General features: G+C 44.3%; 1 long non-coding RNA gene across 1 annotated transcript; it reads right to left on the bottom strand.

Moving 5' to 3' along the window:
• Nucleotides 1–13,880: 13,880 nt before the first annotated feature.
• Nucleotides 13,881–64,194, bottom strand: LOC140454343 (uncharacterized). Its single transcript, XR_011952681.1, has 3 exons — nucleotides 64,110–64,194; nucleotides 16,190–16,326; nucleotides 13,881–13,921 (listed from the first exon to the last, which is right to left on the bottom strand). It is a non-coding gene; the product is annotated as an uncharacterized lncRNA (long non-coding RNA).
• Nucleotides 64,195–72,089: the final 7,895 nt, after the last annotated feature.

Raw genomic sequence — 72,089 nt, 5'->3', positions numbered from 1 at the left:
AATAAAGTTAGGTGGATAGGCAGGTAGTACTGAGGAAGTGGGGAGGCTGCAGAAGGATCTAGACAGTTTGGGAGAGTGGTCCAGGAAATGGCTGATGGAATTCCATGTGAGTAAATGTGAGGTCTTGCACTTTGGAAAAAAGAACACAGCATCAACTACTTTATAAACGGTGAGAAAATTCGTAAAGCCAAAGTACAAAGGGATCTGGGAGTGCAAGTCGAGGATTCTCTAAAGGTAAACATGCAGGTTGAGTCCACGATTAAGAAAGCGAATGCAATGTTGTCTCTTATCTCAAGAGGGTTGGAATATAAAAGCAGCGATGCGCTACTGAGACTTTATAAAGCTCTGGTTAGGCCCCATTTGGAGTACTGTGTCCAGCTTTGGTCCCCACACCTCAGGAAGGACATACTGGCACTGGAACGTGTCCAGCGGAGATTCACACGGATGATCCCTGGAATGGTAGGTCTAACATACGAGGAACGGCTGAGGATCCTGGGATTGTATTCATTGGAGTTTAGAAGATTAAGGGGAGATCTAATAGAAAATTAAAATATAATACATGGCTTGGAGAGGGTGGACGCTAGGAAATTGTTTTCGTTAGGTGAGGAGACTAGGACCCGTGGACACAGCCTAAGAATTAGAGGGGGTAAATTCAGAACAGAAATGCAGAGACATTTCTTCAGCCAGAGAGTGGTGGGCCTGTGGAATTCATTGCCACAGAGTGCAATGGAGGATGGGACGCTAAATGTCTTCAAGGCAGAGATTGATAAATTCTTGATGTCACAAGGAATTAAGGGCTACGGGGAGAATGCGGGTAAGTGGAGTTGAAATACCTATCAGCCATGATTGAATGGCGGAGTGGACTCGATGGGCCGAATGGCCTTACTTCCACTCCTGTGTCTTATGGTCTTATGTATGGGGCAGGAGACAGTGGGGACAAATTTGTCTGTGAATGAATTTGATCTCAAATCTAGAACCTTCAGTGACTGGTTTGTACCAGCAAAGAACAAAGAGCAATCCAGCACAGGAGCAGGCCATTCAGTCCTCAATGCCTGTGCTGATACATTTTACCCTTCTGTCCTAAAACTATCTTCACTTACAGGATCAAATATCCCTCTATTCTCTTCCTATTCGTGTGTTGATACAGGTGCTTCTAAAATGCTGCTATTGTGTCTGCTTCCACTACCACCTCTGGCAGCGTGTTCCTGTCACTCACTACACTTCACGTGAAAAACGTGCCTCACACATCTCTTTTAAACACACCCCCACTGACACCTGGAACCTGTCTCTCTGAATAATTGGCACCTCCACCCTGGAAAAAAGGCTCATACTTTCCATTCTACCCATGCCATTCACAATCTTATAAACTTCTATAAGGTCACTTCTTGCATTCCACTGAAAACAAACTCAGTCTATCTAACCTTTCTTCATCACTAAAATCCCCCAGGCCAGCCAACATTCAGGTAAATCTTTTCTGTACCCTCTCTAAAGCATCCACATCCTTCTGGTTTTGTGGTGACTGAACTGTACACAACAACAGCAATGGAGAAATCTTTAGACCAAAAATCTGTGAGATCAACATTGTACAACCTGGATAGAATAGAAAGAAATATGAATAGAATCAAAGTCAACCCCCAATGTTTACTTTCACTGATAATAGTAATAATGTGCAGTGTTTATGATTAATACAGATACTGATATTGTAAAGTGTCTACTAATAACAATTCTTGATTGCAATAATCAGATACAGTACAGCTATCGACTGATAAAACACAATCTCACAGATTTTTGTCCTTAGATCAAATTTTGTGTTTTACAATGCAAATTCAACAAAGCGTCTGACAGTAGTTTCACTCCTAAATATTTCAGCATAAAATTGAAAAGCATATTTGTAAGGAGATTACAGTTATCTGTAACAATAATGGGGTGGGAAGAGTAGAGGATTTTAACTTTCAAAAGTAGACCACGACTGTCATAGACAATAGGTGCAGAAGTAGACCATTCTGCCCTTCAAGCCAGCACCACCATTCACTATAATCGTGGCTGATTATCCTCAATCAGTATCCTGTTCCTGCCTTATCCCCATAACCCTTGATTCCACTATCCTTAAGAGCTCTATCCAACTCTTTCTTGAAAGTATCCAGAGACTTGGCCTCCACAGCCTTCTGGGGCAGAGCGTTCCACACACCCACCACTCTCTGGGTGAAGTAGTTTCTCCTTAACTCTGTTCTAAATGGCCTACCCCTTATTTTTAAACTGTGTCCTCTGGTTCGGGACTCACCCATCAGCAGAAACATGCTTTCTGCCTCCAGAGTGTCCAATTCTTTAATAATCTTATACTTCTCAATCAGATCCCCTCTCAGCCTTCTAAACTCAAGCGCATACAAGCCCAGTCGCTCCAATCTTTCAGCATAAGATAGTCCCACCATTCCGGGAATTGACCTCATGAACCTATGCTGCACTCCCTCAATAGCCAGAACGTCTTTCCTCAAATTTGGAGAACAAAACTGCGCACAATATTCCAGGTGCGGTCTCACCAGGGCCCTGTACAGCTGCAGAAGGATCTCTTTGCTTCTATACTCAATTCCTCTTGTTTTGAAGGCCAGCATGCTATTAGCCTTCTTCACTACCTGCTGTACCTGCATGCTTGCCTTCATTCACTGGTGTACAAGAACACCCAGATCTCTCTGTACTGCCCCTTTACCTAACTTGACTCCATTTAGGTAGTAATCTGCCTTCTTGTTCTTGCCACCAAAGTGGATAACCACACATTTGTCCACATTAAACTGCATTTGCCATGCATCCATCCACTCACCAACCTGTCCAGGTCACCCTGTATTCTCCTAACATTTCACCCTGCCACCCAGAAAATTTGCTAATATTACTTTTAATAGTATCAAGGGCTTGGGTGAAGATTCTGTGCAAGAGAATTCTCATAATCAGTCTGTGGAAGTAGCAACTAGAGAAGGAGCAAAACTTGGTCTACTCTTGGGAAATAATGATATGGAGGTGCCAGTGTTGGACTGGAGTGGACAAAGTTAAAAGTCCAGATTATAGTCCAACAGGTATTTGGAAGTACGTGTTATCGGAGCACTGCTCCTTCACCAGGTAGCATTTTTGACCTTGGGAACTAAAGCAGGGCGAGTGACTGAGGAGTCAATGGGACAGCACTTTGAGGCCAGTGATTATAATTCTCTTTGCTATGTGGGAGGCTTTTAAAGAGAGGTTGATTAGACAGCCGGACAGATATGTCTATGTGAAAATGAAGGATAGAAATGGCAAGATGAGGCAATCATGGATGACAGGTGAAATTGTGGGACTAGCAAAGAGGAAAAAGGAAGCATACATAAGATCGACATAAGCGTACATAAGGAAGGTACATAAGCTTTGGAAGAATATCTGGAGGGTAGGACCAATCTGAAATGAGGAATTAAGAGGGCTAAACGGGCTCATGAAATATCGTTAGCAAACAAGTTTAAGGAAAATCCTGAAGGCTTTTATTCATATATAAGGAGCAAGAGGGTAACGAGAGAAAGGGTTGGCCCACTCAAGGACAAAGGAGGGAAGTAATACATGGTGTCAGTGAAAATGGGTGAGATTCTTAATGAGTACTTTGCACCAATATTCACCGATTAGAGGGACATGACAGATGTTGAGGTTAGGAATAGATGCTTGATTACTCTAGGTCAAGTTGGCAAAAGGAGGGAGCACGTGTTGGGTATTCTAAAAGGAGTTAAGGTGGACAAGTCCCCAGGTCTGGATGGGATCTAACCCAGGTTACTGAGGGACGTGAGAGAGGAAATAACTGGGGCCTTAACAAATATCTTTGCAGCATCATTGAACATTGGTGAGGTCCCAGAGAACTGGAGAATTGCAAATACCATCCCATTGTTTAAGAAAGGTAGCAGGGATTACCCACGCAATTATAGACCAAAGAGCCTGCCATACTGAGGGAAAAGATATAAACCTATTGGAAGAAAATGGGCTTATGAGTGATAGGCAACATGTCTTTTTGCAGGGGACGTCATGCCTTACCAACTTAATAGCATTCCTTGAGGAAGTCACAAAGTTGATTGATGAGGAAAGGGCTGTAGATGTCATATACATGGACTTCAGTCAGACATTTGGTAAAGTTCCCAATGGTACGTCGCATGTGGTCCAGGGTGTAGAAGCTAGATGGATAGAGAATTGGCTGGGCAGCAGGAGATAGAGTATTAGTGGAAGGAAGTTTCTCAAAATGGAGAACCATGGTCAGTGTGTTCCACATAAATGATCTGGAGAAAGGTACAGATTGTCTGATTAGCAAGTTTGCAGATGACACTAAGATTGATGGAGTAGCAGGTAGTGAAGGGGACTGTCAGAGAATGCAGCAGAATATGGATAGATTGGAGAGTTGGACAGAGAAATGGCAGATGGAGTTCATTCCGGGAAAATGCGAGGTGATGCATTTTAGAAAATCCAATTCCAGAGCGAGCTATACAGTGAATGGAAAAGCCCTGGGGAAAATTGGTGTGCAGAGAGATCAGGGTATTAATTAGATTACTTATTGTGTGGTAACAGGCCCTTTGGCCCAATAAGTCCACACCGACCCTCCGAAGAGCAACCCACCCAGACCCATTCCCCTGCATTTACTCCTTCACCTAACACTACCGGCAATTTAGCATGGCCAATTCACCTAACCTTCACATTTTTGGATTGTGGAAGGAAACCAGAACACCCAGAGGAAGCCCACGCAGACACAGGGAGAATGTGCAAACTCCACACAGACAGTTGCCTGAGGCGGGAATTGAAAAGCATGTGGATGGTTTGGAGAGTGTGCAAAGGAAGTTCACCAGGATGCTGCCTGGTATGGAGGGTACTTGTGATGAAGGAAGGTTGAGTGGATTAGGATTATTTTCATTAGAAAGATGCAGGTTGAAGGGGGGGATCAGATTGAGGTCTACAAAATCATGAGAGATATAGATAGGGTGGATAGCAAGAAGCTTTTGCCCAGAAGCTTTTTCTCAATTACTAGGGATAACGAGTTAAAGTTGAGAGGGGAAATGTTTAAGGGAGATATGCGTGGAAAGTTATTTATGCAGAGGGTGATTGATGTCTGGAAAGAGTTGCCAGCGAAGGTGTAGAGGTGGGCACAGTAGCATCATTTAAGAGTATCTAGACAGATACATGAATGGGCGGGGAGCAGAGGGATACAGATCCTTAGAAAATAGGCGACAGGTTTAGACAGAGGATATGGATCGGCGCAGGCTTGGAGGGCCGAAGGGCCTGTTCCTGTGCTGTAATTTTCTTTGTTCTTTGTTCTTTGTAGTTTTAAAGTAGTGGTGGAAAAGGATCAACCTGATCTCAAAGTTAAGGAAGGCAAATTTTGACAGTATTAGGCAAGATAGAATTTCCCAAATGAGTTTGAATGAACAAGGAAAGCTGAGGGATAACAGCATGCAGTAGAACAGCTCTCAAGGAGCTCTCCAACATGAGGTATTGAATGTCCGAATAGCCTCAGCAGAATGAAGGTCATCACTGAAAAGGATATCAAAAGGTATTGAGATATTGATGTGGCTAATAGTGCTTGAAATAATTTAAGCATTGTTTGAAGACAAGTTGGAATTAACGGTTGAGACCAGGATCAGATTAATGCAGTATTTGGGGTATTCAATTACCGATTAAATCTCAATGACATCACATCATTAAAGTAAAGCTATTGTTCAAAATTATAAAAAATCCTGAAGGTGCAATCACAGTTTCCCAGTGGAGATGCAACACAATATAAAATAAAGTCTCTGGAACTGTCTCATCTCCAATTCTGAGATGATTCTCCAATTTGGACAGATTGCCAGCAGCAGGAAGGGGGAGGTTGTTTCACAAAGAACAAAATGTATTTTCTAAGGCTAAGAGTCACTACAGTACGCTACACCACCCTTGCTGTCGTTGGTGTTCCTGGGAGGTTTTGTTATAACTTAAATTGCATAAATCACTGCATTGAAACATAGTTATTTCCATTTACAATTGATAATTGTTATATTTCCATTTAGCATGGGAAATTCTGATGTCAGACAATAGTGTCCTCACTGACTGAGATAAAGTGAATAGATTGTCAGTTTGGAGGCTCCTCAGTAATGTGCAGCATTGTGTGTTTCCCTATACTGTGCAGAATGGGTTTACACTGAGGCCACATTGATGGAGTTTGGCTAAGCACCGGCCCTGGCTGGTCGAGAAAGGGTTTCGGAAGACCACCCTCTCTCTGTGGTAGTTCACAGCCTGCTATCGGTCAGATGGGTTTTGTAACAACCCACCTCGCAGTGACACCTGGTGTTTCCCATTCCTTGATGGAAAGGGATTGTGTTGGTGGATCTTGTTCAGGCAGCTCGCTCCAAATGGGAGCCCAGATAAAACAGGGTATTCAGTGGATACAGCAGGTTATTATGGAGTAAAAGGGGAGGGTCAGCAGAGATGGCTTTGACCATCTTGTGGGTTTTTATCAGTCAGTGGATGTGTGGGGTCATGACATTGGTGAGGACAGATCACTGGGTTAATGCGAGTTTCCACTGTATGAGATCAATGTCTGCAGTTAACATTTCCAAACTTACTCTGTGGTGTAACTCCTCAGCTGAGGAAAGAAACTCTGTCTGTAGCTCACAGACACTTTGCATTATCCAGAGATTGATTGGAATGTTGTGTACTGTTAATCCAGATCTCCAGGAATCACTCTGAGTGAAGGTATTCCTGATCATGCAATTGTACTGAATGGGGATCACAAACCTCAGGCTGGACCCTCATGTTGCTGGGAGGATGTGTCATTGTAGAATTGTACAGAGCGTGGGTAACTGCTCAGATATGAACTTCTGAGCCAGTATTCTTGCTTTTCTGTGGGTATCTGTAAATACAGTATTGGAGTAAATGTGGAGCCCTAACAGCAGAATACCCGTGACCTCAGGAGGAATAAGTCAGACTATAAACTTTAATTGGTTGTGGGGAACTGAATGCAATGGAATATCTGACTGCGGTGGGAAATAGAATGATAGCTTATTTGAAACCATGTGATGCTTTATTTGTATTATATTTCTCATTTCTGATCTGTTCACAAATGGAGCTATGAATGTAGCTTGGAAATGTGATGGATTGTATGTGGGAAAATCTTCTCAGTTGGGTGGATATGTTTGGTCCAAGGTTTCCAAAGTTAAATGATCCGTTGGAGTTAAACAAATATAAGTCATCAATGTGGAGCTGGAGACGCACAGCAGGTCAGTCTGCATTGGAGGAGCAGGGAAGTCGATGATGTTTTGGGCTGGGATCCTTCATCAGGACTGGGAAGGGAAGGGGAGGGGAGCTTAGAAATAAATGGGGGGTAGGGCTGGGGGAAGGGCAGGTGAAATGGTGATAGGTGGATGTAGGTGGGGGTAATTGTGATTGGTTCATGGAAGGAGGTGGAGTGGACAGGTGATTAGGAAGATGGACATACAGGAATAAAAAAAATTAATAGGAATAAAAATACCTGTTTCAACAAATAACTGACTTTAGGATCTGGAATATTGTGACTCTGATTAATAATTGAGTTTGAGACCATTTCAGAGAATTAACAGTACAAAATGCAGAATGTGGGCCATTAAATAGAGAAAATCTTGAAAGGGACATTTGACTTAAGACATTACGACTCGATTTTGCCCAGCTCACAAATCCAATTTCTCCGAGTTACGGACATTTCTCTTCTTTTCGTCTGATAATGACAAATATTCTGACTTTGTCGGTTGTCCAGACTCTGTCACACATTGCCCATTTTTTATTCCCAGCCGCTTCCAAAGAAGCAAGTGTTAACTCTAAAGTGTGACAAACTCAGGACTATTTGAATTGCATTTACAGAATATCTGTTCCTTAATCAGATCTTAATCAGATCATACGACAGCAAGTTATAGTTCAACAGCCAAAGAGAAAATGCTGGAAAATCTCAGCAGGTCTGGCAGCATCTGTAAGGAGAGAAAAGAGCTGATGTTTCGAGTCTAACTGACCCTTTGTCAAAGCTTTGATGCTGCCAGACCTGCTGAGATTTTCCAGCATTTTCTCTTTTGCTTTCAGATTCCAGCATCCACAGTAATTTGCTTTTATACTTCAACAGGTTTATTTTGAAGTACAGGTAGTCAATCCTTTATTCAAAATCCTGAAATCCGAAAAGCTCCCAAATCCAAAATTCCTTTTGTGAAGATTTTTCTCATTCACAAAGTTGTTTGGCGTGCAAACAGTTAACCCAACTCCACACTCACTCAACCCACATCGCTCAGATGTGACATGGCGGCATGACCCAGCACTGGCAGGCGTCAATTCTGTCTCAGGGCCTGTAATACCCACCAATGAGACTGCTGTTCAGTACAATTTTTAAAAAATTCACGATTAAACAGTCACTTATTTTGAAATGCAAAAACTTCCGATTCCAAAAACCAACTGGTCCTGAGGGTTCAGATAAAGGATTGTGTATCTGTAGTAGCTTTCGGAACACCTCTCCTTCGTTAGGTAGCTCATGGGGCAGGTTCATAAGACACAGAATTTAGAGCACAAGATCGTAGTGTCATGCAACTGATACAATACATTGAAGAAATCTAGATTGCTGTTAAGTCTTTCTTTTAGAAAGGGTTGCTTTCTTTTAGAATATGTAAATCCCAGAATTTCTTTCAAGTCATATTCCCGAGATAACTTAATGTTTTACAAAAAAAATTCACATCCCTGCTCAGACAATGCATTAAATGTGTGAGGTTAGAGACTGTATCTATTCCATCCTTGAGTCAGACTGGTTCTAGTTCCAACGTAGGTACTTATAAAATGTTACATGGATTAACTGCCTGCATTCACTGCCTGCAGGTTGTGTGCTTTTTGAGCAACATAGATTGTATCTACAAATACAATTCTGCAAATGCAAATTCAGCCCATTGACTTAAATGTTTGTGTGTGTGCATGTGAGAGAGAGAGGAGCGTGTGTGTATGTGCATGCATGTGTATGCATGTGTGTGTGTAAGGGAGAGAGTGTGTGTGTGTGTGCGCGAGCGTGTGTGCATACTTGATAGACTGTGAGTGTGACGGAGTGTGAGAGGGAGTGCAAGTGGGGATTGTATGTGTGTGTGGCTGAGAGAGAGAATATGTATATGAGAGAGTCAATGTGAGTGTATGTGCATATAAGAATGTGTGTGTATGTGAGAGTATATGTGTGCATATAGTGTAGTGGAGTCAACTGTAGTGTAACATGAACCCCAGATCCCGTTGAGGCCAACCTCATGGGTATCAAATATGGATATCGACCACTCCATCTCTACACACTCCATTCAGCATGCACACACTCACACTGTCCCTCTCCCCCAACCCCCAACACACACACACTCTCTCTCACACACGCGCACATGCACACACACGCATAAGTCAATGAGGTGAATTTGCATTTGCAGAATTGTATTTGCAGATGCATTTGATTTTATATTATTGACCAGAGACAAAGTAATTTGTATTTTAACTCATCCATAAACACACCCTTGGCGAAAGCAAATTCAGCAAAACATTGTGATTCTCATTGCGGTTTTCTCATTCTAACGTGGCAGAATGAAATACTGAAAGAACCCTTTCAACAACTGAGAGAGCCGTCAAGATTTTTTGTAGCAGCAGAGAGAGAGCTGTATTGACCAGTTTCAACTCCAAAACACGAAGTTCAACAACAGATAGCAGAAACTAAAACCCGAAGTTTGTGAACTATGGTTTATGAATTCCATCACAAACACGAAGTTTGTGAGCCTAACTCCATCCACTCAGGATGTTGTTGTGTAAATTTAAAAAATATCAAAGCTATTTACTCTGCTTTCCACGGAGCAGACACCTCACCATTAGTTGACAATAGCTCTCTTCAAGAGAAACAGGACAAAATAAATCGCACTTAACGGCATATTTCCCACACACTGTAGTCCCATGTAGCCCGGTCCATGTTAGAATGAAAGCTTTCCATCTCTGAAAGATATTTGTGAAGGAGATGGGATTCTTTTTTTCCTGACAACTGATAACAGTTTAGTGGTCACCATTAGACTGTTAAGTCTAGATTTGTATTGAATTCACCGTCTGCCGTTGTGGATATCGAACCCAGCTCCCCTTGATCTCTGACATCATTGTCTCACAAGACCAAAACGCCATCATCTCCCCTAATCTTTGAGATTGGACTGGATCCACAGCAGCAGTCCCTGATACCAAGCTCCAAGAAGGCAGCGGTGTCGGATGTTCCAGCCAGAACTCATCCACTCCACGTGTTCTTCTTTCTCTTTTCCTGCTCCTTTCCTTCCTGGCCGCTGGTGAGCAATGATTCCTTGCCTGCAGAGACGATTCCCAGCCTCTGGCAACTACTCCCGTCCTCTAGGGAGCACGATTCCTTGCCTGCAGAGATGATTTGTGCTCTTTGGTGACAACTCCTGGACTGGCACAGCAGCCTCCTCTCACGGTCTCCTGGCCTGGCACAACAGCTTCCTGGCATGTTGTGGGCAGCCTTAATGTTCCCATAGCAGCATTCCGGTGAGGCGTGGCATCCTCCTGGCCTGTTGCAAGGGCATCCCAGCCTAGCACAGCAGCCTTCCAGCGTGGCGTGCCATCCTCCCATCCTGGCGCAGTGGCCTCTCAGTGTGGCATCCTCCTGACCTGGTACAGTGGCCTTACAGCACAGTGACCTCGCCGCCTGGTGCAGCAGCCTCCCGGGGTGACATGGCAACGTCCTAGTCTGGCGTAGCAGCCTCCTTGCATATTGGCTTCTTGGCATGGTGTGTCATTGGTGCAGACTGAAAACTAGCTGCCAGCGTGGTCAGCTGTCCTGAACTTTTACTTTTGTATCTCAGTCGGTACTGTAATTGGTGAGGTATAATCTCTTCACTGTACTCATTGAGAATATGTGACAATAAAGGCTATTCGATGTTTGCTCCCCTAGAACAAAATTGTGGTGCAATTCTGGTGATCTCCACAGAGAGTGCTGGTTAAACCGTGAGGACTCCTAGCCCTCGTGTATGCTCCAAATCTGGGAGGGGGGTTTCCATTCATAGGGAGAGGGACTCGGAGAGGAGTTTGGGTGCATGAACCTGGACATCAGGCAAGAGGCTTTGCTTAATCCCAGATAAAGTGTCTGATTTCTAAACTGGAAAGATGCAATGAACTATGTTGCATGGAGTCAGATTTTATTTGTGTGAAGACTATGGTTTACAGACTTGAACATGTGGCGGAATTCCATCACAAATATTGGAGGTTGGGCGGCATGGTGGCTCAGTGGTTAGCACTGCTGTCTTGCAGCACCAGGAAGACAGGTTCAATCCCAGTTTCTGGTGACTGTGTGTTGATTACACATTCTCCCTGGGTCTGTATCAGTTTCATTTGGGTGCTCTGGTCTCCTTACACAGTCCAAAAATGTGCAGGGTCGGTGGATTGGCCACAGGAAACGCAGCGTTACTGGGATTGGGAGGCAGGTGTTTTGAGTGGGACTCTTTTCAGAGAGTTGGTGTGGACTTGTTGGGCTGAAGGACTTGTTTCCACACTGTACAGATTTTTTAAAAAAACATTTCTTTTAATTTTGGTGCAATCTAACCTGGGACATGGTGGTTGAATTCACTGCTGAATACCTTCAACGTTCTGATTGTCAGTATGTTCAGTCCTGTGCATGAGGGAGTGACTCAATGTCCAATCATTCACCTGTCCATTATGTGGAGGGCATCCATTTCTGGTTACTGTGCCGTGATTCCATATCTTGTCCTGTCCTTCATAAAGTGTGGATATAAAATTCTGGAGGCAATCTGAGCTGTGGAGACTCCAAAACTGAATGCAAACATTTTGCAGTTAATGTCCATGTCAGGTGTCTCCCATTCTCTACTTTATTGATCCCAGATGTCTTCTTGTGGATATTGTGGTCTTATGGGAAACTCCTGCCAGTCAGAGTAACCTATGAAAGAGAAGAAACAACTTCTGCTTTCCCCCCAAAATATTGAGTATATTAAAGTGTTTCTGGGGGTGATTTGCTGCTGATGCATTTCCCTATGTGTCTCTAGAAGGGCAATTGTTTGATGTGAGAGGTGTTACTATAATTGTTCAGATGATAAGACACAGAGAAACAATTATCTTTGTGCTAAAATCCATCATGCATAGAGAATATTTGATCAGTAACTTTGTCTCTTTTTTTCCTTTCTCTCTCTTACAGTTAGTCCAGCAGCAATTCTAATCTTGTCTGAGGGCAAGTGTGGTCTTTCGACATGCACCGCTTGCTATTTGGTAACCATGGCAGATCTACTGTCTGATCTACTGTACGTTACTTTTGATATCATGCTTTTTAAGTTTACTCACTATTATTATCCATGGTGCCTTCTGGACATCACTCCTGTTTGTAGAGCCATCTATGCCCTGAGCCGCTTGACCGTTGATTGTTCTGTCTGGTTCACTGTTGCTTTTTCTTTTGATTGATTTGTTGCCATTTATATTCATCAGATGAAATCTCAGTATTGCACAGAGAAAACTGCAATGAGGGTTCTAGCAATAATCTGAATTTTCCTTTCTTGAAAGAATATTACCAACTATTTTCGATTTGAAGCCGAAATGATCATTAACAATGTTCCATGGTACTGTTACACCACCTACAGATATTATAATGATGCTCATTGGCTGAGTTATCGATATATTGAAACATTTTTAACACCACTTCTCCCATTCACTTTTATTCTCTTTCTGAACAACCTGAATACATGAGTGAGAATTTAAAATTGAGAATTTGGAGGATAGTGCGTCTGTGTTGGTTCTTGCAATCACAGGATGATCAGGGAATATTGGGATTTGCTGGAAAAGCAGGAGGGAGGAAGACATAGGGACAAAGTAAAGGTATGGAGTTTATAATCTCGTCTCCAGCCGATATGGTGCTTGTTACAAAGGTCTAGATATAACTACCGAAAAAATGACTGTTTCACCAAATATGAACTGTGGCAGGGGTTTAGGAGCTGTTTTGCAGATGGAAACAATTCTTCATGATGATGTAAATATCATTTTGAATTTATTACACCCTTCAATATGAAGCCACAAGCAAACAGGGTTCACCCAGAGTCAGTTCACAGTGAGCTCCATGGAGACAGTGAGAGCCACAAAACATTTTCATGGAAGTACGAGACACATTTTTCAGGCAGTTAAGACACGTAAGGGACTGAGGAGTCAAAGAAAAATAGAGAATGACCCCGAGATAGAGAGCAGAAAGAAATCTGTGACTTTACTCTTTGCTGTATCTGTCAGCTTCATATTTCTCTGGTTGGTGTATATTTTATATTTCTTCAATGTTGATTATTATTTGAATGATTTTTATCTCTTTGAACTAATCACATATATGCTGCGAGACTTAAGTTGCTGCATAAATGCATTTATTTATGTGGTGATGCAGAATAGTTTCAGAGACCAGTTAAAGTATGCAGTGAAATATCCACTTATAAAAATAATTCAATTGAAGAATAAATGCATGTAGCTGAGAGTCAACATGAGGTGCAGCAGATAGTGGAACGAGGAGTCCACGTGAGGAATGGACCGAAAGGAGAAGGAGGAGCAGCAACATGATAACACTCCTTTCCTCATGGGCAAGGACTGACTCCATCTGAGGGGCAAAATGACAGAGACTGGAGGGGTAAAGCCAGTGGAAAGTGCTGTTAGTAATCAGCAACAATTAGTAGAAAGTGGGACAACAAAAGCAAAACCGAAAAAGGAATTAAATATGCACAAAAGAAAATTCATCCGAAGCAACCAAAAGAGGGCAGTCATCTGAAGCAATCCATTCTCAGTGAGTGAACCAGACACAGATAAAAAACATGTCCTGAGGGAATTATCACTGTTCACTGGGGGCCAGAGTGGAAAAACCAATGACTGGCTCCTGCCCATTCTTCCGCACTGAAGTCTCTGATATATACATCTGGAAAAAGTGGAAAACAAAAGTTCCTGTTATAAAGACTAAATAATGTGATGTGTAAACAGCAAAAAAAACCTGCCTTTTCATTACAAACATATTTTCATCGATAATTTACTTTGCCCATTCACACTGTCTGCCCTGCCCTGAGACTGATATCACTCCACTTCATTATTCATTTCTTTACACAATCTTTGGGAAAGTCGTTGGGAAACTCTAAGGCCCAATTAGAGGGCTTGGTGGCAGATATGATCCGAAGCTTGGGAATGGGGTCGGATATGGTAAATGAGGCGACGTCTTGTACTTCCATGAAAATGTTTTGTGGCTCTCACTGTCTCCATGGAGCTCACTGTGAACTGACTCTGGATGAACCCTGTTTGCTTGTGGCTTCATATTGAAGGGTGTGATAAATTCAAAATGATATTTACATCATCATGAAGAATTGTTTCCATCTGCAAAACAGCTCCTATATCCCTACCTCAGTTCATATTTGGTGAAACAGTCACTTATTTGGTTGTTATATCTGGATCTTTGTAACAAGCACCATAACACCAGATTATAAACTCCATATCTTTATTTTGTCCAAATGTCTTCCTCCCTCCTGCTTTGCATATCCCAGCAAATCCCAATATTCCCTGATCATCCTGTGATTGCAAGAACAAACACAGGCATATTGTCCTCCAAATTCTCGATTTTAAATTCTCACTCGTGTATCCAAAATGTTCCATGTTCTTCCACTGATTTCTTTTTTTTTCGGATTGTGTGAGTCTTGTTGCATAAACTCAATGTGAAAGTGTTCGATGTTCTGCTATGCTGTAAATGTTACCAGATGGTGTGATGGTTTGAAAAAAAATTACAGGCTTTGTTGCAGAAAGTCAAATGAAATGGCGGATAACAATTCCAAAAACAATAGTAAGTCTGATGATTGGGAGCAATTTAGGATCCCGCAGCACATGACCAAGAAACTGATCGGGGAGGGAGAGAATATGAATGCAGCCTTCCCTTGAAGCCAAGATGCCACTTACATTCCCAAGCCATTTCTCATCTCGATTATCACCTCCCCAACAGCACTCACAAATTTATTTGGAGGAATTGTATGGATGTTCATTCCAGTCCTACCAAGATGTAAACTGTCCATCTTGTTGAGTTCGAGCCTGCTCCAGAGCTGGTCCTAATGCCTTGAAACATGCTGCCTGACCTTCTGAACCCATTTTCCAGTCACATGTAAAACCATCCAATTATCCTGCTCGGATTCTGATCAACACGTGGGACTGGCAGTAATTCTGAGAATACTGTTTCCACATCATGCTTTTCAATCTCATTCCTTGCTGCCTCAAATCTGTTTCATGGACCACATCCCCGCATTCCCACCGAGGTCTTTGTCACCAACATGGAGCAATACCTCTGTTGTTTGATCCTCCTGCAGCAGACTTTCCTGCAGCTCTTCTGTGATTTCCTTGACCCTGGTAGCAAGGAGGTTATCATCGCATGCTGAAGGTATGTTTATAACTGTAGAAACTCCACTCTGTTCCCCTAACTAACGAACCCATTATCAGTACTATGTACCGACTCTTCCTACCACCCTGTCCAGCTGACGTGACTCTGTCTGTGTTCCTCTGATGAATTCTTTCCATCACAAGCTTCCAAAGCAGGAAACTGATGTCTGATCTTGACCATCTCAGGGGACTCCTGAGATACCTGGCTGTCATGTTTTTTCCTTATTTACCCATACACACTAACTGTGATGTAGGCACCTCGGTAAATGTGTTATTCCCCTCATCCTCAGCCCCGTGGATGTCCTACAGTTACTCCCATTCTCGAAAAAAGAACTCTATGCACACTGTCACATTTCCAAGAGATATGTTTATATCTGACACTTCGAACCTCCCAGAAACCCACATTCCGCAGGCTGACCATTTCCTTGCTCAGAGACAAAAAAAACTGCAGATGTTGAATTCCAAGGGAGACAAGCAGGAGGCTGGAAGAACACAGCAAGCCAGGCAGTATCAGGAGGTGGAGAAGGCAATATTTTGGGGGTAACTCTTCTTCAGGACTGGGGGTGGGTTTGTGGGGAGCTGCAGATAAAGGGGTTGGCAGGGGCAAGGTGGTGGGGATCGGTGAAGACAGGTCGAGGGTACGACCTGATTGGTCAATGGGAGGAGTGAATCTGGTTGGTGGCTGGGAGGAAGGGTCGATGAGAGGAATGGAAGGGAGGGGGAGGGGCTAGGAAGGGAATCAGGGGATGGGAAAGGGGGTTATTTGAAATTGTCTCACCTGTAAGGACTCTTTGGGGCACTGGAAGGGGGTGGTGTGCTGGTAGGTTTTGCATCATTGGTGAGACAGAGGTTCACCTGCCTCTCCTCCAACCTAGTTTACTGTATCCGGTGCTCCCGGTGTGGTCTTCTCTACATCTGGGAGACCAAACATAAACTTAGTGAACGGTTTGCCAAGCTTCTCGGCCAGGCCCACAGATGCTGACCGGACCTCCCAGTCATAGCCCATTTTAATTCTCTTCCCACTTCCTTTCTGACATGACCATCCTTGGCTTCCTCTACTGCCACAACAAATTAAACTACAAATTAGAGGAACAACACCTCATCTTCCTTCTGGGCAGCCTGCAACATGGAGTACTCAACATTGAGTTCTCCAATTTCAGGTAACCCCCTTTCCTATCCCCGACTCCCTTCCCATCCCCTCACCTCTCCCCTCTAGCCACCAACTGGATTCATTCCTCCCATCGACCAAACAGCTTGTCCTGTCTTCCCCTATCTCCACCAAAACCTCAAGAGAAAGATTTTTTTCAGGGACCTTTCAAACCTCACCACCTTCTGTCTAATCACTTCGCTAATGGGATTTACACAATATAATGTGGTCTCTGTGAAGTGAAGCTGTTTTGATCTTCTTGCTGATCACATTCACTCTCAGAGAGATCAGCCAGAGACACGGTCAGTGCAGTGACCTAGCCTTCCCTGTGTTTCCTGCAGCAGCCTCGTGTCTCTGATGAAGCCAGTTTATAAACCAATCGTGATGTCTGAGCTCTGTCTGTGATATACACGGTGAGGTCACACTTTGACCTGAACAGTTCAAGGGGCCTCACTGTGATCAAACAGGGAGTTACTGAAACCCTCACTATAACGTCCCTCAGCCCCAACACCCCTCCCTATCTCTGTAACCTCCTATAGCACCTAGAATCCTTCCATCTCTGTCACTTCCATTAATCTCTATAAACCTCCCTATCTCTGTAAATTCTGCCAGCCCCTAAACTCTTCCCTACCTTTGTAACATGCTCCAGCCCCTGCACACCTCCCCAGTTCTGCCACCTCCCAGAGCACCTACAACCCTCCAATCTCTGTTCCCTCCTTTAGCCACAACAAGCCTCCCTGTAAACCTGTATATCTGTAAACCTGCTCTATCTGTACACCCCTCATCTCTCTAATGTCCTTGAGAAACTACAAACCTCCCTATCTCTTTCAATTCGACCATCCAACAAAACACATCTTTGTAACATTCTCCAGACACTGCATCTGTCCCTATCCCAGTAATCTGTTCCAGCCCCGACATCCCTTCCTCTTTCTGTGTCACCATCCAGCAGTTACATCCCTCCCTGTATGAGATGCCATCTTGACTATCAACATTATTCCATATCTCTCCAACAGCCTCCAACCCCTATACCACTCCCTACCTCTGTAAACTCCTCCAGCTCCAACACCCCTCGTTATCTCTGCAATTTCCTTCCAGCACCTACACCCTCCTTATCTCCTTATCCCCCTCCAGCCCCTTCACTATCTCTCCAGGATATAGACACTTCAGACAGGACAGGGAGGGAAGTAAAAGGGGGAGAGGAGTTGCATTGCTGTTCAGGGATGATAGAATGGCTGTGCGAAAGGACACTATGGAGGGCTTGAGTAGCGAGGCATTATGGGTGGAGCTGACAAATAAGGGTGCAGTTACATTGTTGGGGCTGTATTACAGGCCTCCCAACAGTGAGCGTGAGGGAGAAGAATGAATAGGTAAACAGATTTTGGAATGATGTAGAGGCAACAGGGTAGTGGTTACGGGAGATTATAATTTTCCCAACATTGACTGGGATACACGTAGTGTCAGAGGTCTGGATGGGGCATAACTTGTAAGAAGCGTCCAGGAGAATTTTTTAGAGCAGTATGTCAATAGTCCGATGAGGAAAGGGGCCATATTGCACTTGGTGTTGGAGAATGAGCCAGGACAGGTGGTAGAAGTTACGGTGGGGGATTTCTTTAGGAACAGTGACCACAATTCTGTAAGTTTTAGAATACTTGTAGACAAAGATGAGAGTGGTCCTAAAGGAAGAGTATTAAACTGGGTCAAGGCCAGTTATATCAAAATTAGGCAGGAGCTGGGAAATGTGGATTTGACACAGCTGTTCGAAAGGAAGTCCACATTTGATATGTGGGAGACTTTCAAAGATAGCTTAAAGTTACTGCAGGGTAGGCATGTCCCATTGAAAGCAAAGGATAGGAAAGGCAAAATTCGTGAACTGTGGATGACAGGAGAAATTATACGACTAACCAAGAGGAAAAGAGAAGCGTACATAAGGTCAAGGAAGCTAAGAAGAGAACAGGCCCTGGAGGAATATTGGAAGAGGAGAACCTGTCTTAAATGATGAATCAAGCGGGCTAAAAGGAGTCATGAAATAGCTTTAGCAAGCAAATTTAAGGACAATCCCAAAGCCTTTTATTCTTATATAAGAAGCAAGCGGGTAACTAAAGGATAATGAAGGAAGGCTGTGTGTCGAACCGAAGAGAATGGGTTAGATTCTGAATGATTACTTTGCATCAGTATTCACTGAGGAGAGGGACATGATGAATGTTGAGATTAGAGATAGATATTTGATTAGTCTGGATTGTGGGAGGAAACCAGAGCAAACCCACGCAGACATGGGGAGAATGTGCAAACTCCACACAGTTCGTCGCCTGAGGCGGGAATTGAACCCGGGTCTCTGGCACTGTGAGGCAGCAGTGCTAACCACCGTGCCGCCCACCGGGCCATGCTAAATTGCCCATAATGATCGGTGCATTAGTCAGAGGGAAATGGGTCTGGGTGGATTACTCTTTGGAGGGTCGGCATGGACTTGTTGGGCTGAAGGGCCTGTTTCCACTCTGGAGGGAATCTAATCTAATCAGTGAGTATAACTGGTTAGGTAGAAGGTTAAAAAAATACTTTAAAAAGTACTCTCTGGTTTACTTCTGGTGCCAAGTTCTAAAGAGGGAAGGAATAAAAGGACAGGGCAGATAAATCAATGGTTGACGAGGTGCTGCAGTGTGCAGGGAGTCACTTTCTTGGAACATTGGGATCTCTTCTGGGACAGAAAAGACTTGTTTAAAAGGATGGGTTTCACCTGAACTAGACCAATATCCTGGTGGGAGATTTGCTCGTTCTATTTCAGGAGATTGTAAGATTCGAGAGAGGTGGGGTGTGGGCTTTCTGAACAACAGTGAAAATAGAAAGAAAGATGACAATGATTCTGAATCAGAAAACAGAACGTTCTTTAGAAAAGACAGTCAAGAACAAGTCAGAGAACAAAGGAACACTGAACAATTAAATTGCATTTATTTCAATGCAAGAGGTCTCATGGATAAGGCTGATGACCACAGGGCATCTAAGAGAACATGGGCCTGGGATGTCATTGCTATCACAGAAACATGGCTGAGGAATGGAAACGTCTGGCAGCTCAGTGTTCTGGGTTTTAGATGGTACAGGAAGGATAGAAAGAGGCAAGGTGGGAGAAGGACTGGCATTTTTGATTAAGGAAAATATTACTCCTGTAATTAGAGAAGGTGTTTCTGAGGGATCATTTAGTGAAAATATATGGGTTCAAATTAGAAATAAGAAAGGGATGATCACCTTGATGGGATTTTACTATCAACGCCCCAATAGTCAGAGGGCAATTGAGAAGCAAATATTTCAAGAGACTTCAAATATAGCTAAGATAATAAGGTTGTAATAGAAGGGGATTTTAATTTTCCAAACATTGTCTCAGACTGCCACGGTATTAAAGGATTTGATGGCGAAGAATTTGTTCAGTTGCAAGAAAATAAATATGTCCCTCTGAGACAGGCAAGAAGTGGTAAGATAAAGGAACCTTGGATGATGAGAGCGCTGGAGCTTCTCGTCAAAAGGAGAAAGGTCGCTTACATAAGGTGGAGGAAGCTCGGGTCAAGCTCAGCTCTACAGGATTACAGGCAGGCCCTCACTTAAAAAGGAGCTTAAAAATGGTCTGAGGAGAGCCAGGAGGGGGCACGAGAAAGGCTTGGCAGAACGGATTAGGGAGAACACAAGTGCATTTTACACTTATGTGAGGAATAAGAGAATGGTCAAAGAAAGAGTAGGGCCGATCAAAGATAGCATAGGGAATTTGTGTGTGGAGTCTGAGGAGGTAGGGCAAGCCCTAAATGAGTTTTTTGCTTCTGTCTTTATGAAAGAAACAAACTTTGTAGTGAATGAAACCTTTGAAGAGCAGTTGTGCATGCTGAAATGGATAGAGATAGAGGAAACTGATGTGCTGAAAATTTTGTCAAACATTAAGATTGACAAGTCGCCAGACCTGGACCAGATTTGTCCTTGGCTGCTTTGGGAAATGAGAAATGCAATTGCTTCGCCACTTACAAAGATCTTTTCATCCTCGCTCTCCACTGGAGTCATACCTGAGGACTGGAGAGAGGCAAATGTAATTCCTCTCTTCAAGAAAGGAAATAGAGAAATCCCAGGCAATTACAGACCAGTAAGTCTCACGTCTGTCGTCTGCAAGGTGTTAGAGGGATAGGATTTATGTCCATCTGGAAGAGCATGGCTTGATTAAATGCAGTTTTCTTTGAGGATGTGACTAGAAAAGTTGATGAGGGTCGAGTTGTGGATGTGGTGTATATGGACTTCAGCAAGGCATTTGATAAGGTTCCCCATGGTAGGCTCATTCAGAAGGTCAGGAGGAATGGGATTCAGGGGAACATAGCTGTCTGGATACAGAATTGACTGGCCAACAGAAGACAGCGAGTGGCAGTAGAAGGAAAATATTCTGCCTGGAAGTCTGGCGTGAATGGTGTTCCACAGGGCTCTGTCCTTGGACCTCTATTGTTTATAATTTTTATTAATGACTTGGATGAGGGGATTGAAGGATGGGTCAGCAAGTTTTCAGATGACACAAAGGTTGGAGGTGTCGTTGATTGTGTAGAGGGCTGTTGTAGGCTGCAGCGGGACATTGACAGGATGCAGAGATGGGCTGAGAGGTGGCAGATGGAGTTCAACCTGGATAAATGTGAGGTTATGCATCTTGGAAGGTCGAATTTGAAAGCTGAGTACAGGATTAAGGATAGGATTCTTGGCAGTGTGGAGGAACAGAGGGATCTTGGGGTGCAGGTACATAGATCCCCTAAAATGGCCACCCAAGTGGACAGGGTTGTTAAGAAAGCATATGGTGTCTTGGCTTTCATTAACGGGGGGATTGAGTTTAAGAGTCATGAGATCTTGTTGCACCTCTATAAAACTTTGGTTAGACTGCACTTGGAATACTTGTTTTGGTCGCCCTATTATAAGAAAGATGTGGATGCTTTGGAGCGGGTTCAGAGGAGGTTTACCATAATTCTGTCTGGACTGGAGGGCTTATCTTATGAAGAGAGGTTGACTGAGCTCGGACTTTTTTCATTGGAGAAAAGGAGGAGGAGAGGGGACCTAATTGAGGTACACAAGATAATGATAGGCATAGATAGAGTCGATAGCCAGAGACTAATTCCCAGGGCAGAAATGTATAACATGAGGGGTCATAGTTTTAAGCTGGTTGGAGGAAAGTATAGAGAGGATGTCAGAGGCGGGTTCTTTACACAGAGAGTTGTGAAAGCATGGAATGCGTTGCCAGCAGCAGTTGTGGAAGCAAGGTCATTGGGGATATTTAAGAGACTCCTGGACATGCATATGGTCACAGAAATTTGAGGGTGCATACATGAGGATCAGTGCTCGGCACAACATCGTGGGCTGAAGGGCCTGTTCTGTGCTGAACTGTTCTATGTTTTGATTAGATTAGATTACTTACAGTGTGGAAACAGGCCCTTCGGCCCAACAAGTCCACACCGCCCCGCCGAAGCATAACCCACCCATACCCCTACATCTACATTTACCCCTTACCTAACACTATGGGCAATTTAGCATGGCCAATTCACCTGGCCTGCACATCTTTGGACTGTGGGAGGAAACCGGAGCACCCGGAGAAAATCCACGCAGACACGGGGAGAACGTGCAAACTCCACACAGTCAGTCGCCTGAGGCGGGAATTGAACCCGGGTCTCAGGCGCTGTGAGGCAGCAGTGCTAACCACTGTGCCACCGTGCTGCCCACTATAAATGTTCTATAAATGTTCCCACTAGAGACGGATCAAAACTTGAACTTCTCTTGGGAAATAAGGCAGGGCAAGTGACTGATGTGTTAGGGAAGATTAGAGTGGTGCCGGAAAAGCACAGCAGATCAGGCAGCATCCGAGGAGCAGGAATATCAATGCTTCGGGCAAAAGCCCTTCATCAGGAATTTTGGGCAAAAGCCCTTCTGATGAAGAGCTTTTGCCTGAAATTCCCAATGAAGGATTTTTGCCCGAAACATTGATTTTCCTGCTCCTCGGAAGCTGCTTGACCTGCTGTGCTTTTCCAGCACCACTTTAATCTTGACTCTAATCTCCAGCATCGATAGTACCCACTTCCACCTGTTAGTCAGGGAACACTTTTGGACCCGTGATCGTAATACAAATAATTTAAAATTAGTTATGTAAAAGAATAAGTCTTCCATAAAAGTTAAAGTTCCGAATTGGAATAGGCAAATTTTCAGGATAGGAAACAAGATCTTTCAAAAGTTGATTGGAGTAGACTCATCACAGGTAAAAGGACAACTGACAAGTGGGAGGCCTTCCAAAGTGTGACAACAAGAGTTCAGAAACATTCTGTTCCAGTTAGAGTGAAAGGCAAGGCTGGTAAGATTAGGGAACAATGGATGAATAAAGATGCTGAAGTTCAAGTCAAGAATAAAAAATAACCATCTATTAGAGAGACAATTAGGATCAACTGAATGTCTTGAAGAGTATAAAGAGTGTAGGGACATTCTTCCGAAGGAAATGAGGAAGGCAACGACGGGACAGGAGATAGTCTTGGCAGGTAAAGTAAAGATAATCCAAAGATTCTATGAATATATTAAGAATGAGAGAGCAACTGGAGAGAGAATAAGATCCCTTAAAGACCAACGAGGTTGTCTTTGCGTTGAATCTCAAGAGATGGGAGTGATATAAATGAGTATTTCGAATCAGTTTTTACTGTTGAGAAAGAAATGGAGGCTGGAGAAATCAGGGATATAAATATTGGTGTTTTGAGAACAGTTGACAGAAAACAGAAGAGGAAGTGCTGGAGATCCTGAAAAACATAAAGATAAATAAACCTCCAGGACCTGCTCAAGTGTGTCCCAGGACGTTGTGGGAAGTTAGAGAGAAGATTGCAGGGGCCTGACCAGAAATATTTGTATCATCTAAAAACACATATGAAGAACTGGAAGACTGGGGTGTGGTTAATATGTTTAAGAAGGGATGTGAGGAGAAGGCTGGGAACTATTGACCTGCGAGTCTGACTTCGGTGGTGGATATATTTTTAGAGATGATCCTGAAAGGTAGGATTCACAGAGGGTGGAGAGGAAAGGATTGATTAGAGATAGTCAGTATAAATGCCGGAGGAAACAGCACAGAAGCGCTTCACAGGAGGCTCCCAAGCACTGAGGATGTTGCCTAGACAGGGGACAAAACGTTTGCAAGACAAATTCTCAGCTCGGCGAACAGAACCACAACAATAGTCAGTATAGTTTAGTGTGAGGAAAGTCATGTCTCACACACTTGATTGGGTTTGTTTTTAGAAGTAACCAAAATGATTGATGAGGACAGAGTGGTAGATGTTGTTTGGTTGCCCTTTAATAATGCCTTTTACAAGGGTCTGCATAGGGGACAGATTCGTAAAGTTAGATCACATGGGATTCAGGGTGGACTTGCCAATTGGATGTAATTGGCTTGATGGTAGAAGACAGCAGGTGATGGTGGATCATTGTTTTTCAGACTGGAGATTTGTGACCAGCGGTGTCCCACAGGGATCGGTACTGGCTTCACTTCTGTTTGTCATTTATACAAAGGATTTGGATGAGAATGTAGGAGGAATGTTTAGTAAGTTTGTGGATGACACCAAAATGGTCAATTGGACAGCGAAGAATGTTACCCAAGATTACAAAGAGATCTTGATCCATTGGGTCAATGGGCTGAGGAGTAGCAGATGGAGTTTAGTTTGGATAAACGTGAGGTATTGCATTGTGGGAATACAAACAAGGTCAGGACTTAATGGTAGGACCCTGGGTAGTGTGGGAGAGCAGAGAGAGACCTCAGGGTCAGGGACATACTTCTTTGAAATTTGCATCCCAGTTAGACAGGGTAGTTAAGAAGGTGTTTAGCATGCTTGCCTTCATTGCTCAGACCTTTGAGTATAGGAGTTCTGACATCATATTGAACTTGTACAGGACAGTGATGAGGCCTCTTCTGGATTAATGTGTGCAATTCTCATCGCCCTGTTATAGGAAGGATATTATTAAACTGGAGAGGGTTCAGTAAAGATTTAGCAAGATGTTGCCAGGAATGGAGGGTTAGATTCCCTCTATTAGACTCCCTACAGTATGGAAACAGGCCCTTTGGCCCAGCAAGTCCATACTGACCCTCTGAAGAGTAACACACCCAGACCCATTTCTGACTAATGTACCTAACACTATGGGCAATTTAACATGGCCAATTCCCCAGACCTGCACATCAGTTTGAGATATAACAATGGGCTGTTGCATTGGAGGGTGAGGGGTAAACATATTGATGTTTATAAAATTATGAGGGGCATAGATAAGGTGAATGACAGGGGTCTTTTCCCTCGGATGGGGAGTTCAAACCTGAGGGGTATATTTTTAAGGTGAGAGGAGAAAGATTGAAAAAGGACATGAGGGGCAACATTTTTAGTAGTTCATGTGTGGAATGCACTACCAGAGGAAGTGATGGATGCAGGTACAGTTACAATGTTTAAAATACATTTGGATAAGTTCATGAATAGGAAAGGTTTGGAGGGATATGGGCCAAGTACAAGTAGTTGGGAATAGATTAGTTTTGGAACATGGTCGGTGTGGCTGGGTTGGTCCAAACGGTCTGTCTCCGTGTTGCATGACTCTATGACTCCATGACATTATGGGACGGAGTCAAAAGACACGTTAGTCTCTTCACGCGCTCGCTTTGTCCTCCAGACCAGGACCTGGGACACAGCAGGGGGAAGGGTATTGTTTATGGATGGAGATACCTAGGGGCTTTTATATGCAGTGGGTATGAAACAGAGAAACTACAGAGGGGCAGTTCAGGGGAGATGAAGCAGCACAGGGAAGGGCAAATGGACAGGGGTCATGGAGGGGGACAGGGGCTAAATGTGCTGTTAGAGGGGGGGGTTGTCCAAAATTGAAGGGAAGGGTGCTGTTTCAGGATTGAAACACAGAAATAGGGAAGAAAAGGAAGAGAAGGAAAGATAGAGGGAAAATGAGAGAAGAAGAAAGAGCAAAAGAGTGAGAAAGAACATAGATAAAGGTAGAAAGAAGAGGCAGGAGAGAAAAGTACAAAAGAAGAGGCTGTCAGTAAGAGAGAGAGAGATAAAGAAAGATAGTGTGAGAGAGAAAGGTTGAGAGGGAGAGGGAGATGTAGAGTGATACAGACAGAGAGTGAGAGATAGAGACAAAGTGAAAGACTGAGAGAGAGAAAAGAGGAAAAATCAGAGAGATAAAACAGGTGATAAGGAAAGATATGGCCACATTAAAGAGATGATATTCACCATATCAGTTGGCCCGAGCTCTCTCCCTCTCTCCATTTGGAACAGACTCTGCTCCAGGGGTTTGCTTTAGGAGGGATTGGTTCAAGGAGGGGGTGAAGTTAAAGGATCAAAACTGGGATTGAGGTTCAACACTCCCCACACTCTCAGTCACACAAAAACAGACAGAGACACACCGATACTCACCCCCTGCTCAGTGCACACAGTGAAAGAGACAATGGCTGCCAGAACCTGTTTGAAATATCCCCAAGTCTCTCACTCAAAGCCCCCTCTCTGCCCAATTCCCAGCTCATTCAGTCAGCTCCCAGCTCCCTCCACATAGGGCATACCCCCCCCCCCCCCCCCCCAGGGATGGAGCACAGCCAGAGTCATCTCAGTGGGATCACAGTGGGGAGGAAGGGAGAGAGGAGGTGTGAGAGAATGCAGCAGGTAAACAGTTTCATCCAGTCTGCCTTTGTCTACTCCTGCTTTGCACTGTATTGTCTTGGAATGAAAGCCAAATGTATTCACAAACTAATCAAATTCCTTTTGTCTTTGGGGTTTCCTACTGATCAATGTGAAAATCTTAATTTGCGATTGCCAGTAATCGAAGCAAGGAACTGAATGGAAACAAAGTCAATTATTGTTGAAAATAAATGTGCAATCAGAAGACAAGGAATCCTAACAGTATGTTCTTTCCTCTTTCTGACAGGAAACTCCTGGTGTGTTTTAATTTGCCCAGATGTGTGGCTCAGAGAATTCAGTGAGGAAGAGTGAACAGGAGCCTGTCGTTGCATTTCCCTCTCTGGCCTGCAGTGAACGATTACACCTTCCTCCACATCATTTATCTTTCTAACCTCTTCACTCACTGAGAACGGATTACTTGGGATAAATGTAGCTTTTGTGTATATTTGGTTTTGCTTCCGTTGACCCACTTCCTACTAATTGTTGCTGATTGCTAACAGCACTTTACACTGGCTTTCCCCCTCCAGTCTCTGTCATTTTGCTCCTCAGATGGAGTCAGTCCTTGCCCATGAGGAAAGGAGTGTTATCATGTTGCTGCTCCTCCTTCTCCTTTCGGTCCATTCCTCACGTGGACTCCTCGTTCCGTTATCTGCTGTACCTCATGTTGACTCTGAGTCACTTGGATTTATTCATCAATTGAATTATTGTTCGAACTGGATATGTCACGGCATACTTTAACTGGTCTCTGAAATGTTTTTGTGTCACCACATAAATAAGGGCATTTGTGCAGCAACTTAAATTCCTCAGCATATATCCAATCTGAACAAAGAGACCAAAAGAAACAGAATCCAAGGAATAACCGGCAGTAAAGAAATATAAAATATGCAACAACCAGAGAAGTATGAAGCTGGCAGATATGGCAAAGAGTAAAATCACAGAATTCTTCCTGCTCTCTACCTCTGGATCATTCTCTGTTTTTCTCTGACCTCTCAGTTCCTTCCACACCTTAATGGCCTCAAAGATATGTCTGACAGTCAGAATGTTGATAAAGAGAATAAAAGTGAATGGGAACAGTGGTGTTAAAAAAGTCTCAAAATATCTAAAATCTATCCACCGAGGGTCATTATAATAACTAGACCTGGTATAACAGTACCATGGAACATTATTGATCATCTTTCCAATCAATGTGTCTGTGTGTGTGTGTGTGTGTGTGTGTGTCTGTGTGTCTGTGTAGTGCAGTGGGGTCTCCTGTAGTGAGAGATGAACCTAAGGTCCCAGTTGAGGCCAACCCCATGGGGACCGAACTTGGCTATCAGCCTCTGCTCGGCCACTTTGTGTTGTTGCTTGTCCTGAAGTCTGCCTTGGAGGATGGTCATCCGAAGATCTGAGACCACATGTCCCTGCCTGCTGAAGTGTTCCCTGACTGGGAGGGAACACCCCTGTCTGGTGATTGTTGTGCACTGTAAATCATTCATTGTCATAGCATCATGTCTGTCTCTTGAGGAGGTCACTGGGGTTACTCGCTGTGGCATGTCAGAACTGGCAGTCGATGAGTTGAGTATCGTACCCTGTTCTCATGACGACATCCTTGAGCACTTTCAAGTGCCCGTCACATTCCTCCTCATCTGAGCAGATCCTGTGTATGTGGATGGCTCCTCAGTCTGACATAGCACTGGGACACAGACAGACTTCACACCTATTGTTAGAAAAAGTGAGCTATCTTGAGAATGTAATTTATAAGAAGTTCTGGGGTTTACGTATCAAAGAACAGAAGCCAGCAAATCCCATTCTAAAAGTTGAAAGGTTTAATCTAAAATTGGTTAATGTATCACATCGCCATGACACTGGCCTCCTTCAGCTATAAATTCTGCGATCATGATCTTTTCCTCCACAATCACCTGATGAAGGAACAGCGCTCCGAAAGCTCGTGTTTCCAAATAAACCTGTTGGACTCCAACCTGGTATTGTGTGATTTTTAACTTTGTCCTTTCTAGACAGACTGAGCCTTGGATCTGTATCTGGGTAACTTCAGTTCACCTTTTTCTGAGCGAAACGATCAGAAGTTATTGTGTTCCTGCTGAACCACAACAAACACTCGCAGAAGGTCACGGTGAGAATGGTATCAGAAGTTGGCATTCCCATCCATCTGGGAAATGGAGGTGAGGCTGGACTACTGCTCAAAGATTAAAGTGGAGATGCTGGTGAACAAGAAGAGGCTGTTGTGGTGTTAGCCCCTGGCAGGTAAAACCGTGAGAACAATTTGACTGGATGGAGGGTAACCACCATCAGGACTGTTACCCCCTGAGAAATGAGCAGGTCTCAAACACAGTCGACAGTTTGAAAAATGTATTCCAAGAACGTTTCATTTTCACAAGTGGAATTCATCTTAGCCGTAATAGAATAGGCCATTCTGAGTGAGACCACAGGTTGGCATTTACTCAGTCTGGGAAGAAAGTTTCAGTTTAATGTTTTTTAATCAAAGTCAATATCAAAACGAAGGGAGATTTCATCACCTTCTTCACCTCTTCCCTGAATTTGGTTTTGGGTAGCTGCATAATTACACGTGTTTGTGCAGAAACTCAAATCCATTAGAATGTCCCCAGTATCAATGGCGGTGTATGTTGGAGCTGTATAAACACCTCGGTAATGTACTGTCGCTGTCTTTTTACTGGTTAAAAAGTTAATGATGGCTGTAAGCCACAAAACTGCCTGATAGACTGAACAGGAAAACGATGGATTTCCTTCTGAGTTTCATCTCTGTGTCGGAGCTGTTCTCATTGCTGAGATCCCACAATCCCCTGCAGACTCTGCTGTCCACTAAAATACACCGGATTGTTAAAGAGTTAAACAGTAATCTCAAACAAAAAGGCAGCCATGCAACTGAAATCCTTTTCACCCAGGAGGATGCCTCACCTGCAGTTGATGTGTAAAAGGTCACATTGGAGTGACAGCCCCAGGCAACGTTGGGAATTATTCAGCCAGGGTCATATGGAAACCAGCAGGATATGTTCTGTAAAGCAATCAGGGCAGGGAATGCTGTCATCATCAGAGCAGCAGTTCGCACTGTGCAATAGTCTGCTTTAAATATCTGACAACAGATCGTTACAAAACAGTCCATTGTAAAGAAGACAGTCAACAAAACTGACATATCCAATGTGGCAGGAATAAAACACAGGATGACTTTACAAACTGCAGCGTAGGACAGAAATGAATCTGGAATGTGATATCTCAAAACGTGATACAACACCAAAAAACAGGACCAGGAAATCTGCTGTTGCCATGGCAAATCCCCGAGTCAATTTCATGCGGCCGTTCGGGCCATCGCTTCGTGTTTCCACAATGTCTTTGTCGCAGCCAAGCTGGAGTGGGTCACCTATGCTGGCTGGAGCAGAGTTCAGGCAGATCTCAACTGCATGAAGGAGCTGCTGGAGAGCCCTGTCCCCTGGAGGTACTTCATCAACGTGTGTGGCCAAGACTTCCCCCTGAAGACCAACCGGGAGATAGTCCGCTGCCTCAGCGCTCTGAACGGCTCCAACGTGATTGAGTCGGATCCTGCACCAGGGTTCAAAAAGGTAACCGCCTTCCTGGCTGCTGGGCCTCTCTTCATCAACCTCCCTCCCTCCATCATCTCTCTCTCTCTCTTCCAGTCCTTCACTCCCGACTGTACAAAGAGAGACAGGGTTATTAAAATTGTTCAACTGCATGGAGGGAGGTTCAGAACGTACAAAGGAATAGAGAGGAGTTGGAGAGTTGAGCTGCAAACAGAGTAGAAGGGCAATTGATGTTTCAGGTCGGAAACTTTCATCAGAACCCAGGGAGAGGAAGGGGCTGCAGACAAAATGGGGGTGTGGGGCTGGGGAAAGGTGGGTGGGATGGCGATTGGTGGATGCAGGGAGGAGGTGGCTGTGATTGGACAGTGGGTGGGGGGGGAGCAGATGGGTGGAAAGGAAGACAGTCAGGTGAAAGGGATGGCGTAGAAAGAGAGGGCTGGGCCTGGGATAAGGAGGGATATAGACTGATTACGAGAGTATACAGGAATGTAGGTAGGTTAAGAGTGGAGGAGAAAGTGAGGACTACAGATGCTGGAGATCAGAGACAAGAATGTGGCACTGGAAAAGCACAGCAGCTCAGGCAGTATCTGAAGAGCAGAAGAATCAATGTTTCGGATATAAGCCCTTCATCAGGAATGAGGCTTGTGGGCCAAGAGGCTGAGAGATGAGTGGGAAGGGTGTGGGGCTGGGGGTGGAAGGAAGCTGGAAAAGTGATAGACAGATGAAGGTATGTGGGGGGGGGTTTGTGGAAGGTGGAGTGGACAGGTGGGAAGGAAGGTGGACCGGTCAGGAGGGTGGTGCTGAGTTGGAGGCTTGGGACTGTGATAAGTTGGGGTGGGGAAATGAGGAAACTAGTGAAATCAACAATGATCTGCCTGGTTGCAGGGTTCCAAGGTGGAGTATCCAGGCGTCAGCTGGTAAGGGTTTGGTGATGGAGGAGGCCCAGAACCTGCATGCCCTTGGTGGGAGGGGGAGTTAAAGTGGTAAAAACAATGACTGCAGATGCTGGATACCAGATTCTGGATTAGTGGACTTTTGCCGAAACGTCGATTTCGAAGCTCCTTGGATGCTGCCTGAACTGCTGTGCTCTTCCAGCATCACTAATCCAGAAGGGGGAAGTTAAAGTATTCAGCCAGAGGCGGTGGGGTTGGTTGGTGAGTGTGGGTGTCCCAGAGATGTTCTCTGAAACAATCCACAAGTCAGAGATCTGTCTCCCCGATGTAGAGGAGACCACATCAGGTGCAATGGATGCAGTAGATGACATTGGTGGAGGTACAAGTATACTTCTGTCAGATGTGGAAGGATCCTTTGGAGCCTTGGACTGAGGTGAGGGGGAAGGTGTGGGTACAGGTTTTGCACTTCTTCCAGAGGCCAGGGAAGGTGCCAGGAGGGGAGAGTGGGTTGGTAGGGGGTGTGAATCTAACAAGGTAGTTGCAGAGGGAATGGTCTCTGAAATGCAGATGGAGTGCAGAGGAAAATATGTCCCTAATGGTGCGGTCTGTTTGTAAGTGGCAGAAGTGGTGAAGGATAATGCAATGTATCCGGATGTTGGTGGGGTAGAAGGTGAGGACCAAGGGGTACTGTCTCTGTTGTGTTGGGAGGGGTGTGGTTTAAGGATGAAGGTACAGGAAATGGAGCAGATGCACTGGAGAGCATTGTCAACCATGTGGGAGAGGAAGTTGTAGTTTTTGGAGGTAGGACACCATCTGGGATGTTCTGTGATGGAAGTGGTCCTCCTGGGAACAGATGCAGCAGAGGCAGAGAATAAGGGATAATGTTTTTACAGGGGTAGGGTGGGAGGAGGTGTATTTCAGGTAGCTGTAGGAGTTGGTGGGTTTGTAGTAGATGTTCGCGGTTAGTCGGTTGCCAGAGATGGAGAGGTCCAGGAAGGGGAAAGGTGTCAGAGATTGTCTGGGTGAATTTTGAAGAAGTAACAAAGAGGATTAATGAGGGCAGAGTAGTAGATGTCATCCATATGGAGTTCAGTAAGGTATTCAACAAGGTTCCCAATGGGAGACTGATTAGCAAGGTTAGATCTCATGGAATACAGGGAGAACTAGCCATTTGGATACAGAACTGGCTCAAAAGGTAGAAGACAGAGGGTGGTGGTGGAGGGTTGTTTTTCAGACTGGAGGCCTGTGACCAGTGGAGTGCCACAAGGATCGGTGCTGGGCCCTCTATTTTTTTGTCATTTACATAAATGATTTGGATGAGAGCATAAGAGGTACAGTTAGTAAGTTTGCAGATGACACCAAAATTGAAGGTGTAGTGGACAGCGAAGAGGGTTACCTCAGATTACAACAAGATCTGGACCAGATGGGCTAATGGGCTGAGACATGACAGATGGAGTTTAGTGAGGTGCTGCATTTTGGGAAAGCAAATCTTAGCAGGACTTAAACATTTAATGGTCCTTGGGAGTGTTGCTGAACAAAGAAACCTTGGAGTGCAGGTTCCTAGCTCCTTGAAGCAGAGTTGCAGGTAGATAGGATAGTGAAGGCAGCGTTTGGTATATGCTCCTTTATTGATCAGAGTATGGAGTACAGGAGTTGGGAGGTCATTTGTGGCTGTACAGGACATTGGTTAGGCCCTGGTGTAATATTGCGTGCAATTCTGGTCTCCTTCCTATTGGAAAGATGTTGAAAGGATTCCAAAATCATTTACAAGGATGTTGCCAGGGTTGGAGATTTGAGCTAAAGGTAGACGCTGAACATGCTGAGGCTGTTTTCCCTGGAGCATCAGAGGCTGAGGGGTGACCTTATAGGAGGTTAACAAAATTATGAGGGGCATGGATAGGATAAATAGACAAAGTCTTTTCCCTGGGGTCGGGGAGTCCAGAACGAGAGGGCATAGGTTTCGGGTGAGAGGGAAAAGATATAAAAGAGACCTGAGGGGCAACATTTTCATGGAGAATGTGGTACGTGTATGGAATGAGCTGCCAGAGGATGTGGTGGAGACTGGTACAATTGCAACATTTAAGAGGCATTTGGATGGGTATATGAAGAGGAAGGGTTTGGAGGGATATAGGCCGGGTGCTGGCAGGTGGAACTAGATTGGGTCGGGATATCTGGTCGGCCTGGACAGATTGGACCGGTGATCTGTTTCCATGCTGTACATCTTTGTGACTGTAAGTGGGTACTGCAGATGCTGGAGATTACAGTCAAGATTAGAGCAGTGTTGAAAAAGCACAGCAGGTCAGGCAGCATCAGAGGAGCAGGAAACCCCTACATCAAGAATAACTTCACAGAGGCCATTATCCAGTCACCAACTCACCATTTTGTTTACACATGGAGTCCTTGACACGGATCCAGCTTCCTCAGAGCCAGCTCAGAGTGAACAGAACATCTGATCATCCTGTTTATTTTTTTTCGGAAGCAGCCTCAGGAGTAGCAGTCAAAGTCGTCCCCAGGTGTAGGTAGGCCCAGGCAGCAGCAGCAGGGGTGCAGGCGAGGTCCAGGCTTCAGTCGGAGGAGCAGGCCCAGACTGTAGCAGCAGTGGTGGTAGTAGCTGCCTGTGCAGCTGAGCACAGCTTCAAATTAACAGAAATAAGCAGAAAGAAACCCCAGAAAACAATCACAACAAACCATGAAAAAAAATTTGAAACTCCTTTTCAGTAGGAGGACACCAACAGCAGCACATAAGACACACTGAAGCTGTTTTGAAGTCAGTCTCCTCTCCTCGAGAGGATTGAAGAGTCCTTCATATGCTGATCCAGCTCCCCTAGAGCCAGCTCTCAGTGAGCAGATCCCTTGACATGCCTGTTTATTTTTCTTCCACTACCACCCGACAGCAGTCATACTTATTTTTCCCTTGTACCCATGTCATGTGTGTAGGTGTCAGATGCAGTGAAAAACAACAAGTGTGTAAATCTTAATTTATGTGGGAAATAGAACTCACTCACTTCAATAATTTCAGTCCAAGACAAGATCTGCAGCAGCAGTATCATCTGATATACTCTTGCAAGAGTGGTATCTACAAGATAGGCACATAGTACAAAACCTTAATACAATTCATTTCTCTTTCCCTCCTCCCACTACTCTAAACCCAGTGCCCATTCCTCTTGTTTATCTCTTGCCTTATCTGGCCTTGTGCGTAACAGTACAGGTTTTGCTTCGCCATTTCACCACATCCCTCTGTGGTCTATTGTTAGCGTATATCTACCTTCACTGCCATCTGCTTCCTTGCTTGCTAAAGCAACATTTTCTCTCATTCTTCGTCCACATGGAGCCTTATGACCTCTTGATTGTGGTTTTTGTTTTTGCAGAAGTGGGAAACAGATGATTATAACTGTTTGTACAAGTATATCTAGCTTAACCTACACTCCCCTTCCTCTTTCATGATTCAGCTTTGTGATTTTCGCAGACAACATTTATAATTGCTCCTCACAATTTATATTCCATCACCAGGAAGAAAGGAAATAGACAGTCCTGTTTATTTATATTTTATTAAACAATTCACAGTTTATACAAACAATTACATTTACAGCTGTATACAGAGAAACAGCAATTTTACAAGGGAGGGGAATGACAAAGCCAAGCCCAAACCCTGACATTCAACCGGTTTTCAGGGAAAGGAGGACAAACCTCAAATCCCAGTTTCAATCATTACGAACAGTAACAATGACATTCCCTACATATAAGACAGTCCAACTGTGTAAGAAACAGAGCATACATACAGACCTCCAAAAAACCAGCAAGCCTCCACCCCCCACCCCCCCAATCCCTCCCACCTTCCGGCCGCTCTAAGGCAGCCCGCCCCTACGCACCTTCCGGCTCTCAGTCCGGCCTGACACACCTTCCAACCACCTGCAGGACAGCCCATCCAGATTACCCATTCTAAGGACAACTGCGCTCAGAATGGCCTACCCATCTACTGGCTCTAGGGGCAACTGGCATCAGGGTGGCCTACCCACCCTCTGGTTCTCGGGGTGACAGCTTTCAGGACGACCCATGAACGTCCCAGCTCACAGTAAGGCCTGCCAGACCCAGGGACACACAAGACAGTGCAGGTGATAAGCCCAACAAGAAACACAATAGAGTTAATTGTGAAAAAACTGAGTCCTTCTCAGGAACAGAGTCCACTCCAGTTTACAACATGTGTTGTCAGAAATAGAGTCCACTGCTAAAAACAAGGTCTACAACCAAGGGCAGAGTCCACTCCCAAAGGCAGCAAATGCACACCCCACAGCACACAGGTGTTCAGTCTCCATGGAGTCCTGGCACATCCTTGGAGAGCCAGGCCCACTCACAGGAGCACAGTACATTGTAAAGGTGATTAACTCACAGGGGTTTTGGTCCACTCCTGAAGGGAAGGTCTTCTCCCAAACTCCAGGATACAGCAAGTGCTCACCTCCCAGTACACACGTGTTCAATCTTCAGAGGCCCAGTCTCAGGGCTAGGCCTCCCCACAGGAACAGCTCCTCTGGTAAAATGTATGTCTTCCACAAGGGCTCAGTCCAAACAGTGAGGACACATACAAAAAACAAAACTAGAGTCCAAGGGCTAAGCCCTACCACAAAATTAACATTGTCCTTTTCTCAAAAGTGAAGAAAAGAGTAACACACAGACTATAACCAGTCAGTGAAACAACAGTCCCCTAATGAGAAACACGGTCTGTGCATCAGGAGTTTAACAATCAGTCCTCCCTAAAGGAATGCCAGTTAACAAACTGGCTAAATAATTCAGCCAGTTCAGGAATCAGGTTTCCCCCACACAAAAAACAAGCAGAAACCAACAGTAACATACTGACTGTGACCCAGCCAGCACAGAGTCAGTCCCCTAAATCCAGAAGACCTCTAAATCTCCTGTTTATAAATTTTATTGAACAGTTTACAAAAACAGTTAACATTTACAACTGTATACAAGAGACAGCAATTTTACAAGGGAGAGGAGCATTCCCCTGTTTTTTTTATTTTATTAAACAAGTACCAAAAAAGAGGTTACAGCACAACAGTTAACATTTACAGCTGTATACAACAGCAATTTTACAAGGGAGAGGAGCAGCAAAGCTAGGCCCCAAACCCTACCGTTCAACCAGTTTACAGGGAATTGAGGACAAACCACAAATCCCAGTTTCAAATATGAAAAGACAGCAACAATGACATTTATGCATAAAACAATCCTGTTACGTTAAAAAGTGCAGATAATGCAGACCCAGCAAGCCCCCGTCCCTCCCAACTTCTCACCACTCTATAGCAGCCCCCCCCCCACGCGCCTTCCGGCTCTCGGTCCGCCCTGACACACCTTTCGACCACCTCTAAGACTGCCCGCCCCACTACCCACCTGGGGTGACAGCGCTGAGGACGGCTACCCACCTTCTCGCTCTCGGTCTGCCCCTACGTACCATTGGGTTCTCACCCACCCCGATGCGCCATCTGGCTAATGGCTATCCTGGCACACCTTTCGGCCACCTCTAGGACAGCCTGTCCCCTTCCCTGGGACGACAGCTTGCAGGGCAGCCCACAAGCCTTCTGGATCTCAGCCCGCCCCTACACGCTTTCTAGCTCTTGGCTGCTCTGATACCGCTTTCAACCACCTCTAGGACAGCCCATCCCGATTACCCCTTTTCAGGTTGACAGTGCTCAGAACGGTCTACCCACCATCTAGCTATCGGAGAGACTGTCATCAGGGTGGCCTACCCACCCTCTGGCTTTCGGGACAGCCTACCAACCTTCAGGTTCACAGGATGGCCTACCCACTCGCCGGCTCTTGGGGTGACAGCTTTCAGGACGACCCACGAGCCTCCCAGCTCACAGTAACACCTGCCAGACCCAGGGACATGCAAGACAGTGCAGGTGATAAGCCCAACAAATCATATGATAGTTAATTACAAACAAACAGAGTCCGTTCTAGTCCAGAGTCTATTCATACAGACATTTTTCTTCAAAATGTAGAGTCCATTTCCAGACCTGAGGGGTGGAGAGAATGCCACACAAGGCCTTGATGAGACCACATCAGAATCAGTCTGTACATTTTTCTCTCATTTAAAACACAAAATAATTACATTGACAGCAAGTTTCACCTGCCTTTTTCCCAGGGATGAAGGTTGAACAAATTGGCTTTTACACATTTAAGTTTGGAAATCTGAGAGATCTTTTTGAAATGTATAAATTTCTCTGAGGGGACATGATAAGGTGATTGATAGGACGTTGCTTTCTCTTGTAGGTTTGACAAGATGTTCTGGAGAATAAGATATCGTCAAGAGTCCTACAGCACCGAAACATATCCTTTCGTCCAACTCATCCATGTTAACCAGGTATCCTAATTGGAACTAGTCCCCTTATCCTGTCTTTGGTCCATTTCCCTCTAAACTTGTCCTATTTATGTTGTCTGTTAAATCTTGTGATTGTACCCACTACAACAATTCTTTTTGGCAACTTGCTGCGTATTTGCACCACCCTCAGGTCTCACCTTAAACCTATGCCCTCTGGGTTTGGACTCCCCCATCCTGGGGCTATTCACTTTTATTGATTTCCCCCACAATTTTATAAACTTCTATATGGTCACCCTTCACCCTCCAATACTCCAGTGAGAAAAGTCCTAGCCTATCTAGCCTCTCCTTATAACTGCAGTCCTGGCAACATCTTTGTAAATCTATTCTGCATCCTTTGCAGTTTAACAACACCCTTCTAACAGCAGGGCGATCACAAATTTATCCAATACTCCAAAAGTGGCCTCACCAATGCCTTGCAGAATTATTTTCCCCTGAGAGGGCTGTTGCACTGTGTAAATCTCTTCTGTACAAAGTTGTGAAGGCTGAGTTGATGAAGTTATAAAAGGGTGAGCAAGGTGACCTTTTTTAAAAAAAAAGATAAGGACCCCAGGACAAACGATAGAAATGTGGAATTGAAATTGCAACCAGAAGAGCAGTGATCTTCTTGAATGGTGGTGCAGACTTGAAGGGACGAATGGCTGACTTATGCTATGATAGTGGTGGAGACAGGTTATGCCTTAGTTCAAATAAAGAGTAGGGAGTTTTCTGACCACTCAGCTAAGGGCTTTGGTGTCCCTCCTGATAACATGAACCTTGAAGTTAATCTCCCTCTGCGCCAGTCACAGAATGAAAGAATTCTTGCGGAAGGATGCCATTCAGCCATCGTGTCTGTAATTATTCCACATCTAGTACCAATCTCCTGCATTTCCACATTCAGCTCTGGCAACATCTTGTAAATCGTTTCTGAACCTTTTCAAGTTTCACAACATCCTTCCTATAGTAGGGAGACCAGAATTGCATGCTGTATTCCAGAAATTGCCAAACCAATGTCCTGTTCAGCCACAGCATGACCTCCCAACTCCTACACACAACGCACTGACCAATAATGGCAAGTGTAGCAAACGACTTCTTCACTACCCTGTCTATCAGCGACTCCTTTTTCAAGAAACTATGAATCTGCATTCCACGATCCCTTGTTTCATCATCACTCCCCAGACTTTACCATGAAGTGTATTATTCCTGCCCTGATTTGCTTTCCCAAAATGGAGCACCTCACATTTATCGACATTAAACTCCATCTGGCACTCCTCGGCCTATTATCCCATCTGATCAAGATCCCGTTGTACTCTGAGGTTGACTTGAAATATTACTCTGGATGTAGGTTTGCTCGTTGAGCTGGAAGGTTCATTTTCAGATTTTTTGTCACCATACTAGGCAACATCTTCAGCGAACCTTCCAACTCAGCGAGCAAAACCTACATCTAGAACCTCAACCTGAACTACAAACCTTCTCAAACCTTGCTGATATATTACTGTCATGTATAATCGAGTTACAGTAAAAAATGTTGTCTTATGTGCTTTACAGTCAGATATTGATAGGTTAAGTTGGCAAAAATGTTGGCAAATGGAGTGCAATGTGGGAAAATGTGAAATTGTTCATTTGGAAGGGAAATCAAAAGAATAGAATATTATTTAAATGGAGAAAGCTTCAGAAAGCTGCAACACAAAGGGACTTGGGGGAAGTAGTGAATGAAACATGGAAAGCTTGCACACGAGGGCAGCAGGTAATTGGGAAGACTAATGGAATGTTGGACGAAAACAGAAATTTCTGGAGAGACTCAGCAGGTCGGATAGCATTCATAGAGAGAAAACAGAGTCAATGTTTCGAGTTTGGTGACCTTTCTTTAGAACTGAAGTGGAATGTTTGCCCTTATTTGGAGGGGGGTTGGAGTATAAAAGTCAGGCAGTCTTACTGCAACTGTGCAAGGTGCTTGTGAGAGCACATCCGGAATACTGTGAGCACTTCTGGTCACCTTATTTCAGAAAACATGTTGTTTCATTGGAGGAAGTTAAGAGAATGTTCAGTGGGATGGCCCCATTATGGAGGGATTATCTTAAAAAACAAAAGGCTGAACAGGATTCTACTCACTGGAGTTTAGAAGAATGAGAGGTGACCCCATTGAAATGGACAGGATTAAGGGGCTTGACTGGGTAAATGCTGAAAGGATGTTTCTCCTCATGGGAGAGTCCAGGTCCCGGGGGGGGGTATTGTCTCAGAATAAAGGGGCACCAGTTTGAGACTGAGATGAGGTAGAATTTCCTCTCTCAGAAGGTTGTGAATCTTTGGAATTCCTTGCCACAGAGAGCTGTCCTTGTATATATTTAAGGCTCAGATGAATAGATTCTTGCTCAGTTGGGGAATTAAACATTACGGGGATAGGGCAAGAACATGGACTTGAGGAATGTTGAATCAGCCACGATCCGAGTGAAGCTGGCTTGAGGGACCAAATGGCCGACTCCTGTCCCGACTTGTTAATGGTCTTACATTTACTGATGAACCTGTTCAAAGATGTTATCGCACAACTCTGGAACAGAAGCGACTTGAACCTGGGTCTCCGAGGCTCACACCGCATGGATCCTAGTTTACTTTATATCATGCACTTGACATTCATGCTGGTAGTTACGGCTGCAATTCGCACCAACCTGCCTTAGATCAAATTAATGAAGCAAAGCCAGTGCAGGTTTTCAAAAGGTAAGTCTCCAACCTCGCATCATGCATTGATGAAGTAGCTGAGAATTTGAATGCAGAGAATATTGTCTGAACTGGATTCAATGAAGTGTTTCACTAGGCACTAGATAAAAACAGCTGAACAACAAAATTGACAACACAAGCCCTGATTCATGGATCTTGTTTTGGACGAGAGGTTGGTAGGTTGGTGGATGGGAATGATCCACACAGCTGGGACATATAAACATCAAGACCCGGAGCAGGAGAAGATGATTTGGCCCTCCATGAGGCCCACCATACTATATGATCGTGGCTAATCCTCTATCTCAATGCCATACTACCGCTTTCTCCCCATGCCTTTGATGCTTTTGAAACCTAAATATTTGTTAATCGCATTCTTGGAAATATTCAATGACTCAAACTCCACAGCTTTCTGTGGTACAGAATTCCATAACTTTACTATCGTGTAAGTTAAATGTTTCCGTTTCTCAGCCCTAAATAGACGACTGCTTTTATTCAATATGTCAGTGATATCAATCTTGGAGTATGTGGCAGAATGCCCATATTCGGGGCAATGATAAACCTGGAGGATTGGCAAATGGTGAGGATGATGTGAATTGTCCAGAGTCATCACAGTGAACAGACAGCATCCAGTCAGAGGTGAATACAGAAGAGTGTAAGGTGATATGTTTTGGGAGAAGGATGTGGAGAGGTAATAGAAATGTAATGGCACAATCGTAAAGAGTGCGCAGGATTAGAGGGATCTGGCGATAAACATTCATCGACATTAGAAGATGGGGGAGGCCATAAGAGGGTAGAAAAGCAGAAGGCTTCATAAATAGAGGCATTGATGCCAATAAATGGTTGAGTTATGCTGCATGTCGAATTGGTTTAGCCCCACTTGGATTGTTGTGGTCATTTCCGGTGACTATAAAACGATGTGAGGGCCCTCAGGACAGGGAGGAGATTTCGCAGAATGGTGCCAGGATTTAAGTTGGATGGCACAGTTGGAAAGGTCAACGATGTTCCCATTGGAACAAAGGAGATTGGGGTGAGGTTTATTCAGTGGGTACAGGGTGAGCACTCGGTAATGAAGACAAGGAAATATACTTCACTGTTCACCGATTGTACAAGTGCAATGGAATTCAGATGTAAGATTTTGGGTTAGAGGCATGGTGGGGAGATCTGAGGAATTGAAATGCAAATGAAGCCTAAACTACATTTGTATGAGATGATGGCAAGTTCCGATGTAAGTTGGAAAAATAAAATCTGCTCCCATATATACAAGGAACAAGAGTAGGCCATTGGCCCTTTTGATCCTGTTCCACCATCCACATTCTGGAATACCATCTACCTCCCCTTGGTAACCAAGGATCCATATCTCCCATGCATGATGCCACAAGGACCGAGGATAAAAGATATCTTTTGACACAATGTAAATAAGGTGTCTTGTATCCTGCGGAAGGGGTGGCACGGTGGCTCAGTGGTAAGCACTGTTGCCTCACAGCGCCAAAGACCTGCGTTCGATTCCAGCCTTGGGCGACTGTCTGTGTGGAGTTTGCACATTCTCTCCATGTCTGCGTGGGTTTCCTCCGGGTGCTCTGGTTTCCTGCCACAATCCACAAAGATGTGCAGGCCAGGTAGATTTGTCGTGCTAAATTGCCCATAGTGTTCGGGTACATTAGTCAAGGGTAAATATTGGGTAGGATAATGGGTGTGGATGGGTTGCTCTTCAGAGGATTGGTGCGGACTTGTTGGGCCAAATGGCCTGTTTCCATACTGTAGAGAATCTAATGTGTGGTGTCCTTCACTCTGAGAGAGGAGCTTTGGATTCAAGTCCTAATCCAGGAGCTGATGGCCATAGGAAGGTGTCTTCATTGCTTTTGTGAGACACTCAAGGGTATGGGCCAAGTGCTACAAAATGGGATGAGAATAGTTCGAAGCTGGTCTTTTTGACCAGTGCAGACACGATGGGCTGAAGGGCAACTTATTATTTTGGTGCTCTAAACCTCAATAACCAGAGACCATGGAGTCACAGCATCATCCAGTATGGAACAGACCCTTCAGTTCAACCTGTCTGCACTGACCAGTCATCCTAATCTGACCTAGTCCCATTTGCCAGCCTTTGGCACATATCTCTCGAACCTATTCCTATTCATGTCCACATCTAGATGCCTTTTAAATATTGTCATTGTACCAGCCGCCTCCACCACCTCTTGGTAGCTCATTCCAGGCACACATCACCCACTGCGTGAAAAAGTAACCCCTCAGGTCTTTCCCCTCTCAACTTAAACCTATGCTTCTAGTTTTGGACTCCCCCACCGTTGGGAAAAGACCTTTAGCTATACAGCCGACCTGGAAGGAATCAAAATGGGGCAAGAACAGAAAAGGAGGTCAGCTAAACAATTCTGAGCAGCAACAGAGAAGTGCAGCCAAGCACGTAAGCAAGCTAGCTAGCTTACTGAAACTGGCTCCCGTAAAGTGAGAAGGCAGGAAGACCGAAACAACACTCAACAGGTGTTGTAGAAGTTTAAGGTCAATGATCTAATGCTAAACGTCACGTACCTAGATCAGGATCTGATTGATCAATTGTGTTGCTAAGGCTTGAAATCAAAATGTAATTCGTGAAAGGGGAACGCTGATTTGTGTGTAAAAGTGTGATTGCAACTGCCTGTTTCAGACTCTCCAGGCAAGGGTGGGCTTTGACCCGGCTGGTTGAGTCTTCTTGCATGTATGTGATAAAGGAAGCTGTGTGAAGTGTACTATCATCCGGCTGATTATTTCAACATCTATCCATGCTTCTCCTGATTTTATGAACTTCTGTAAGGATACCCCTCAGCGTCTGACCCTCCAGGGAAAATAGCCCCAGCCTATTCAACCTCTTACTGTAGCTCAAGCCCTCCAATCTCGGCAACATCCTGGTAAATCTTTTCTGCACCCTCTCAAGTTTAACAACATTCTTTCTTTCAAAGGGCGACCAGAATTGTATGCAGTATTTTAAAAGTGACCTCACCAACGTCCTCTACAGACAATAGATCACACTTGGTAATGGCAAAGGTATATCAGAGATAATCAAAGATACTCCTACTTATAGACAATAGGTGCAGGAGTAGGCCATTCAGCCCTTCGAGCCAGTATCACCATTCATTGTGATCATGGCTAATCATCCACAATCAGTATCCTGTTCCTGCCTTATCCCCATAACCCTTGATTCCACTATCTTTCAGAGCTCTATCCATCTCTGTTAAAGCTGCAACATTACATCCCAACTCCTATATTCAATGCACTGACCAATGAAGGTAAAGGTATCAAAAACCTACTTCACCACCCTCTCTATCTGCAATGCAACTTTCAAAGATCTATATCCCTGCACACCATGTCCTTCTCTCTAAGGCAAAAGCTCTGTGTTCAAGTCCCACTCCAGGAGTTGATGACCACAGGAAAGTGTCTCCATTGCACTGGTGAGGCATGAAAGGCAATGTTCCCAGTGCTGGAAAATGAGACTGGAGTAGCAAGGAGCCTGTTTTGCCAGCGCAGTCACGATGGGCTGAAGGATCTATTTTTCTGGTGCTCTCAACCTTTATGACCAGAGGGCACAGCTTGAAGTGTATTTTTGGAGCCAGATCCACTGGGAGAGTTTGAGGATGAGTTATATGTTTGCGCAGCGAATGAGCATTGGGAGATGGTTTGGGAGGCAGGGATATGGGGAAATTGGCAGGTGACTGGCACTAGGCAATAGGAGTGAGAAAGGCCTGAGGGGCTGAATGGCCTTGTTCTCCACTGTAAGGTGAGTAACTGAGAGAAGGAGTGTGCATGGATCTTGCTGGAGCTGGGGGCGAGGAGAGTGCAGAGGAGTTGGGGAGGGAAAAAGCCATAGGTGAAGTTGAAAAGCTATAATTTCTGCTTTCTCATCTCTCTCACTCTCTCTTGCACTTGCCTTTTAGAAACGTCAGCAATACCACAACGATACCCTTGACCAAGTCATCTTCGCGCAACTGAAAGGCCAGCCGAACATCAGCACCTCCATCTTCGTGGGCAGCACCTACTTCATGGCCTCCAGAGAGTTTGTTGGCCATGTGTTTGACAGTGCCGAGATCCAGGCCTTCCTCAAGTGGTCGAAGGACACCTACAGCCCGGACGAGCATGTGTGGGCTACCCTGCACAGAATGCCCAATGTACCAGGCTCCATCCCGTACACCCAAGCAGCCACCAGGACACTTGGCCGGGCAGTAAAGTGGTCCTTTGAGGCTAGTGACATTGCGAGGGGTGCCCTATACCCTCCCTGCACGGGAAGGTATCGCCACTTGGTTTGTGTGTATGGGGCAGGAGATCTACATTGGGTGGTCCGTCAGAGATGTTTCTTTGCAAATAAGTTTGACCCCAACATGGTCAACACGGCAGTACAGTGCATGGAGGAATATCTCCGAAACAGGACACTTGGTAAGACTGGGGCTGGGTTAGAGGTTGGGATGGAATAAACCTCGGTGATGGTGGTAGGGGTGGTGGGTGAGACATCGGAAACACTGAGAGACTGGGCACTGTGAAACTGGGCACTGTGAGACTGTATAGTATAACACTGGCTGCTGTGGAGGCCAGGCACAGTGAGACTGCATGCTGTAACATGGCCACTGTAACACGAGACAGTGTGAGGCTGGGCACGATAGTGTTGGGCACTGTGGAGATTGGATACCTTAATACTATCCACTGTAACACTGGGCACTGTGAGACTTAGCACTGTAACATTAGTCACTCTAAGAGTCAAAATGTGTGGTGCTGGAAAAGCACGGCAGGTTAGGCAGCATCCGAGGAGCAGGAGAACCGATATTTCAGGTATAAGCCCTTCATCAGGAATGTGGGGGAGTAAGGGGGTTGAGAGATAAATAGAGTGAGGGTGGGGCTTTTGGGGAAGGTAGCTGGGAAGGTGCTCAGTAAATCCAGATGGGGGGGTAATTGTGATTGGTCGGTGGGGAAGGTCGAACATATAGTTAGGAAGGAAGATGGACAGGTGAAGAGGGGAAGCCGACTTGGAGGGTTGGATCTGGGATGAGGTGGGGGGAGAAGAGAGATTTGGAAACTAGTGATGTCAATGTTGATGCCATGTGGTTGAGGGTCCCAAGGCAGAAGATGAGGTGTTCTTCCTCCAGTCATCAGATAACTTGGATTTGGTGGTGCAGGAAGTGTCATTGTGGAGTGGGAGGGGGAGTTGAAGCGGTTGGCCACAGGTCGATGGGGTTACTTGTGCCCAGTCTCACAGGGACACATCCACCAATAATACTCAACACTGCACGAGTGGACACTGCATTACTGGAACACTGCACGAGTGGGCACTGTACAGCTGGACACTGCAAGACCAGTGTTGTGACCATCACTATTTTTTTATTTTTCTCATTTTGGTTTGGAACTGAGTCCAAATTGAGAATTGAACTTTGAACAGTGGCTAGTTCTTCTTTTAAAAAAAAACTGGACAGACAAAAGACTGATGTTTGCTGTGAGGATCTGGCCAGGAAAGATAATGCAGGTGAATTACTGCTCTCTGAACACAGCAGACGCTTCAGCACCGAGATGTAGTTCTGCTCAGGGACTGACAGCTGGATGGATATTGAATGGGTCAGTCAGTAAGAGGAATGCTGCCAGGCAGGTAACCACAGAGAATGGTGAGAAAGAAAGCAAAAACCATGAGTGACCTCGCTCTGACTGGATTTTGGGCTTCGAGGAAGTGCTTCTTTGGAAGTTGCTGGACTGGTCTGGTGTTCTTTTTGGTTTGACTTTGTCTAGTTATTTCCCCAGTTGTTAACTTGTTAAAAGATCTGAGATGAGAATGTGAGTCTTCGGGAATGAGTATTAGTCTCCACAGTTCTGCAGAATTTGTTCGCATTGACTGGTGACTTTAAATTCAAACATGGTGTACAGTTCTTGTGCCTGTAATACAACCCAGCATAAAGGATTTCATGATGGCCTACTATTTATCATTGAAACTGTTATCAACTGGTAATTTAAAATTTTAAACAAGTTTATCTCTTAATTGTCTGCTGGTGTGCGAATTGGGGGGGGAGGGCAGTGCATGGGTTTATGATCATCTGTGTTCTGCATAGTGACATAAACAGAAATTAACAATCTATTAAGTTATAAACTTGACATCCAAGATCTGTTATTTGTAAATTCTGGTAAGGAACGATTGAACGATTTTGTGGGTCATTGAATGGTTGAATGTCACTGTGTTGCAAATCCAGTGATCGGGAGGTTGGTTTTGGTTCAGCTTCATTTTCCAGTATCATTCCGGACACCATACCTCCAGGCACAATAACTCTGGACACTGTCAGTCTGGTTACAACACTGTCACTCTGGACACTATCACTAGATACTTTGAGATCAGACTGTGACATTGGACAGTGTAATGCTGGACATTGCGATGTCAGATGTTTTAACTATAGACACTAACACTGGAAATAGTGACACTGGATATCATTTGGATGCAGATAAAAAAGGAAAACAGTCAAAAAGAAAACAAATGAGATAGAATCTACTTGTAGAAATGGGAACAAAATGGGACTGAGTGAGAATGATTATGGCTGTTTAATGAACAGAAATCAGAACACTGCAATGATGTCCACATCTAATTGAGGGTCTCGGGGTGGATTGGAAAAGAATACCAGATATGGAGGAGTGCGTTTCAGACTGGAATCTAATCGAGGGGTTCAGGGTGGTTTCTGTACAAATGACGGAAGCTGACCTATGTGTGTGAATGTGCATGTTAGTCTAACATCCAGGGATTGTTTAATGGAGCTTGCTTCATACTTCAAGGACTCGGACATCTCCATTTTATCCATCTCCCACCAAAATTGACAGGGCAATGACAGCAGAAGCTATACAAAGAGAAATGTTGCCTCTGTAATGCCACATGTAATGCCAACTGTATACATCCAGGGCAGGAACAATCCTGGGATTGATAAGAGTAAATCTCCCTCCACTCCATCCTCATCAAACACTCCCAGGACAGGGACAGAATGGTGTTAGGTACAGAGGAAGAACTCACCATGACATTGTTCCCATCATTGTTCCTTTGGCTATGGGTTTGAAATGCCATCCGCACACTGTCAATGACTATAGATCTGTCTCTGAATTTTGTTTCATCATTTAGGATGTATTCAGCCAGGTGAGCCCTCACAGCTCTCTCTCCCTCATAGGCATAGACAGTGTGTCTGTCTCTCCTCTTCTGTCTCCCTATTTCTCTCCCTGTGTGTGTCTCTCTCTCTTTGCCTCTCACTTCTCTGCCTCCCTCCCTCATCTCTGCTTTCTGTGGTTTTTCTGTGGGTTCGTGACACCATTGCGATGTTAAGAGAGACTGTACTATGAATGTCACAGTGTTTGCTGTGCCCTGGAGGGTGGAGGACTAGCTGGTGGGCAGTAAACAAGGTCATTTCCAACTTGGTGAGCGAGTACCACCCAGCCTCAAATTTACCTGGACCATCTCAGAATCCTTCCTCCCCTTCCTAGACCTCTCCATTTCTATCACGGGCGTCCGACTCAACACAGACATTTACTACAAACCGACCGACTCCCACAGCTACCTAGACTACACCTCCTCCCACCCTGCCCCCTGTAAAAATGCCATCCCATATTCGACAATCCTTCGCCTCCGCCTCATCTGCTCCCAGGAGGACCAATTCCACTACCGAACAGCCCAAATGGCCACCTTCTTCAAAGACTGCAATTTCCCCTCCGACGTGGTCGACGATGCTCTACACCACATCTCCTCCACTTCCTGCACCTCCACCCTTGAACCCTGTCCCTCCAATCGCCACCAAGACAGAACGCCACTGGTCCTCACCTTCCACCCCACCAACCTTCGGATACATCGTCATTTCTGCCACTTCCAAACAGACCCCATCACCAGGGATATATTTCCCTCCCACCCCTTTCAGCGTTCTGGAGAGACCACTCCCTCCGCAACTCCCTTGTCAGGTCCACCCCCCCCCACCAACCCAACCTCCACTCCCGGCACCTTCCCCTGCAACCGCAAGAAGTGCAAAACTTGCGCCCATATCTGCCCCCTCACTTCCCTCCAAGACCTCAATGGATCCTTCCATATCCATTGCAAATTCACCTGCACCTCCACACACATCATTTACTGTATCCGCTGCACCCAATGTGGTCGCCTCTACGTTGGGGAGATAGGCCACCTACTTGCGGAATGTTTCAGAGAACACCTCTGGGACACCCGCACCGACCAACCCAACCACCCCGTGACTGAACACTTTAACTCCCCCTCCCACTCCGCGAAGGACATGCAGGTCCTTGGCCTCCTCCAACGCCAGACCTTGGCCACACGACGCCTGGAGGAAGAGCGCCTCATCTTCCGCCTAGGAACCCTCCAACCACATGGGATGAATGTAGATTTATCCAGCTTCCTCATTTCCCTCCCCGCACCTTATCTCAGTCCCAACCCCCGGATTCAGCATCGCCCTCTTGACCTGCAATCTTCTTCCCGACCTCTCCGCCCCCACCCCCTCTCCGGCCTATCACCCTCACCCTCACCTCCTTCCACCTATCGTATTCCCAGCGCCCTTCCACCAAATTCCCCCCCACCTTTTATCTCAGCCCGCTTGGCACACTAGCCTCATTCCTGAAAAAGGGCTTATGCACAAAACGTCGATTCTTCTGCTCCTCAGATGCTGCCTGGCCTGCTGCGCTTTTCCAACACCACACTTTTCAACTCTGGTCTCCAGCATCTGCAGTCCTCACTTTCTCCGAGTTAGTACCCAGTGGGGCTGCCTGATGGGTCACTGCTAAAGACACAGACACTTTCAATTGATAGCAATGAGTAGCTGAAGGGAACAATGTTTCCAGGTTCACTGAAAAGACCTACAGTGGGTGGGAGAGAAAGCTGTGGGGATGACCAAAGATATGGGCAACTTCATTGAGTGAGGAAGGAATTAGCAGATGGAATATAATGTGCAGCAGATATTTCCAAGCTAACTTAGTGACTGATTAAAATTCCCATTCCTTGCCCAGTCCATCCTTCTACACCCAAAGGTGATTTGTCCCTGTGGGACAGCAGTGTAGGTCAAACTGCGGGATATGAAGATGGGAACTGTGAAGTGTTCCCAGTCTGAGCCACAACATGAGGAGCACAAGGATTGAGATGATTATTCTGTCGTGGAAGGTGAATGAGTTTTGGAAACAGGGTCCCTGTGATTGACAACACTATAAACTTGGCAGCATCCAGAACCAAAGTAAGGCATCAGAGGAATCACAGATGGAAGTGGGAAGGGACTGGGCAAGGGTAGAAAAAAATCAAGTCAATGTTTTGGGGACATGAGTTTGAATCCTACCGTGGCAGATGGAGGGAATTGAATTCAATTTCAGGGGAAAAGGAAGGAGTCTTCCCCATTTAAACATTGTTGTGAAAACCCATCTGATACACTAATGTGCTTTAGGTAAGGAAATTTGCCATTTGACCTGGTCTGGCTTACATGAGACACCAGAACCACAGCAATGTGCTTGACCTTTAACTACCCTTTAGGCAATTGGAGATGGAAAATAATGCCGGCCCAACCAATGATGTTCCCATTTGTGAACAAATTTAAATAAAGTTCTCCAGCTCTGGTACCCTCCTGGTAATCTTCCTGTGCCAACTCTCCAAAATTGATGAAGTCTTTGGCAATGTAGTTCAGTTCAGTTCCTAGTTCAACGTTTAGCTCAATTAACAGGGTTTGTGTCGCTCTAACTTTAATGTTTGCTTTAATGATTAATTGCATTAGGTACTTAGCTGTGATCGTCACTCAACTTGTCGAAGATCATAGAATCCCTACACTGCAGAAAGAGACCATTTGGCCCATTGAGTTTGCATCGACCCTCCACAACCCAGGCCCTGGTCATGACACGGGCTGCTTCAGGCACAGCCCACTCCATTTTCAGCTTGTCTTTCTCCCTGCCTCACAATTATTCATCCCTTTGTCTGCCAGACTGCTCTTCTCTCTCCCACGTCTGGGCTCCATCTTTTGGAGGAGTGGACACAAGTAAGTTGTTCTCTCTTACTGGTTCCCTTCATGCGAGTTTCAGGTCTAATCTGGTTGACAATGTCCTCACAAAGTGATGAATTTGGTCCCTAGTGCTGCTACTGCGAATCTGAAGCTACCCAGTCAGAATCTGTTCTCCATCCTTGCCATTTGAAGCACGTCTTTGAGGTGGTGTTTAAAGGGCAATCAACATTTAGGAGTGAAGTGATGTAATAATCAGCAAAAACAACCTAGACCATGTCTGTCTTGCTACCAGTTGTTAGGAAGAAGTACTTTACTGTGTTGCCAATTTCAATGTCGAAGCTGAAACCGAATAGTATTCCTGTTTTCATTCCTCACTCATGTCTGAAACATACATCTTTAACCCTACATTATATATCAGTCAGAACTATTTAATGTCTTCTGAAAACACTTCTGGGCCAGACCAGATAAGATTCCCAGATTCCCTTTGGTGAAGGACATGAGTGAAGCAGATGTGTATTTACAGCAATTGGTGTTAGATTCTGCAATGGGACTATGAAACTAACTTTCAATTCCAGATGGATTAATTATTTGAGATTAAATTCTGCCAATTGCTGATATTTATATCCTGGGTCACTGCAGCACAAGTCCAATGAGGTTCCCCCAGTCCAACTACATCACAATTTACATTATTCCCCAAATATCAACACCTTAGTTTCCTACAGCACTGTCTGTGTGTGCAGCAGCTCATTTGATTCTCTCTCCCCCACCACTTACACCCATCTATTACTGTGTAGATGCTACAGTTTGATTTCAAAATGTGTGCATTTCAGTTGGAAAAATACAAATGATTCTGTAATTTTAACTTTATTAATTGGTTGGTTATTAATCATTTATTTCATTCTTAGATTATGGATTAATCAGTTCATTTCAGATGGAAAGAGGTAGCTCTGATCACTGAGATAATGCAGGGCTGGTGTATTTGTGTGATCAAAGGATCAAGAAGTGCCAACTATTTGGACTCGATATTACAGTGTGGTGTATTTCTCTCACCTCTATAAAGGATAAAGCAAAACACATGAGACATTACATTGACTCAAGAAAAGCAACTCCTGGAATTTTGAAATAAAATGGGAGCGATGTTGAGTCTTCCTTGTTTCAACAAGACTCAGTGGAAAATTTCAGTAGCAGCTGGTGAGCGTTGGGGTGTGGGTGATAGTCACTGACAAGCAGAGGGAGATGGAGCTGTGATTGTGAAGGTTTTATAGAATCCTAGAGGTCTACAGCATGGAAACAGGCTTTTCAGCCCAATTTGACGATGCCACTCAGTTTTCACTGTTAAATAGTCCCATTTGGCTGTGTTTGACCCATATACCCTACCCCCACCCCCCACCCCCAACCCCTCCGCCCCAGTTGTCCCTCACCCCCAGAGAATATGGATAAAGGGGACTCAGTAATAGCAACGCCACTGAATTTCATGATAAAATGGTGAAACATAACAATAAGTCTCTATACAGAAAGTAATCCTTCATGTCGAGGAAACAGCAGTAATGAGGTGAGGTGATGTAATGCACGTGTGCAGGACAAACAAGACAAGGAAATACACGATGAACAATAGGACCCTGGGAAGCATTGACAATTAGAGAGATTTGGGGGGAATGTACACCAGTCTCTGAAGGTAGATAAAGAATGGAGATAATATACTTGCTTTTATTAGCCTGACATCTTGTTTCTGTCCTTGGGATTTTCACTTGCGATCTCTTCCTCACTTGAACTCTCTTTCACTCATTCCCTCCCTCTGACTGTCACTATCTCATTCTCTGTCAGTTGGTTCTTCTCTTTTTCTCTCAATGCATTTTCTCTCCCTCTTTCTCCCTGGGCCCTCTGCTCTGTCCCAGTGGCAGGGAAGGGGGATTGGGAAGATTTGGACTTAGTGCCACAAGTTGCTGTACAGTTAATGCAGTAGGATACACATTTCCCCTGTCTCTCCCTGGTTTTACCCAAACCGGGACAAGGGGTGGAGGGATGAGTGGAAGGGGCATAAAGTACCTTTCTCATTGAGTGTGTGATCGGTTGGCTGCAGACTGGAATCTTGCTGTGCACTACAGCAGTCAGTCAAAAGACCAGTTAGTCTCTGAACATACTCACCATGTCCTTCAGCCCAGGGGTTGTGAGTCTGTGAGGGGAGGCGGAGTAGCCATGCCCCTGAGTTCTTTAGCGGAGGAATGGGAAGCAAGGCGGTGGTGAGAGAGAGCCAGGGAGAGGGGGAGTGTTTGATGGGTTTTGAGGGGGAAGGGGCTGTTTTAGGAGAGAGATAGATGGAGGGGTGAGAGGCAGAGTATGAGACAGGGTGGAAGAGCGGTCTCCCCACGTAGGGGAGTAACAGTGCCATTCGGGACAAGGCCTGAGTAGCTGGACAGCACCAGGATCACTTAATGGAGGGTGTGGGAGGAGGATTGGGGGTTGTTGGTGGTTGTGTTGGTAGGGAGGCATAATGGGCTGAAAGGATTATCTGTGTGATGTGAAGCTTCCATAATTCTGGAACTGGGATCTTGCTGTGCACGAAAGCAGTCAGCTATAGGCCAGTTAGTCCAGACAAACTCATTAATCTCTGCGCCAGGGAGTGGGGCTCAGCATGATATGGGGGACAGCAAAATATTTGTGAGGGTACACATTTGGTTAGGAATATATTTGTGAGGGCAAAATAATTGGGGAAGGGCAAACATTTGGGAGGGGAGTAAAATGGGAACAGAATAGGGGGATGCAATATTGTGTGGGCACTTTCAGATCAAAGAGAAAAAGACAGGGTGAAAGAGAAAATGAGAGAAAGAGACAGAGGGAGTGGTGTGAATCACCATCACTGCTTGGACAGACATCCCAAGTGACAATCGGTGCAATGATGTCCCACACCATGAAGCAAACAGCATCTTGTAAATCACAGTTGACAGATGATTCATATTCTTTTAGCAGTGTGCTGCTGATGGACTATGAATCAACTGGTGATCCATTTACAGTTTCCAACCCATGAGTCTCTCAATGTTGAATTTCAGTTCAACTGGAGGGCACAACAGACAGAAAGCACTGCAGATGCTGGAGATTAAAATGAAAGAGTGTGGTGCTGGAAAAGCACAGCAGGTCAGACAGCATCCGAGGAGCAGGAGAATCGACATTTTGAGCATAAGCTCTTCATCAGGATTACACAATAGCAGCACCGACTTTCACTCTGTCAGGCCAAATGTTCTTGATACTAATTGGAGCCTTGGAGCAGCACAAAAATATCAAATATCCTAAATCACATGTCAGTCACCACAAACCAACTTGGCTTTCATCTGTGAAAAATCATTTTGGGCAAACCAATTTCCACAGTGGTGAGGCCTCTGGACCAGGTCCAATAACAGAGATTTCACAAAGTTGACGGAGTACTGCATCAAGGTGTAACACTATGGCCTCACAATGAATTGGTCTAAAAATATATCCGGGCATTTATCTCTAAAATGTCAGTACCAACAATTTAATAATAACAATAATAAATACTTACGCAAATTAATAGCCTAAAATGAAATAACAATCCCAAGCAAATGTACATGGGGAGTATCTTCACATAGACCATTATCGTTTGGGGAACATCAAAGGATAACAGCAACAAAGGGCAAGATGGGAAACGTTATGTTTGACAAAGTTGTTTGATCCTCTTTGGGACAGCTGCTACCACAACACTCCAGATCTCAGTGTTTGTCCTGTTAAACTGTGCACCACAGCACTATGCCTCTTTCTACAAATAGCATAACTCACATGTCTTTTGACAAACAAATAATTCAACAATACACATCATAAATGGAACCCTGTGCTTAACACCGCTCCTAGTGAGCTGTCCTCACAAATATTATGTCCGCACACATCCATTGATTGATGAAAACATGCAGATAGTCAATGCCATCCGTGCTCGCCATCAGTTATCACTCCATGATGACTTGCTCAACTCACCTTTTGCTAATATTGTAGCTTGCCTCCCATTTGGAGCAAGCTGCCTGAGCAAGATCCACTAACAACATCTCTTTCCATCAAGGAATGGGAAACACCAGGTGTCACTGAGAAGTGGGTCATGACAAAACCCATCTGAGAAATAGCAGGCTTTAAACTACGACAGGAAAGACTGTCTTGCTGAACACTTTCTGAACCAGATCGGGTCAGTGCTCAGCCAAATTCCATCAATGTATCCTCAGTTTTTACACATTCTGTACAGCATAGAGAAACCCACAATGATGTGATATCATTGAGATTTTTGTTGGATTAATCTGATCCTATTAGGTCTCAAATGCTAATTCCAACTTGTATTCAAACAATAAGACTTGCAGATTTCACGCACTATCAGTCCCATCAATATTGAAATATCTTTCAATATTCTTTTCAGCGATGACCTTCATTTTGCTGAGGCTAGTCAGGCAATCAATACCTCATGTTGTAGAACACCCTGAAAGCTGTTTTACTAAGTACTGTTATCCCACTGCTTTTCTTGTTAATTCAGTTTTGCACTCGGAGAAAGTGAGGACTGCAGATGCTGGAGATCAGATCTTAAAAACGTGTTGCTGGAAAAGTGCAGCAGGTCAGGCAGCATCAAAGGAGAAGGAGAATCGACATTTCGGGCATAAGTCCTTCTTCAGGAATGAGGAGGGTGTGCCAAGCAGGACTGAGAAAAGGGAGAGGGGAAATGAGGAAGCTGGAGAAACCCTCCAACCACCAGGGATGAATGCAGATTTCTCCAGCTTCCTCAATTCCCCTCCCCCCACCTTTTCTCAGTCCCAACCCTCAGACTCAGCACCGCCTTCTTGACCTGCAATCTTCTTCCCGACCTCTCCGCCCCCAACCCCTCTCCAGCCTATCACCCTCACACTAACCTCCTTCCACCTATCGCATTCCCAAACGCTCCCTCCCCCAAGTCCCTCCTCCCTACCTTTTATCTTAGCCTCCTTGGCACACCCTCCTCATTCCTGAAGAAGGGCTTATGCCCGAAACGTCGAATCTTCTTCTCCTTTGATGCTGCCTGACCTGCTGCGCTTTTCCAGCAACACATTTTTAAATATAGTTTTGCAACCCATTTAGGAAATTCTATCTGTGAATGAGCACTCTGGTACAGAACCAAAAGCTGATGTGGACCACAATAACTGCTAGAACTCACACTAGGAAATACTTTCTTAAAACAAATACAAAGAAAAACAGGAACAAATTCAGATCCTTATCCTCAGAATTCTCAAATGACAGAATCACATCGAACAGAAGAGGCCCTTTGGACCATCATGTTTATCCCACCAAAATGACACTAAATCTACAACAGTCCCACTTTCCAGCACTTGGCCCATAGCCTTGAATGTTATGACATTTCAAGTGCTCTTCCAAGTACTTTTCTAAGGTTTACGATTTCAATTTCAGGTCCCTTACCAACCTCTAGGGGGGAAGAATTTTGCTCATGTGCCCTTTAAACCTCCTGCCTTTCAGCTTAAAATTACACCACCCTGTTATAGGCCCTTTGACTAAGGGGAACAACTGCTTTCTATTCACCCTGTCTATGGACTTCATAGATACTCCGATCTCTGTTCTTAGAGAAGCAACCCGAGCTTATCCAGCCTCCCTCTTCACAGCTAAATTGCTACAGCCTAAGCAACATTCTGCTGAACCTCCTTTGCACTCCCTCCAATGCAAACACATCCTTCCCATGCTGCGGTGACCAGAACTACACACAATGGTCCAACTATGGCCTAAACAAAGTCCAACAGCACTTTCCTGCTCTTATAACCTACGTCTTGACTAGTAAAGGCACATATCCTGTACACCTTCTTAACTATCCTATTAGTCAGTCTTGCCACCTTCAGAGACGTGTTAACAAGCACCTTAAGATCTTTTGGTTGCTTTATGCAGCCTGGGTGTCTTCCCATTCACTGAGTACTGCCTTGCTTTGCAACTTCTGGCAAAATGTATCACGTCAGGGTTTATCAGGATTAAAATTTATCTGTCGTTGATCTGCCTGTTTGACTAATCTACCTATTTTTGTTTGTAGCCTAAGAATATTTTCCTCACTGCCAACCACCCAGTCAATATTTGTGTCATCACAAACTTACTTAGTATCCCCAACCACCCCCATCCCCTAACAACACACACATTCACCCACATACATGAACACACACATGCAGACATACACACACTCACTCACATACACCCCCCCCCCGACACACACACACACACACACCCTTTATCATCATTTACGAATATCACAAACAATAAAAGTTCCAAAATTGATCCCACTGGATACCAGTCTCCAATTACACTAACAGCCTTCTTTCAGCTTTGCCTCTGCTTCCTCTGACTGAGTCAATTTCTAATTTATTCTGAATTCCATGTGTTTTTACTTTAGTTGTTAATCTCCTAAATGTGGCTTTGGAACAGTTCAGTGACTTAGTGCTTAGTACTGCTGCCTCACAGCACCAGGGCCCTGGGTTCAATTCCAGACTTGGGTGACTGTCTGTGTGGAGTTTACACATTCTCCCTGTGTCTGTGCGGGTTTTCTCTGGGTGCTTGTTTTACTCCCACAGTCCGAAGGTGTGCAGGTTAGGTGAATTGTCCATGCTAAATTGCCCATAGAGATAGGTGCATTAGGTAGGGGAATGGGTCCGGATGGGTTAACCTTTGGAGGGTGAGTGTGGACTTGTTGGCCTGCATGGCCTGTTTCTATACTGTAGGGAATTGAATATAATCTTGTCAAAGGCTTTGCTAAAATCCATATAAACTACAACAATTGCCCTTCTCTCATTCAAAGACCTGGTCACTTCCTCGAAAAATTTCACCACACTTGTGATACATTTTGTCCCTCTGACAAAACCACGCTAACAAAAAAGAACAAAGAAAATTACAACTCAGGAACAGGCCTTTCAGCCCTCCATGCCTCTGCTGATCCGGATCCTCAATTAAAACCCTTTGCCTATTTTCCAATGATCTGTATCCCTCTGTCCCCTGGCCATTCATGTAGCTGTCTAGATACACCTTAAGCAACGCTATCATATCCATCTCTACCTCCTCCCTGTGTAAAGAACTTTCCACGCATATTTCCCTTAACCCTTTCCCATCTCATCTTGAACTTGTGACACCTAGTAATTAAGTCCCCCACCCTGGTAAAAAAAAGCTTCTTGCTATCCACCCTGTCTATACCTCTCATGGTTTTGTTGACATCAGTCAGGATCCCCCGCTCAAACTCCATCTTTTTAATGAAAATAATCTTATTCTACTCAACCTCTCTTAATAGCTAGCACCCTCCATACCAGGCAACATCCTGGTGAATCTCCTCTGCACCCTCTCCAAAGCATCCACATCCTTCTGATAATGTAGCAACCAAAACTGTCTGCTGTATTCCAAATGTGGCCAAACCGAAGTCCTATACAACTGTAACATGACCTGACAAATCTTGTACTCAATACCCCGTCCGACGTAGGAAAGCATGTTATATGCCTTCTTGACCACTCTATTGACCTGCATTGCCACCTTCAGGGAATTATGAGCCTGAACACGCAGATCTCTCCGTATGTCAATTTCCCCAGGGCTTAAGTGCAAAGATGTACAAATTGGGTGAATTGACCTTGCTAAATTATCCATCGTGTTCGGGATATGTAAGCAAGGTGCATTAGATCGGGGAAGCCTAGACTAATTGGTGTAGGGGACTGGGTTGGTGTGGACTTGTTGGGCCAAATGGCCTGTTACAACACTGTTGGGATTCTAATTTACTGTATAGTTTGCTTGAGAACTGGGTCTTCCAAAATGCATCACCTCGCATTTGCCTAGACTGAACTCCATCTGCCATTTCTCTGCCCAACTCTCCAATCTATCCATATTCTGCTGCATTCTCGGACAGTCCCCTTCACTAACTGATACTCCACCACTGGTCACAGTTCTTCATTTTGAGAAACTCCCTTCCACTATTACTCACAGTCTCCTGTTGTCCAGCCAATTCTCTAGTCATCTAGCTAGTACAGCCTGGATCCCATGCAACTTCACTTTCTCCATCAGCCTGCCTTGGGGAACCTTATCAAACGCCTTATTGAAGTCCACGTAAATGACATCTTCAGCCCTTCTCTCATCAATCAACTTTGTCACTTCCTCAAATAATTCTATTAAGTTGGTATTATCTCAGAGAATAGACAAGGGAGATCTAGTGGACGTGGGTATTTGGATTTTCAGAAATCTTTTGACAAAGTCCCACATGAAAAGTTAGTTTGCAACATCAAAGCAAATGGGATCAGGATAATATACTGACTTCAATTGAGAATTCATAGCAAACAGAACCTGTAGTGTTTGGAGTGGAAGGTAATGACACTGGGTATTATAAGGATCAATGCTTGGGTTCCAGTTATTCGCAATAGCCTTCATGAGTTTTTTTTTCATTCATGCGATGTATATACTGGGTTCTCTAGACTACTCTCAGATATGTTGTTTATGTATTAATTGGATAATTAATATGACAGGATACTTCATCATTTCTTTGACTTGCAGTCTGAACTTGAACTGAGTGCTTATGCAGCAATTTAAATTCACCAGTGAAACGCCAATCGTTGCAAATATAAATTCTGAAATGTTGTAATATCTCAGGTATGTTCCCTGAATGTTATAATAAAAGAATTCTAAAATTCTTGCACCGACCACAGAATGATGAAAATGTCGGATAACGACAAAAGTAAAATCACAGACTTTCTTCTGCTTTCCATCTCTGGGTCACTGGGATTCTCTCCTTTGCTCTGGCCCTTCAGTCTCTGATGGGCCCGACTTGTCACAGGAATATGTCTCACTGTCAGTACTGAGTGACAGAATTAAAGTGTATGGAACCAAGGGCATTAAAACCCAATCAAAACAGTCAAATCCCACTCAACCGGCACAGAAAAATAATTCTGCTTTGGATAACAGAAACAATTGGCAATTACCTCTGTCGATTCATATCTATAGTAGAAGGGGGTGTTTTTAAAAATAGACCAGAATGCATGTTATTCAGAGGACAACAGCTGCATTTTTCTTGGTGCATTACTGTGTATCCACGTTCTGGAGACAGATGACAATTAAATCGATCAAAGGAGGAGGTAACTGTGAGATCCAGGAAAGACAGGGGAAATTAATACATTTAATCTGCCACAGAATAACCTCTGTGATTATAATAAATAGATCTGCTGTCACCACAGCCATGAGTTAACGGCTGGTGCAGGTTGAGAGGCTGCACTTTCCTTCGGCCAGCCTCATAATTCCGAGTAAACAGGTCCTTCCCCTGTTTAAGATACCCCTTAAAATTCATGTCCTTGAATAAGTTATTGTCATCTTACGTAATATAGACAATAGGTGCAGGAGTACGCCATTCTGCCCTTCGAGCAAGCGCCACCATTCATTATGATCATGGCTGATTATCCTCAATCAGAATCCTGTTCCTGCCTTATCCCCAAAACCCTTGATTCCACTAACCTTAAGAGCTCTATCCAACTCTTTCTTGAATGTATCCAGAGAATTGGCCTCCACAGCCTTCTGGGGCAGAGCATTCCACACACCCACCACTCTCTGGGTGAAGACGTTTCTCCTCAACTCTTGTCTAAATGGACTACCCCTTATTGTTAAACTGTGTCCTCTGGTTTGGGACTCACCCATCAGCGGAAACATGCTTCCTGCCTCCAGAGTGTCCAATCCTTTAATAATCTTATGCGGCTCAATCAGATCCCCTCTCAGCCTTCTAAACTCAAGGGTATACAAGCCCAGTCGCTCCAATCTTTCAAGTAAGATAGTCCCGCCATTCCGGGAATTGACCTTGTGAATCCAAGCTGCACCCCCTCAATAGCCAGAATGTCCTTCCTCAAATTTGGAGACCAAAACTGCACACAATATTCCATTTGCGGTCTCACCAGGGCCCTGCACAGCTGCAGAAGAACCTCTTTGCTTCTATACTCAATTCCTCTTGTTATGAAGGCCAGCAAGCTATTAGCTTTCTTCACTGCCTGCTGTACCTGCATGCTTGATGGGTCAAAATTAACTTCATTTAATTTGTCATGATAAAAGTGGGTGACATCGGCATCAGGCCAGAATGAACTGAATGGAAACAGACCAAGTAAAGTATTGCTGAAAATACATTTGCAATCAAAAGACACAGATTTTAAAAAAGTATGTGATTTAATCTTTATAATGGAGCATGTTGTCCTCTAAATTCTCAAAGTCAGATTACATTACAGTGTGGAAACAGGCCCTTCGGCCCAACAAGTCCACACCGACCCGCCGAAGCGCAACCCACCCAATACCCCTGCATTTACCCCTTACCTGACACTACGGGCAATTTAGCATGGCCAATTCACCTGACCTGCACATCTTTGGACTGTGGGAGGAAACCAGAGCATCCGGTGGAAACCCACGCAGGCACAGGGAGAACGTGCAAACTCCACACAGACAGTCGCCTGAGGCGGGAATGGAACCCGGGTCTCCGGTGCTGTGAGGCAGCAGTGCTAACCACTGTGCCACGGCGCCACCCAATTCTCACCTGTTTACCTGTATTCAAAATCTTCCATGTTCATCATTAATTTATGTGCTTTCTTGGACAGGTGTGAATCACGTTTTGTAAAATCTCTATGAAAGTGTTAGCTGTTCTGTTGTGATGTAAATGTTACCAGCTGGTGTGATTGTGAAAGAAATGACTGATTTCATAGAATTAAGTGAAATGAAATGCAGGTAAGAATGCCAGAATCAACAGTAAGTTTGACAATTGGGAACAATCCTGTGTCACTGCACTGTCCAAACTTCTCGATTCCTCTCTAAGTCCTTCTGATTATCCAACTCCGTCTCCTAAACCTATACCCTCTAGGTTTGCACTCCTCGCCCCTGGGAAAAAGACCTTGGTGATTCACCCAATCCAGGCCCCTCATGATTTTATTAACCTCTATAAGGTCACCCCTCAGCCTCCAATACTCCAGGAAAAATAGCCTCATCCTATTCAACTTCCCCCGACAGCTCAAGCCTTCCAGCCCTGGCAACATCCTCGTAAATCTTTCCTGAAACTTTTCAAGTTTAACAACATCTTTCCTACAACAGGGAGACCAGAATTGCGCACAGCATTCCAAAAGGTCTAACCAATGTCCTGTATAGCCGCAACATGACTTTCTAACTCTCATAGTCAACATGCTGAACAATAAAGGCAAGCACACCAAAAGCCTACTTCACTACCCTGTCTACCTGCGACTTCACTTTCAAGGAACAATGAACCTGCACCCCAAGGTCTCTTTATTTGACAACACTTCCCATTAAGTATATTGGTCCTTTCCTGATTTGCCATACCAAAATGCAACACACACACTTATCTGAATTAAACTCCTTCTGCCACTCCTTGGCACATTGGCTCATATGATGTACTTTGACATAGCCATCTGTACTGTCTACTACACCAACAATTTTGGTGTGATTTGATTTTGATTATTATTTTATTGTCATGTGCACTTTACATAAAAAATACAATAAAATACAGTGAAAACATTTCATTTGTCACCATGACACAGCACTATTTTGAGTAATTTAAGAATAAGAAAAAATGGAAAGATATGGCTGAAGATGAGCCAGCTAAGCACGGTAATCAATGCCTATGCAATCATCATTTTTCCACCACCACTTCACCATCATCTGCAGTGGACCCAACCAACATTGAAGTTGCTGATCCTTCGACATGTACTGCTCGACCATTCCAAACCAATGGCTGCGCCAAACCTACCAACGTCAGAGCTGTATAACTCACCGGTAGACCCACCTCGTCGATGTTGCCATCGTGCCTTTCCACCACTGCACTGGTGCTAGTGCTGGACGCAACCAACAATAAAGTCGCCAAACCTCAGGCACGATCTTTTGCCTCTGGGTTGATCTCGCTGATGTCGTCTCCAATATGACAGATTCTGATTTTAGGTCCTGTGCATGCTCTGGAAAAGTAAGTAGCGGCACACTTGAGGTGTGTCCTGGGCCCACTCTTCCCTGTGTTGGACGCTTGCTGCCATGATACTGTCCAAGCTCAGGACAAGTTCAAGAAGAGAAATATAAAACAGAGAAGCAAAAGAAAGAAAGAGAAAAGCGGTCGGAGCAAATGAGTTCTGGCACAAGAGCCGTTCTGCCATATGGTGCTGCCATCTTAGGACAAAGCAAACTTGTTGCAATCTTACTAACCATACCTCCTATATTTACATCCAAATCATTTATGTAAAATGATAAAAAGTAGTGGACCCAGCACCAAATTCTGTGGAGCACCACTGGTCAGAGGCCTCCAGTCTGATAAACAACCCTCCACCACCATCCTCTGTCTCCTATTCCAAAGCCAATTTTGTAACGAATTGGCAAACCCACCCTGAATCCCGTGTGATCTAACTTTACTAACCAGTCAACCATGCAGAACCTTGTTAAAGGCTGCACTAAAATCCAAGTCAACAACTTCTGCTCTGCCCTCAATCTTACTGATTACTTCCTCAAAAAAACTCAAGCAAGTTTGTGAGGTAGGATTTTCCTTGCAAAAAATGCATGCTATCTCTACTCAATCCTTGCCTCTCTAAAAGCATATATAGCCTATCTTTCAGAATCATCGCCAACAACTTTCCCACCACTAAAGTTAGACCCACAGGTCTATAGTTCCCAAGCTTCTCCTTACATCCTTTCTTAAACAATAGCACAACATAAGCCAAACTCCAGTCCTTTCGTTCTTCACCCATGTTCATGGATATACAAATATTTCTACAAGGTGCCCCGTAATTTCCTACCCAACTTCCCACAACATCCTGGGACACATATAATCAGGCACTGGAGGGTTACCTATCTTTACGTTTTCTAAGACCTCCAGTTCTTCCTCTTAAACTGTTTTTTAAAATATCAATATTTATTTCCCGGAGTTCTCGAGCCCCCATTTCTTTTTCAACAGTAAAAATTGATGTGAAATATTCAGTTACCATCTCTCCCACCTCCTGAGGTTCAACACAAAGACAACATTGTTGATCTTTAAAGGGTCCTCCTCTCTCTCTCTCTCTCTCTCTCTTTCATTGCTCTCCTGCTCTTGAAGTGTTTATAGAATCTTTTTTGGGTTATCTTAAATCTTACTTGCCAGGCTATCTAATTTTCCATTTTTGCCTTTCTGATTTCCTTTTTAAGCATGTTCATACCCTCTTTCTACCCTTCAACCAACAGGACCATATGCTTCTGAACTCTCATTATCACACTTTTAAAGACTCCCACTTATCAGTCATACTTTTACCTGTAAATGGTTTGCTCTAATCAACTTTTGAAAGTTATTGCATCATTCCCTTAAATTTTGCCTTATTCCAATTAAGAGCTTTAACTTTTTTGGAAGATTTATCCTTTTCCATAGCTATTTTAAAACTAACAGCATGACAATCACTAGTTCCAGTCACTTGCTCTGCCTTATTTTGCAAAAGATATTCAAGTTTTGCTCGTTCTCTTCAGGAACATTTATATATTGACAAAGAAAATTTTCTTGAACACATTTAACAAATTCTTCACCAACCAAAACTTTAACACTACGACAGTCCCTCAGAAATATCTATTCTAATTGCAGTAGTAATGTATTCCTTAATTAAATATGCCATTCCCTCTCCTCTCTTACTATCCCTCCTATAACACCTAAAGCCTGAAATGTTGAGCTGCCTCTCTTTTCAATTCCTCAGCCAAGCTCCTGTAGTAGCTTTGACATCCCAAACCCACATTCCCATACATGCGCTGAGCTCATCAGCCTTACCTGAGAGTTAAATCATTCTCTGACCGCTCATGTCTGTCTTTTCGAATTAACTTGCTCTTTTCTGATTCAGAACCATCCTCATATTTCTGTCTATTCACTGTTACTTAGAAGCTCCCAACTCACCACTCTAAAAATGTTGACAGGATCCGAAACTAGAACTAGCAAATCTCCCCAGTCGGATATTGGTCCCTTTCCAGTTCAGGTTAAACCCATCCTTTTTGAACAGATCTTTTATGTCCCAGAAGAGATCCCGATGATCCAAGAAACTGAATCCCTGCACATTGCACCACCTTTTCAGCCACTGATTTATCAATCCTATCCTTCCCTCAAGCGAAACCCCAAAAACGCAGAAATGCTGTGCCGTCCACATTTCGGAAATAAGCCCTTCATCAGGAATGTGACTTGTTTTCAATAGATTCCAGTATCTGCAGTAATCTGCTCCTACATTTTCCCCAGTATCAGCTTTTATTTCTCCCTGCCTCACAATTATCCATCCCCTTTATCTGCGTCTCTTCTCTCTCTTTCTAGGCTCCATCTCCACCTATTACAGGAGGGAGAGCCAATAACTGCACTTTTTTCCGAGCTACTTTCAGTACTGATGAAGGGTCACTGAATCTGAAACGTTACCTTTGTTTTAACTCCACAGAAGCTGCCAAACCTGCCGAGTTTCTCCAGCGATTTCTCTTTTCATCCACATTCACTTCCAGATGACGTTCCTAACACGGGACCGCACTTCTATTGGCTATAAGCACGAGATTGACAGATGTTCTGATCAATCAGAGCTGGATGAGAGTAAAGGCCCGCCCTGAGGGCTCACGCGGGGTCTCGAGGCGCTGCCGTTTAACCGACTCTGCGCGAGCTCGCGGACTGGGGCCTCGCGCTGGAGAGAAATAAGAGTTTATTTTTAAGTCTTTCCAGTGAAGGTGAGAAAACATCTATGATACTAATCAGTAAACTGTTAATGTGCGGATACACTGAGGAGGAAAGTTTTTCTATCCAATTACCTGTCCAAATGATGTTGGCACTCGGGGTTAACAGGAAACCAGATCAGGATGAGATCCATCCAAGGATCCTGATTGAAGTGAGAGGGGCACTGGACACAACATTACAGTCTCCTCTGGACTGAGAGGAGGTGTCAGGAGACTGGAGGGTTATCAACATTATGACCTTGTTCTGTGAAGATTTGTAAGTTAATCCTGGAATTAACAGCCTTGTCAGTTTAACACTGCTGTTGGGAGAGCTTCTGGAAACAACTATTGTGACAAAACTGATAATCACATGTGTGGGATATAGGTAAAGTAGTGTTACTTCTGCAAGCATAATTGCTTATACAATGTGAATGAACTAACCTACACCAGTGTATAATGGTTTCAGCAAAGAGCTGAGTGAGCTAAAATGTGCATACAAGAATGGAACATGCATGCAAACACTGGAAGAGGTTACAGACAAGTAGATAAGTTGAAAAAGAACATCAAGATATTCTAAGCTTAGCAAATTTCCCTCATGCCAGCACTGAGGCGAGCCAAGTCACTTATAGGGGGGAGGGTCCCCCGGCTTGGAGTAGGGGGAGAAGTAAACAAGGGCAGAACGCAGCTGGGCAGGGGCAGAACACAGTAAGGAATATTGATAGGTTTGAAGGCCAATGAGGTAAACGGGGAAGGACCGAGAATTAAACTGTATAAATTGTGGAGTAATTTCTGGATCGGGGTGGCTATCTGCTAGTCACCCCTTCTTGCAAGAATGTGTCAATAAAATTCACTGCTTCAGAATTTGACTCCGACTGAAATTTATTATATTGTGAGCTCTGTTTCTCACACATCAAAAAAGGAGAGTTGGTTAAAAAATGTCAAGGGGAAATTGTGTAGAACTATCTTGCTGAAGTTTTCTGATGACTTAACAGAAAGAATCGATGAGGGCAATGTTACTGATGTGATTAACATGGATTTCCAGAAGATAGCATACAAGAAATTGTGCGGAAGATTATAAGTCCTGGTACAATAGGCACGGGCAACATGGATACAACATTAACTGAGTGATAGGAAAGAGAGAGGGAATGGTCAGTGGATATTTTTCTGGCTGGAGGAAGATTTGGAGTGGAGTTCCCAATGGGTCAATATTGGGACCGGCATGTTCCAGTAAGGAGAAAGGATAAGGATAGCAAGGTAAGGGAACCTTGGATAAAGAGGAAGGTTGTGAATTTACTCAAAAAGAAAAAAAGCAAATGGAGGGTTTAGGAAGCTAAAATTGGACAAGGACTGTAAAGAATATAAAGAAAGCAAGAAAGAATTCAAGCAGGGAATTAGTAGACCAAGACATTTGTATCTTCACTAGCCACTGGAGAGGTACTGGAGGACTGGCAAGAACCTAATGTTGTTCCTCTGTTCAAGACTGCAATTAGGGATAATCCAGGAAGTAATAAACTGGTGAGTCTTTCATCAGTTGTTGGGAAGCTATTGACAGAATTCTCCAGGATCGGATTTAAGCACATTTGGAAAAGCACTGCCTAATTAGGGGCAGTGAGCATGGCTTTGTGTAGGGCAGGTCATGTCGTACTAACTTGGTTGAATTGTTTGAGGAGGTGATCGATGAGGGTAGAGCAGGTGGATATTGTCTCCATGGATTTTAATAAGGTTTTTGACAAGGTCCCTCATGGTCGGCTCATCCAGAAGAGTATAATGCATGGGATCCACAGTAACGTGGCCACATGGATTCAGAATTGGTTTGCCCATAGAAGGCAGAGAGTAGTTGTGGAAGGGTGTTTTTCTGGCTGGAGAATGGTGACTACTGGTGTTCCGCAGGGAATCACACTGGGACCTCTGCTTTTGTAACAGATATAAATGACTTGGATGAAGTTGTAGATGGGTGGGTTAGTGAGTTTGTAGATGATGCAAAGATCAGTAGAGTTGTGGATATTGTAGAAGGTTGTGAGAGGATGCAGCGGCATATAGATCAGTTGCAGATATGGGCGGAGAAATGGCAGATGGCGTTTAATCTGTCTAAGTGTGAGGTGCTACTCTTTAGGACATCAAATGTTAAGGAAAAGTATACAGTTAAGGGCAGAACCCTGAACATATCAATGTACAGCGGGAGATTAGGGTTCAAGTTTGTAGCTCCCTGAAAGTGGCCATGCATGTAGATAGCGTGTTAAGAAGGTGTGTGTCGTACTTCCAGTATTGGTCAGGACATTGAGTCCAAGAGTCAGGAAGTCATGTTGCAGTTTTATATTATGTTGGTTAAGCATACTTAGAATGTTGCATTCGGTTTGAAGTTAAAAATCACACAACACCAGGTTATAGTCCAACAGGTTTACTTAGAAGCACTAGCCTTCGCAGTGCTTTCGATGGTCATAGAATATAAGATCGTAAGACACAGAATTTATAGCAAAAGTTTACAGTGCAATGTAACTGAAATGATATATTAAAAAAGACCTGTGTCTTATAATCTTATACTCCACAACCACCTGATGAAGGAGCAGCACTCCAAAAGCTAGTGCTTCCAAATAAACCTGGTGTTGTCTGATTTTTAACTTTCTCTTCCATCATTGTATAATTTGCTCTAGAAATAGACTTGCCTTACCTATGAGATAGTATGCTTTCTCGCATGACTCATGAACTGCCTTATCTGGAGACTGTCGCTAATCAGCATTTGAATACAGAGTATTGACACAAATCCTGAGAACAATGCACCATTAATACCCACTCTTGGCAAGGTCTCAACTCTGCTGCATGCAAGTGTAAATCAGCTATCTAGTGGCTAATTGTGGTACTGAGTCTAGTTAAGCAAATTGTCATTGGGCCATTTATAAATCCCCACTGAACCGGAGCTTTTCGACGCAGTCACGATCCATTTGTTTTATGGGCTGGCTGCTACCCATGACATATTATGAGATGTAATAAACTTGGTCAATTCCCAAAGTCTGCATGTGAGATTTTCTTCAACACCGTCCGATGAAGGAAAGCATGCCGTACGCCTTCTTGATCACTCGGTTGACCTGCATTGCCACCTTCAGGGCCTGAACACTCTGTACGTCAATTTTCCTAAGGGCATTTCCATTTACCGTGTAGTTCGCTCACAAATTGGATCTTCCAAAATGCATCATCTCACATTTTCCCAGATTGAACTACATCTGCCATTTCTCTGCCCAACTCTCCAATCTGTTTATATCCAGCTGCATTCTCTGACAGTCCCTTTCATCATCTGCTAACCCACCAATCTCAATGTCATCTGCAAATCAGACCACCTGTACATCACTCCAGATCATTGATGTATATAACAAACAATAGTGGTCTCAACACAGATCCCTGTGGAACACCACTGGTCACAGTTCTCCATTTTGAGAAACTCCCTTCATTGCTATTCTCTGTGTCCTGTTGCCAAGCCAGATCTCCATCCATCTAGCTAGTACACCCTGGAGCCCCAACAACTTCACTTTCTCCATCAGCCTACCATGGGGAACCTTATCAAATGGGAAAAAGTGAGGACTGCAGATGCTGGAGATCAGAGCTGAAAATGTGTTGTTGGAAAAGCGCAGCAGGTCAGGCAGCATCCAAGGAGCAGGAGAATCGACGTTTCGGGCATGAGCCCGAAGATTCCTGAAGAAGGGCTCATGCCCGAAACGTCGATTCTCCTGCTCCTTTGATGCTGCCTGACCTGCTGCGTTTTTCCAGCAACACATTTTCAGCTCGAACCTTATCAAATGCCTTACTGAAGTCCATGAGTATGACATCTACAGCCCTTCCCTCATCAATCAGCTTTGTCACTTTATTTTTAGATTCGATTAGATTTCTCAAAGAATTGTCTTCAGTTTTAAAAAAAAAGCCAAGTATTAAAATCCCTGTCACTCTTTCTTTCGTCAAAGCTTCCAATGGAAGTATTTCAAAATACGAACTATATTGCACCACTGTTACTTTAACTTGAAGTAGTTAAAACTCTCTTTGCTCAAAGTTTTTTGAAAAGGAACAAGCATTTGGAAAGGCCTTGGACATAAAGATGCAGGTTAGATGATGATCTAAATGAAGACAGAATATACTCAAAATGAATTTCACTTCTGGTGAGAATCCAGAACTCATTCAAGAAGGGCACTGCAAAACATCATTTTTTTTTCCCAATCACAGCATAGTCAGTTGCTCAAAACAGAAGAGACCTTTGAGATGATATTGTAAAATCAGGCAGTCAGTGGAATGAAGAAGGGCTCATACCCGAAACATCGATTCTCCTGCTCCTTGGATGCTGCCTGACCTGCTGCGCTTTTCCAGCAACACACTTTCAGCATTTTTACATCATCCTCAGCTGCAAAGTGCAGTCCAATTACTGAGCATGGGGAGAAGGCAGAAAGGTTTCATATTTAGTATGATTTTTATTGCTTTTGTAGGATGTTTCAGACAAGCTGACCAACCAATTTAGTTTTAAAACCTGTTGTGTCTTATGAAAAGTTGTCGGAGTTGTAAGATGTTTACCTGTTTTAACGACGTTCCCAGAACAGCTCCAATTATCATGCTCTGCTCCCAAAGCAAAACGTTTATTTCCCTCTACAGGAACTAAATAGCGCATTTACAGACTGAGTTATAACATAGATTAGACAATCAATCCAAAATTGCACCTCATAAATCCATAATTTGAAGGTCTCTGATGGTAAAATCCGTGTGTCTTGTCAAGGAGGCCTAGGATCAAATCCCACCTGCTCCAGAGATGTGCAATAACTTTGAACATCAAACATATCTACAAACAATGCACCTGAAATGGAGCTCCATTTGTGTTGAGAGGTTATGGATACATGATTTTCCAGCAATCTTGTTTTTAACTTACAGTTTAGCAACAGGGCCAACACTAGCAAGGCTTGTCATTCCCTTCCATTGAGACAGTGCTGGTGAGTTGCTGACTTGAACAACTGGTCTATCCGGTGAAGATGTATCTATACTGATGTTAGGCAGGGACTTCCATGACTTTGATTCAGTGACAATGCAGGAATACCAATCTAGTTCCAAATTAAGGTAGGACACGAATGTGAATGCACCTGTCAACTTTATCTTTTTCAGTGATGGAGATTCCAGAATTGGAAGCAGCAGCTTGACAAGAGGCTCCAGGATACACTAAGGACAGGAGCTGCACATGGTGCTTAACATTGTACGGTCATCAGTAAATATTCTCACCTCTGACATTATGAAGGAGCAAATAGATGCAAAGATTACAATAAAGCAAAAGATTTTCTCTCAATTTTGAAAAATCATTGATTAAGTCCCAGTCCCACTGCGGTGGAAGCTGCTTGGAGGTTTCGCTACCATCGATCCCCTAAACGTTCTGTAATCAAAGCCTCCATTGGGACTTCGGGAAACCTCAGTGTTTCAGCAAATCGCAATGCCCCTCGGTCACTCAGCATCACATGATTGGTCTGGAACAGCAGCAGCTTCCAATCAGCATTTAATTAAACAAATCACAACATATCACCTACAAAAACAGAATTTGCTGGAAGACTTTAGCAAGTCTGGCAGTGGCTGTGGAGAGAAATCAAGATTTAACATTTTGGGTCCAGTGACTCTTCCACAGAGCTGCTAGTCACTAGGAAAGCGTTTTTTTATGCAGAAGATAGAGTGGGTTGGGGGTGGGGTAGGGAAGGAGTAAAGTGGAGATGGAGCCCAGAGAGAGAGATAAACAGTTGGGCAGACGGAGAAGTGGAGCAGCCTGGGAAATCAAATTGGGGGATAAATTAATGGCTAATAATGAGTTGTATGTAATACCAGACAATGCAAGGGCAAGGAATGGGAGAAGGAGTTTCAAGTTCTAAAATTGTTGAACTCAGAGTCTAGAAGGCTCTAGAGCTCTCAAATAGAAAATGAGGCACTGTTCTGGAACAATGCAGCAAGTCTGACACAGTGATGTAGGCCAGAGAGCAAGATGGGATGCTGAAGTTTCAAGCAACTGGAAGCTCAGGGACATTTTTTTGCACACAGAACATGGATGTTCTGCAAAGCAGTCACCCAGTCTATGCTTTGTTTCCCCAGTGTAGTAGAGACCACATTTTGAGCAGGGATTGCAGTAAACAAAATCGAGTGAAGTATAGATTAAGCATGACTTCATCTAGAAGGTGTGTTTAGCCGCTGAGATATTGATGATGGAGGAGGTAAATAGGCAGATATTCCACCTTCTGGGGTTGCAGAATGAAGGAGGAGTGCAGCAGAGTCTCCCAGAGAGAATGGTCCTTGCAGAAGGCTGACACGGGAGGAGAGGAGATGGGAGGACATATTTGTTGATGACATTTGGAGGTGGCAGAATTGGGGCTTATGGAGTGTAGAGAGACCTAACTCAGTTCTGCTTTTCTTCCCTTGTCCACATACCCCACAAAGAGACAACATAACTGGGCTCTATGTGGGTATCCATGGCCACCTCTCTGACCTGAAGAAGGTGAGTGCCATTAAGAGAAGCTGTTCAGGTGAGGATAAGCTCAGCCAGGTGGAGGAGGGTGGAGGTGGGTAGGGCCCATCGGGCCATTTTTCCAGGAAGAAGCAGAGAGCCCTGAGACCACCCTGATGGGGAGGGATGGGGAAAGGATTGCTTGTCCATGGTAAAGGGGAGGTGGCTAGAGCCTGCAAACTGAAAATTCTGAAACTGACGTAAAATATCAGAGAAATTATAGATGTAAGTGGGAAGGGACTGGTCAATGGAAGAAAACCAGAATTGAGTTAGGTATCTCTACACTGCATAAGCTCCATTTCTGCCACCTTCAAACGCCATCAACAAACTGTTCTGGTAACTGTTTGTGTGGAGTTTGCACGTTCTCCTTGTGTCTGTGTGGGTTTCTTCAGAATGCTCCAGTTTCCTCCCACATTCCAAAGATGTGCAGGTTCGGTGAACTGGCCAAGCCTCCCATGAGAGGAAACATTCTCCCTGCATTTTCCCTGTCAAAGCCTATGTTTCAATGAGATCACATCTCATTCTTCTGAATCCCAGTGAGTACAGTCCCAAACTGTTTAATGTTTGTTCAATAGACAATCCATCCATTCTCGGGACCATCCAAGCGAATCTTCACTGAACTGCCTGCAATGGAATGATGCCTTTCCTGAAATAAAGGGACTGAAACTGTTCACAGTACTCCAGATGTAGTCTCACCAGCACCTTGTACAGTTACAGGAAGACTTCCCTACTCTTATACTCCAACCTCCTTGAAATAAGGGCCAACAATCACAATTGCCTTTTTTTTCCAGAATCCCTACAATGTGGAAACAAAACCTTCAGCCCAACAAGTCCACACTGAACCTCTGAAGAGTAACCCATCCAGACCCATTCCCCTACCCTACTACTCTCCATTTACCCCAGTCTAATGCACCTAACTTGCACAGCCCTGAACACTATGAGGTTTAGCTCAGTTGGCAGGGCAGCTGGCTTGTAATACTAATAGCAGAAGTTCAAATGGCACCCTGGCTGAGGTTACCAAGAAGGGCTCTCCTTCTCAACCTTTCCCTTTGTCTGAGATGTCATGATCTTCAGGTTAAACCACCACCTGTGACCTCTGTCTAGATCAGGACTATGGTAACTTTGCCTTTTCTGTTCTATATGATTTGAAATGGACTTTAATGGAATGTATTGCACATATTATTTCATAAAATGCTGCAT

This window comes from Chiloscyllium punctatum, chromosome 29, assembly GCF_047496795.1.
Source record: "Chiloscyllium punctatum isolate Juve2018m chromosome 29, sChiPun1.3, whole genome shotgun sequence".
NCBI lineage: Eukaryota > Metazoa > Chordata > Chondrichthyes > Orectolobiformes > Hemiscylliidae > Chiloscyllium > Chiloscyllium punctatum.
The sequence above is the reverse complement of the archived record's forward strand: the minus strand, read 5'-3'. Positions and strand labels throughout refer to the sequence as shown.